We start from the raw sequence: 68,919 nt of genomic DNA on the forward strand, positions 1-68,919 counted from the left end.
GAATTTGAAGACCCGTACAAGGAGACATGGCAAAAACTTTGGACGCTGCGCGTTCTGAAATTCGGAACAGATTGCAGCACTGGGATAAAATGGACATAACTCTCTTGTTCGGAATCAATTTTGGACGAATAAGGACTCGTTGGAAAGAAAAATTTGTGCACTTCGCAATGGAGCAATGTTTCAGTATATGTTCTGTTCTGGAAATTAAAATAAAAATTCGTGAAGATGAGGCAGCAATGGGACAACGAGGAATTGAAGGAGGCGACGACGATGAGAAGCAAGGATTGAGACCATGACTTAGTACAAGAAGAAGTTGAAGGAAATTGAGGCAACAAAGGTGAAGACACATTGGAGATGATATTCATACACATGAGGGAAGAACTTCAAGAATTGCAAGAAGGTCCATCTTCTCCTTCCACGCCTAGCATCATGCTAAGCATGGGGGAGGATTTCGTGGACAAGGAAGAAAGATCTCATGGAGTAAGATAATCACGGTTGCCACAAGATGCTCATGATTCTTCTTCCATGCTTAGCACAATGCTTAAGTATGGGGGAGGCCGCGCTACACTTCATTACGAGCATCGAGAAGGACGGTAATTCTTCCTCAACTCTCTCTTTTTTCTAAATGCTTGTACATATATGCCTTCAACCAAAGATGCAACCTTTGTATATCTCTCCCTATAATAACATGGCTACTAGGAGTACAACCTAGATTTGTTTTTGTTTTCAATGAATGATAACCACCATCACCTTGAGCTCACCACGATGATATTCTTATATGCTCTTGCTTATGGAAAAGTGATGAAAGTTGCTGCTTTGTTTTACCTACGCTATGTTGTATATGACTTGACCATTTGCTCTCAATTAAATGGAATTAAAATGATTAAATACCGGCTCTTTTATTTGTGGAGGTTAAATGACTAAATTCTAAACCCACATATTCTATGTTGCTCTTTGATTTAAGTCTACCGATGACCTTACACCTTGTGTTGTTTAATTTGAAAACTTAATTCCTATGCTATCTACATTTGTGAATCTCTTGCAAAGTTCTACCTACCAAAGCCTATACATACATATTATTTCATGATGAAACATTTAGATTGCAAACTTATATTTTGATGAGTTGGATTAAGATTGATTTCTTTGGTACGAGACTAAGAAGCTGGTCATTCCATTTTTTTTGTGTAACCTTCTTTTTGCTAGCCTATTTATCCATGCATTGTGAATTTCTACTTCGGGAATTTTGCAAACCTCGCTGGATATCCACCCTAAACCAAAAATATCTTTTTGTGATTACCTCCTTGACCACAACCCAATTTGAGTATGGATTATCATTTCGACGGAATCAAAAGAATCAAGGGCACCATATAAAGAAAAGTTTTGGGAGACAAGGCTCCCCGGAGATTCAAGAGATTCTACGAAGAAGAAGGTGAATTTGAGATACTTACCCTAACTAGTTGGTTCTCCCACTATTCATACTCGAGGACGAGCATTCGTTCAAGCATGAGGGGATGGCTGGGTAAGTATTATATGTTATCAAAAGTTCTAAGGAGTAAAAAGAAAGAAAGAAAAGAGAAAGAAAGAGAAAAATGAAAGAAAAAAGAGAAGAATAAAATGCTCCTTAGTTCTTTTTGGCTTCATTAATTTTCCAAGTTACTTTGAAGAACTATTCCATACTCAAATCTTCCAACCATGTGCAATCCGATAACGAGAACTTCATTTGTGTCTCGGGATCATCCATTTGCCACTTGCACATGTGCACCTATCTAAATGTGTGTTTCATCTTTCTCCCTCTCCAACATTATTTTCCAATGGCCTTTTTGACTAGTCTCAGTAAATCCAATAGATCTCTCTCTTAGTTTGACAATATTTCAGATATAATGTTTTGCTAGGATTGATTTTACCTACCAAGCTCCACATAAGCCTTCCACTTTTATATATGAGTAGAATAGGTTGAAGACAATCTAATGTAGGCTTGAGAGACTTGATGAGATGAGTGTTTCCATGATCTTTTGCAAGAGAACCTCACTTACATTTGATATGCATTCTTTTGAAAACTCTTCACGATGAAACAAGGTAAAGGTTTGAAGTTCGCTTAAATTTGAGAGCATTGCATTTAGCTATTATTGTGGCTTGTTCTTTAATTGCTAGTGTATCTTCCATAATGAAAAAGTAGCCGGTCACAACATGTACTTAAACGCTAAATACTTGAGAGAGCAATATGTCTTGTTATGTATGACTAAGTGCAGAGAGGACATTGAGGGGCAACGCTGATTTCTTTATAAGCAAAGCTCCTGGACTTACTCGAGGACGAGCAAGGTTTAAGCATGGGGGGAATGTTGGCGCTCCTTAAGTACCCCTTTTATCCCCTGTTTATCCTTGATAATGGCATGAATTTAATATCAAAATCACTAACCGTCCTAACACTAGCCTAATTATTGGTCATTTTCACACTTGCACATATATTTTGGAGGATCTTCGTTTTTGCAGGTTTTTGGCCTATTTTGGAGCATGAAATGACGAGGCCCTGATCGAGCGCTGACACGGAGAAAGACGAAGGCCAAAGCCCAAAAGGAGGACCAAAGCCCATGTTGATTCGAAGCCCATTCAAGCACATCCATCCTCCAAGAGAGCCCAAAGGACCGAGCCCACGAAGATGAGATCAAGATACTTCGGGATTAAGCAAAGCAAATGAAGATTTAAGGAAGGATTCCCTATCCTATCCTTCCCTCGAAGATATCTCCAAGATAACAACGTCCAAAGGGGTGCAATCGTGAAGGACAGAAACTCTAGAAGATGAGAGGAGTCTACACGTGAAAGATGAGACCGAGGCGAGCCCGAAAAGGGGTAGGCCGGCTGGCCTAGGCCTATGGGGCCGGCCGGCCCAGCCCGTTTTCGAGTCGGTTTGGCCTCCCCTTCGACCGGTGGCTTCCTCGGCTTATAAATAGCTCGCACCTTATTCAACTCGGAGAAAAAAATCCGCCCAGAACTCGACGAAAACCTAGGGCTAAGGCCGGAGGGAGACGACGGCCACCGCAAGTCTTCGAAGGTACCTAGGAGATGGCTTAGGCCACCCCTAGCCGCCATGGCCTCCCTGCGAGGTTGTGCCATGGTGGAGTTCGGGAGTCACCCCCAACATTCGTCGGGGTATGTACACACACGATGGTGATATCAATCTACTATTTATTCTAGTTGTCTCGACTTTGATCTACTTCAATGCATGCTTTCTTTCTCATATGTGATGCATCCATATGTTCACAGTAAGATTAGATCTATTCGTGGTGATTAGTCTATATCTTGCGGATACGTTGAGGTAGCGTGTTTTAGCTAGTTGGTTGATTACCCCGGTGTGGTGACAGCATGGCGGAGGGAAAAGCCCTAGCGACGACATGATGTGGAATAGGATCGATGGCGAGTATCATGGGAGTCGTGGCGCGGCCACCTAGAGGATGAGCACTTGGTGGGCGTTTGGGGTAAAGCTTTGGGAAACCTTAGGCGTTAACACGCACCTCGCACCGGCGACCATGGGAAAGTAGGCCACTTGCGAGCCGTCTTTCTGAGAGATGATTTCGTGTACCTTTAGTTGAGATGCAATCTATGTTTTGATCACCTTTTTGACTAGAACTGTACCTAGAGACGATAGGCCCTAGCTCCTTGGTTGTGTTATCTCATCTACGGTTGTGGGTGTGATGAACACTTATGCTTCATTCATATCTATCAAGTGTTCAGTTTATATGCAATCTTCGCTTCATGTTTAGGTTAGGTTCGATAGATTAGATGGTAAACTCTAGTCGGTTCGCTTCCGATCCACGGATTGATAAACCTTGGGGGAGTACTCTAAGGGAAAAGCTACCACGATCCGTGCGCTTGCGGTACGTAAATTGGCGCTCTAAGGAGCGTCAACACACCCACAGATAGGTACACATAGAACGACCTATCTTGCTGAGGAGGAACCAACACTGGAGGCTTTGATAAATATTCTTTAATTTCATCGAAAGCTTGCTGCTGTTCTACCCCCCCAGCGAAACTCATCATCGGTTTTAATCTTCGCTAAACCCATGAACGGTTCGATGCGCCCAGACAGATTAGAAATAAATCGTCTAACAAAGTTAATTTTACCGATGAGCTTCAGCAACTCTTTCTTTGTGGTAGGTGGCTTCATCGTCTTCACAGCTTCTTGACTCTTCAGGCCGATCTCGATTCCCCGTTCATGCACCAGGAATCCCAAAAATTGACCAGCCGATATGCCAAAAGCACACTTCTTCGGGTTCATTTTTAGCCCAAACCTTTGAGTCCGCTCCAAAACTTGACGCAGATCTCCTAGATGCCTCCCAGCTAATTTGGACTTGACCACAACATCATCGATATAAATTTCTACCAGTTTGCCGATGAGATCATGTAAAATGTAATTCATGGCACGTTGGTACGTTGCACCGGCATTTTTCAGTCCAAAGGTCATAACCAAATATTCGAACAAGCCGACTGCGCTTGGTACTCTGAACGCGGTCTTGTTCACGTCTTCTGGGGCCATGAAGATCTGGTTGTAGCCGGCATTACTGTCCATAAAACTCATCATTTTGTGGCCGGCAGCTGTGTTGATCAATGTCTCTACAACAGGCATCGGGTATTCGTCCTTTGGCGTCGCCCTGTTGAGATCTCTAAAATCGACGCAGACGCGCCATCGGCCATCCTTCTTTTGCACCGGTACCATGCTGGAGATCCATTCTACATACCGGCACGGCCTGATGAACCCGGCATCCAACATCTTCTCCACCTATTTCTTGACTTCTTCTAGGACTTCGGCCTTCATCTGACATGCTCGTTGCTGAAACGGTCGAAACCCTTTCTTGAGCGGGAGCCGATGCTCGACGATGCTTTTGTCTAGACCGGGCATCTCGGTGTAGTCCCATGCAAAACAATCCCGGTACTCTTTCAGCAGTGCAATCATCTCCTTACGCAAGACCGGATCCAAATTCTTGCTGATAAATGTCGGCCGTGGCTTATCCCCAAGACCGATGTCAACCTCTTCCAAATCATCAGCTGACGTGAACCCGTATCCTAGCTTGCCGTCGTCTGAAAAACCAGCTGCGAACGCAGGTGAGTCCTCGTTATCCACAAGATCAGCGGCAAACATAGTGAGATGACAAGAAAAATTATTTGGCCAACCGCATGGGCTGGCCGTTTCTATACTCCCATCATCATTCAAAACCAAATAGTCAATGAGTGGCCAACTGCTGGAGCAGGCCATCGTATGTACATGATGTAACAATTGCGACCCCAAACAGGATTTTTTTATTTTTTGGGGCCGGTCGCTGGGACCGGCCTCTCTATCTCTATTACACCCCATAGCATGCCAGGATGCGTTTACTCTGTGAGGCCAGTGGATAAGACTAGCCCCAGTCCATTTTTTTGTCGCTTCGATCTGATCACAATCTTCCAGGGCGATCCCTGAAATCGGCTATTGTCCTTCTGCGTCCCAGGCATTCATATCTGCAAGCGAGACTTCGCTAGAATCGTCCGCAGGGACCACTTCCACTTCATCGCCATCCCATTGGACGAGATACTGATGCATTGTGGAAGGGATACAATAGTTGGCGTGAATCCAATCCCTCCCAAGCAGTACCGTGTATGTACTCTTGTTGTTGACGATGAAGAACGAAGTCGGGATCGTCTTGCGACCCACTGTCAGCTCCACATTAAGAACCCCCATTGCCTCTGATGGTTGTCCATTGAAGTCATTGAGCATCACATTGGTCTTGATTAGGTCGGAAGAAGAACGCCCCAACCGGCGCAGCACTGAATATGGCATCAGGTTGACTGCAGCACCGGTGTCAACCAGCATCCTGTTAACGGGTTTACCGTTGATGAAGCCCTTGAGATACAGCCCCTTCAAATGTTTGTAGCTTTTTTACTTTAGCTTCTCAAAGACGATCGGCTGGGGGCCAAGATCCAACTGAGCAATAGGCAAATCCTCCGGCTGAGGTGCCCGGAACTCTGACGGGAGGACGAACACCATGTTCACATCAGCCGATGGCTTCTCATCGGCTTTTGTCTGCTTGGGGCACCACTCTTTTCTTGGAGGGCGCCTATACACCCTTCGTGGATGCTTGACTTGTTCCGCGAGATCCGGACGCGCCTTCCTCAGCACGTCAAGGTACCTTGCTTCTGCCTCTTATAGATTGCGCAAACGATGCACTCTGCGCTTCTGCGAGCGATTAAGCCCGTCAGGGCACCACCGTGGGCGATGGTACCTGTCTTCTACTTCTGGCTCTGAATCACCCTTAGTCGGCCACTCAACATGATCGTCGTGACGCACTTTGGGACCCAAGCGCCGGAACACCGAAGTATCGCCTGACTGGCGTGTCCGAGGCCTGCACTCCAGACAATCATCTATAGTGGGCAATCGGCTCATGCCGGAATTCCAGCAGTACCTGAAGAACGGGCAATGCCAGTGGTCGCGTACAGCCTGGCGCCTTCCCAGCGTCCTCCCTGTGCGGTACTCGTACTCCTCTTCTTCCTATTGATATCGGCGATGCAGCTTGTGCTGATATTCATACTTTTCCAGAAGCCGATCGGAAGCAGGAAGCTGATTACGGATGTGACGCACTTGCTCTTCAGTAATATGCTGTCGCCCTGGGTCATTTTGATCTTGGGGCCGTTTGCCAGAAACGGCCTCTCTCCTTTGCTCGTCACGACGACGTACAGGCCCCACCATGTTGATTTGGAATGAAAAATTCTGGCTCGTAGGAGTGAAGTCTGACAACTCTACCACATTGGCTTGTGGGAAGGGCTTCGTGTCGACCTTCATCGTGTGTTGAGCCAGAATTAATCGGCCTTGCTCGATGGCCGATTGGATCTGACGACGCAGCTCCTTGCATTCACCCATGGCATGAGTGAACGAATGATGCCATTTACAGTATAGCCTCCCCTTCAGCTCTTGTGCGGTTGGCAGCTTGTGATTCTCTGGGAGCTATAGCTGTTTTTCTTTGAGCAGCAGATCAAATATCTGCTCTGCTTTGGCTACGTCGAAGTCGATGCCCTTCACAAGCCCCTGCTGCTTGATCCATTTGCACGGGACGGGGTTTGCCCCCCGAGTCGACTCTGCCACGGCCACTTCTTGCTCCTCGCCAGAGTCATCAGATTCATCCGCTTGGGCCATATTCACATGGCGCTTGAACTTATCCTGGTACAGCTCAGGATGGTAAAGCTCATACGCCGTCAGCTTCTGCACCAGGTGCGCCAGAGATGCAAACTCCAACTGGAAAGTCATATCCTTGATCGGCTTAGCTAGTCCCAAAACTGCCAGATCGACTGCCTCCTTCTCCATGATGCGTGATGAGTAGCATCGATTCTTGACCTCTCTGAAGCACTGTATGAATTCTGACACAGTCACTCCTCGCTTCTGCCTGACTTGGGCGAGGTCAGCAATCCCAGCTTCAGAAGCCTCTGAGTGATACTGGGTATGGAACTGGTCTTCCAGCTGCCTCCAAGTTCGAATTTGGCGTACCATCCAAAAGCTGGGCCTGTAAGAGATTGGCCGAAGAACCGGACCCTCAACGGATCCGATACTGAGATCATCCCAAGCTGCGTTAAGTATCGGCTTACATGCTCGATGGAGCTGGCTCCCTCTGACCCGTTGAACTTGGTGAACTCAGGGAGCCGATACTTGGGTGGCAATGGGATCAAGTCGTAGTCACTCGGATACGGCTTGGAATAGCCGATCGCTTTTCTCTTGGGCAGGATGCCAAACTGGTCTCTCAGTATTGCACTGACCTGCTCCACACTAAGAACTCCTGGGGCCGATGGCTCAGCAGTCGGCCCAGTAGCGTACTTTGCCAGCTACGTTTGTTTCTCCGCGTCTGCTCCAAAAGCTCCTGGGTTCACCAACTGCACGGAGCGTGTTGGATTGACGCTGTCTGGGATGTATGAGCACGTGTAGCCGTGCGGGATCTCCTTGGGTGGCTCGATGAGGAACTGGCCTCCTCCAGGATCACCGCCGATCTTGTGGACGACGTAGATCGGCGAATTCTGCTGTATTGCTGCCGCGAGCGAGTAGGACACTGGCGGCTTGGTTTGCAATGCAGCTTCCCCCCTGTGACTCCCCAGGGTTGGTCCCGATGGGGAGTACTGGTTCTTGATTACCTCCTGGACAACGCGATGTGCCACGCGCTCAAGCTCGTTCACCAGGCTTTCTGAGTGCCGATGGAGCGTGTGAGCCACCATGTAGTTCATCTCTTGGCGTAGGGCCCTGGTACGCTCCTCTGACGGCACAGACATATCAACGTTGTCGAGAGCGCCTTCTGGTGAGAACCCCTTCCACCTGATGCCATGGTTGCGGGTCCTCTCAAAAGAGCCAATGAGATCGGCTTCGAACTGAGCTTTGATCTCATCATATTTTAGCTTGTGTTCTGGAGTCAGCTCTTCATACGTGATGGGCTTGGGAGCGGGTTCTTGATCTTGAGCTCCTGCCATCTCTGCGGTGGGCGTTGTTGTTGATGAATGTCCCACTGGGCGTGCCAGAATGTGTTGTCGGTCGAAACCCACCGGCGAGCAGCGACAGGCAACACGAAGAGCCGGGAGGTTGCCGGGGCGCTGGCAGGCACTGCTCCCTCGTCGACGGCCCGCAATTCCAGCACACGCCGCGGCTTGTGAAGACGCAGGGCGTGCCACCTGACCTATACCCAATCAGGAAGGTGCGAACGTGCTTGCAATGATTTGCCTGCATACACAAACACGTGGAAACATAAGTCCGAGCCGTGGTCGGCTCCCCGGGACGACTCTTGCATCGGCTTTAAAGAGCCGATCGAGTCCCGGTGTCAGATTGGATCTGCATCTATCCGGATATCGATAAATAAAGCAAATGAGTGTAAAGCTGCTTCAATTAAATCTAATTAATCCAATCCATGACGGTAAAATCTTCACTGCTAGATCGGAACATCCTACACGTGATTGGGCCTAATGAACATAACAGATAACTAAACCATAACCAAAACAGAGGCCTAAGAACTAGCAAGAGCCGATTCCCGGATCAATTCCCTGTTAAGACTAGAGCAGAGCATCTAACACGCCACCGGATCATCCAACCCGTTTGCAAGGCCTAACCTAGCAGATATTACGCCAACTCTTAAGAATAAGAGCAAACCATAACAGATTAGATCTACTAGACATAAAAGAAGCAGGGTGTTGCCTTTACGCAGCTAACTCTATGCAACAAGAGCTAGTATAAGATGATGACATAATCGCATAAAGACAACATGATGTTCGTAGATGATAAGCAACAAAGCACAACAAATCTACTAAAAGCCATGCTACGAACATCGAGATAACTAGTACTACTCGCCACCAAAAATGCTTCAGTACGAGTAATACCAAGGTAAAGGTAAGAACAACGCTGCCCTGATCGCGAGAAGCGATCAGGGCAGCATGACGCTTACTTGGATGAAACCCTAAGATTAGGGATGGCGATGCGTCGAGAGTTGTTGTTTGTGAGACGTGATGGCGTTCTTCTTTCATGAATAACATAGGGTATATATTTATAGTCCGGAGACTTGGGAAACAATCTAAACTAATCTTGTCCCGATCAGACTCTATCTCTGATCTTGAACTGAATCTAAAGATACATGGCCCATGTGGCCCAAATGCTCACGCAGGAGCCGATTTACAAGCCTTCTTATCCTCCTGCTTCAAGCACATCTTGCTTTCGGCCCATAAAGGCGATAACAACTTCATCATAATCCACCCCCTGTCTCTGTGCATACCCTTTTGCCACAATTCTTGCTTTGTACTTGATAATTTCTCCTTCTGGATTTTTTTTCACTTTATAGACCCATTTCAGTCCTATTGCCTTGTGGCCTCTTGCAGCTCACAGAAATACCAAGTGCTGTTTTCTTCTATTGATTCTAATTCAGAGATCATTGCTTTCTTCCAGCACTCATCCTCTAGAGCTTGATCGATATTCTCTGGTTCTTCTGCAGCTAGTAAACACATGCCACTATACTCATAATTCTGAACTTCCTCAGTGGTGTCATACAGGTTGTTCAAGGTCCTGTATCTGACAGGGCCATTGTCTTCTTCAGAATCTGAATCAGGGGCCAAAAGTGGCGAGACAAACTCGACTGCAGGTGGGTGCTGCCCTTGTGCACTCTGTGGTGTGTTCTGTGGTGCTGGTGTTTCTCCTAGGCTGCTAGAACTTCCAGGTGACCACCCTGACCCAGCTGATGGGGGATCAGGGAGATGGGCTTCATCAGCTTCTGTTGTCGGATAATAGATAGTGAACTGTTGCAGTTCACTGTCAGTCTGAGAGCTGCTGCTGCTATTCCACTCCCAAGCTAATTCTTCCTCAAAAATCACATCTCGGCTGACATGTAGTTTCTTTTCCACAGGATCATAAACCCTGTAACCCTTTGTTCCTTCTTCATACCCAAAAACCACCATCTTCTTTGATCTGTCAGACAGTTTCTTCAAATGTGACCCTACTGTATTGACATGCACCCTGCACCCAAACACTCTGAGATGCCCCACACTTGGCTTCCTACCATACCAGGCTTCATAGGGAGTTTTTTCTTCCAAACTCTTTGTAGGGGATCTGTTGAGGATGTACACTGCAGAATTCATTGCTTCTCCCCAAAACTGAGCAGGAACTCCCTTTCTTCATCATGCATCTGGCCATTTCAACCACCATCTGGTTTCTACGCTCTACCACACCATTTTGCTGAGGTGTATATGGTGTAGTAGTGTAGTGCTTGATGCCATGTTCATTGCAAAAAAGGATAAATTGGTTTGAGTTGAACTCACCACCTTTGTCAGACCTAACAGCCTTCATCTTTCTTTCAATTTCAGTTTCAGCTCTGGCTTTCACCTTCTTGAAATAGTATAAGGCTTCATCTTTGGTCTTGAGCAGCTCGATCCACATGTACCTGCTGCAGTCATCAACTACTAACAAGAAGTAGGATTTCCCACCTGGTGTAGATGGTGTGATCTGACCACACAAGTCAGTGTGAACCAACTCTAGGGCTTGTTCTGCACGATAAGAAGATGTTTTGGGAAATGGTGCTCTATGATGCTTACCCAATGTGCATCCATCACAGACTTGCTCAACTCGATCAATGACAGGTATTCCTGCAGCTAGCTGCTCCCTGCCTAGATCACGCAGTGCTCTGAAATTCAGATGCCCATATCTTGCATGCCACTTCCAAGCTTCATCATCCATCTTCGACAGAAGACAGACAGGTGGAACAACACCAAAATTCACTGTATATAGGCGATTTGCAGTTCTGGGAGCCGAGATCAATAACAAGTGACTACTATCAAATACTTTCAGTCTGCCATTTTTCATGGAGATTTCACAACCTGCCTCTTCCAGTTGGCCAAGACTAACAATGTTTGTTTTCAAATCAGGAATGTAATACACATTAGTGAGTACCTTGTGCTCCTGCTGCCGCCCTTGTATAACAACCGAGCCGATGCCGCAGATGTTCACGTAGGAGCCGTCGCCAAACTTCACCGTGTCCCGAACGCCTTCGTCCAGCTGTGTGAGCGCTGCCCGCGTGCCTGTCATGTGGTTGCTGGCACCGGTGTCCAGCACACACACACCGTCTGGGCACTCCACAGGAACAACTTTGTTCTCTACAAAGTGAATGACCTCCGCCGCTGCCTGCACTGGCCTGCTCACCGACGCCAGGAACAGTGCAGGTTGATCCACCACCACATTCGTCTTCTCCTCTTTCTTCTCCTTCTTCTGCTTCTTTGGGCGTTTACAATCCTCCGCCCAGTGGCCATAGATGCCGCAGTTGCGACATCGGCCCTTCCTTCTTGGCGTACCCTCGGAGGTCAGTTTGACCTGCCCCAAGGTGCCGCCATCGGAGCGCGCCGCCGTCTTGCCCTTCGAGGATCCGCCACCGGCACCATTCCCTCCAGACTTGTTCCCAGAGTGGAAACGATGCTTGTGCTTCTCGAGCCAATCTTCTTCAGCGAGAAGAAGCCGACCCGCCTTGTCCGTGATCTGATCGACCTTGTCGTCAGACTGCTCGTCGAAACGTTCCTCCGCCGCACGCAGCCGCCCGATCAGCTCTTCCATCGAGAGCTTCTTGAGGTCACAGAACATCTCGATGGACACGACCACGCTGGTGAAGCGCGGAGGGACGACGCGCAGAAACTTCTTGATGACCTTCTCGTCGGCAATTGTCTCACCGAGAGTCTTCAGGTCGGCGACGAGGTTGGTGATGCGCATGCCAAAGTCGTCGATCGTCTCCCCCTCCTTGAACTGGAGGTTCTCGAATTCTTTCGAGAGCTTCTGGGCGTTGACGTCCTTCACGCGTTCTGAGCCGAGCCGCATCGTCTTCACCGCCTCCCACGCCTCCTTGATTGTCTTCTTCCCGCCCAGCGTCTGCCACATCTCCTTGGACACGGAGCGCAGCAGTGCACTCATAGCTTGCCGGTCCTGCGCGCGCTTCACGGTTGCGCCGCCGGACTCGACAGCATCCCAGATCTCCATGGCTTCATAGTTGCATTGCAAGAGCATCGCCCACTCCGAGTAATTGGAGCGCGATAGCATGGGCCACATGAGTGAACCCTCCTTGACCGCACCGCCAGAGGAACTGCTCGACCGGTCACCCATCTTCTTCTTCGTCGCCGGCGCTCGAACAACTTCTGCTTCTTCAACGCCGGCGACGACGGTGGGCTGACGGAGCCGGAGAAGAACGGATCCACCTTCGCTCTGATGCCAGTTGTTGGAGCCGGCGGTGCCCGCCGAGCTCTGGAACGTTGCCAGCGTGATCGAGAACGAGAACACGAACGCGACGAAAACTTGGTGGACACACGCACGCGAGTTGGACTTGGACACAAGTTTCTGCTGCAACTGTCGCAGCTTTTTCCACGCCTCGGATCCTCTTTTATTCTTGGATCTCCCCCGCCACGAACGCCCACTCCAACGGACTCCACCATGCAAGGCGATTCTCGTTGGGCATGCGCAGTACACGGACATGGCGGGGAGCGCGAACTTGGCGGCCACGGCGCGGACTGGGCACAGCTCCAGTCGTCCGGGTTCTACGCCATTACAACAGTTAAACGGGATTACAATGTTTAAGTGGGGAAAAACGAAAAGATAAGCTGTGCTAGCTAACACTCGCACACCGCCCCTGGCAGGTTGCAATCTGCTCGCACAGTGTGCAGCGTCGACATTAGCAAATCGTACATCATCGCGAGTTCACGACATGATCGTGTGCGTCCAGAACACGATCTCCCTGTGCATGCGCGACTTACCGCAGACAGGTTTGCAGGTCTTGCAGTCCATGTGGCACGACTGCTTGCACCTCTTGGGGCAGGTGGCCGGCGCTTTGCAAGTGGGGTACGCCGTGGTGTTCTCGCAGTAGACCACGTTGCTGCTCGGTGGAGGCGGCACCGGCACGGGTGGCGGTGGGGACGAGACGACCGGCGGAGGTGGCGACGAGACGACGACAGGTGGAGGAGGTGACGAAGGCAATGGTGGCGGCGGCGACGAGACGACAGGTGGAGGCGGGTATGAAACGATCGGTGGCGGGGGAGATGGCACTTGCGGCGGCGGTGGCGGGGAATGGTACGGCGGCGGCGGCGGGGAATGGTATGGCGGCGGCGGATACTTGTCCTTGTCCTTGTCCTTTTCCTTCTCCTTGTCCCCGTACTTGTTATCGGCAGCTAGCGCGGCCGGGGCAAGGAGCGCGAGGCCAAGGAGGAGCAGGAGAGCCCATCTCGCCACCGCCGCCATTGCTGTGCTGGTTGAGATGCTGGCTGGTGCGCTCTGCCTGCTGCATGGCGTCTCAATATATAGGGGTCGGCGGCTCGCCGTGCCGGAGCTTGATACCTGTCCTCACATGTCCAGTCGGAGAAACAGTGCTAAGGGGGTTGAGCAGTAAGCCAGTAAGCTTGTTCCCGGCGCCGGCAGGAATGGAGACGCGCCTTTGCTTGCCTGCGCGAGCAGCCCGTGCTAGCTACAGCAGCTGCTGCCATACGCATACGCCGATGTGCATTGCTATGAACAGCTCCGGCGACGGCGTCTTCAACTCTTCATCCAAGTGGTATGATTCGATTCTGCACTTGGCCTTAATTTGGTGAACTTGTTGACATGGCAAGCTACCAGCTCGACCTTTCTCGCGCCATGGATCATGGATGGTGCTATAAAATAACCAAACTCGTATGTACAAGCATAAAAAAAAAGTGAAACGATGAGCAGCAGCACGATGATGAACAAATGTGGTCCTGTCCAAAGAAAGCTGGAAAGCTAGAAGGCAAAATGATTCATGTACATGATTGTGCCAGTAGCACGAGAAGGTCGCTTGAGCTCTACACGCGTGCGGTCAAGTCGTCGCGTACAATGCTTATGTGTTCAACCAGCGTTCATCTCGCTCTTGCACTGGGCAGCGTGTTTCTGATGCCGAAAGGTTGACATCGTTACAAAACTCGGTATCTTCTCCGGAATTGAAGGCGGGCCAAACTATCGGATAAGAGAAGGGATCGTGATCTTGCTGATGTGATGGTATCACTTGCATTGGAAGAAGTGCGGTAAGGGATCGATTTGGTATGTGATAACTGATAAGTGGGCAGTGGGGATGAACCTCTTTGCGTGCGAGCATCCTCGTTGAATTGTGAAGTGACGGCTGCAGCCACGACGGTTTAGCCTAGGTCCAATCTGCAGAAGCAGCGGCTGTGTTCTCCAAAAAATTTTGGAAAGAGAATCTTGCTATTTTCAAATATTAAATCAAATTTGTTTATAAATTTTTTTGCACGGTTGAGTTGTTAATCGCGAGATCTAATGAGCTTAATTAGCGGGTGTAAGATTTTTGGAGAAGAAACTAAACAAGATGAGTATTTTGGGTAACTCTTAAATAGTAAGATTCCCTTTGAAGTATGGCCACTCGTCAGATTCCCTTTGAAGCATGGCCACTTGTCCATATATTGAAACGACTATTTCTTCTGAATGATAAACCCGATAAACGTTTGGACATTGTATTCCTCATAGTCAAATATACAATCGAAGATCCATGCTGGCCACATTTCAACTTAAAAAAATAATGGCATGTATCCCTACGTGTAGTACCCATACTTGTGGTAAAAAATTGGCTTGTTCATGATTCAACACACTTGTGTGTTCAAACGAAGAGTACAAAATCCATCCTGGTTAGAAACTAAATATGGCATCTTGAGCTAGAAAATAGCACCACCACGACTTCAATCATGGCAACAATTGGCCGAGCCCACTTTTAGGCTGCAACCGAACTCCAATTGAAACACACTGCAAGTTTCTCTCAAATTATAGTGGCACTTCAACAATCCAATCAATTCATACTTGGTGTCGATGCGTCGCCGGTTATTGCGAGTAAAATGTATAATTATCTACATTTTACTTATCCGGAGGATTCGAATCTGAACCCCAAATACTCCATGACTCATGTCTTCACCAAGTACTAGAGCAATCCCACTACCTCCACACACCTCGATTCTAATTCCAAGAAAGTCTTGGCTATTAGGGATGAAAATAGTCGGAAACGGTCGAGAAAACCCCCTAACCATTCCTATTCCTTAATTCTTTTTGCCGGGAACGGAAGCGGGAACGGGAAAGACGGACGGGAAAATGAATGCGATAATATGGAATATCGGGAACGGAACATATCGGTCGGGAACGTGCCGATTACGATCGGGAATCGGTAACTCAAATCGGGAACACCAACACATGTAACCAATCGAAACATTTAGCTCGACAAATGAATAGCTAGAATACATCATTCATATGCAAAAAAAAACCACAGAATAGCAGAATCAGGTAATAAGATAATTTGATAAATTAACATGCATGCAACATTCAAATCTTCAAACAGCCCAGTCACGAGCCACCCATGCGACGTGTCCACACATGCAACATCTCCAATAGCAACAGACCACAACAGTCCAGCAGTCCAACAGATCAGAGACACAATTCAAAGGTCCAAATTAAAAACAAATGCATCCACATTGGTCAGAACTCAGAAGTAGCACGAGCCGCTGTGCCCCCCTGGCGCCTCTGTGGTTGCACGCCTGCACCCGCCGCTCCCCTGGCCGTCGGCCGGTGCGCACCCTGTGCTGCCTGCCTGGGCACGGCTGCGCGGCGCGGGGCTGCTTGCTCCCTGCCTGTGCCTGCTCAGTGCTGGGGGCCGGGCGCGTGAGGGACCAGAGAGGGATCGAGATCCAAGGTCGCGACGACCGGCGAGGAGGCAACAATGCAACGGTGCGAGAGCTAGAGGTCAAAGGCGGTTGGGGCTTGCGAGTGGCGAGTAGCGGCGGGGCTGGGGAACTCGGATGGCCGGGGTGGGGAACTGAACTGGAGAGGGGGATTGGGTATTAGGGTTCGGGTGGGGGGCTGGCGGTGGATTGGCTAGGTAGGCTGAGGTGAGGGAAGAAGTATGGGCTGAAATGAAGATTGAGGTCTATGGAAACGGGAACAATCGCGGGAATTTTTACGGCTGAAAACATGAACCGTGAAAACGGTCGGGAAAACACCACAACCGTTTCCGTTCCCGTTCCCGCCCGTTTTCCTCTTTTTTTTCTTGTTTTCCTATTTTTTCTGAGAAAACGGTTTACGGTCGGTTTAAACGGTAAACGGAGCCGGTCGGGACGGGATTTTCCCGGCCCGTTTTCAACCCTATTGGCTATACTGCACTTGACTTGAGCGGCTGCTGCCCCAGTACTCCTGAATCCAGCTCATCTTCTATTCTTCTTCATCTAAATTCAGACCTGTACCTCCTCGACTTGTCCTGCCCTAATCTCCTTTCTCTGTCGATCTTTCGTCCCCTGGAGGATTAACTTACCCCTGTGTTATGTGACCACCGTTTCACAAATGAAGAAGGCAAAGGCAAACAAAACAATTTGCTTTGCGGCGTGCCTGGCCTCCCTCGCATGATCGCATTGCATGGTTTGACATGCAAAAAGCGTTGAGTGGCGTCGCAATTAGGGCTGGGCGTTCGGGTTACCCGAAAATTTCTGGTCGAATTTTCGGGTTTTCAAAATTTTGGGTTTTGAAAAATGCAACCCGAAATTCACTGAAAATAATCAAAACCCGAAAATTCGGGTACCCGACATTTCGGGTTCGGGTTTACCCGACCAACCCGAATCATAGATAAGAGTAAGAGGTGTGATGCGGGCGGGAGCGCGCAGAGAAGGCGTCGGCGACGGGGTGCGGGGTGAGGTGGCGCTTGAGGAAGGCGAGGCATGGGAGGAGGGCGAGGCGTGTGGAGAGGAGCGCGTAGGGGGAGTCGCCGGTGTCGAGCTCCACGGCGAGGGGGCGGCGGGCGGTGGCCTCCTCCTCTCCCCAGTCCCTGCCCAGATCTCGCCTCCTCCACTTCCCATCCTCCGCCGCCGTGCTCGCCGTACCGGCCTCCCGTGACCCCACCGCGAGCCCCGGTGCCGGGCCGCCGGCCGCGCCTCGTCGGTGCGATGGACGGCGGCGGGGGGCCGCTGCTCGTGCGGAGGAGCAAGGGCAGGCCGTTGAGCATGGGGCGGCGGGCGATGGCGCGGCGGCAGGCGCCTGGGCGGTGGCGGGGGCAGGGGCAGGGGCGAGGAGGCGACGCGCCGACGGGTTGACCTGCGGAGGCGGCGGGCGGCCGTAGGCCCGTTGGCTCTCGGGGACTCGGTCACTCGGGGGTAGGGGTGGGGGGCGTGGCAGCGTGGGGGCTAGGGTTAGTGAGAACGAAAGGATGGCCTTTGATGGGCTGAGCCGACTCATAATTTGTTGGGCTGGACTGTTTTCGTATTATTCGGGTAGTTCGGGTAACGTGGCCTGATACCCGAATTACCCGTAATAATTTCGGGTACCGTGGGTTGGAATCCGAATTAGGGTTCGGATTTTTCGGGCTCAGTTATTTCGTGTTCGGGCTCGGGTTTTTCGAGCTCGGTCTTCGAGTTTCAGGTATTTTGCCCACCCATACACCCAATGACCCAACCCCACGCTAAATAGCATCCTCTGGTCCACGGCGCAGCCCTTCTTGACACGCTGCCACTGGGCCAGGCCTTCCCTCGACGCCTCCGAGACCCACAAGTCAGACAGCGACTGCTGCTCGAGCAACGGTGCGCCTTTACCACCTTCTTTAGCTTTTTCAGCAAGCAAAAACCGAAGACGCACCCCGGGAAATTGCATAATTACGCAAAAGGGCTGGCGCAAGCGTAATTACGCAAAATCTTTTTCCCAAAGAGGCGAAAAAAATCGTCTAGAACCCAGCTTGCTAGTCCAACCGGGAGGACTCTACCGAGGTGGGCAGGTGTCCGGAACGGATCACCAAATCCCGCCCGGGCAGCCGAGAGATCCGAGCCCGCCGCGATCCATGGCCGCCACGGCGGCGGCGGCGGCAGCGCGCCTCCTCATCGTCCTCGCCGCCTTCCTCGGCGCGGCGCCGCGCGGGGCGGACGCGCTCCGGTCGCTCGGCGTCGGGGGCGCGGGCGCGGCCCACGGCGACGCGGCCGTGGACCTCGACGCCGCCAACTTCACCGCCTTCCTCCACGCCGCGCCGGAGTCGTTTGCGGTCGTCGAGTTCTTCGCCCACTGGTCGACCCCTCGCCTGTGACTTGATTCATTCTTTTTTTTCACCGCTGATTCGAATTTGATGCGGCTGGGTTCGTTCCAACTCGATCGGTGCGTTAGTTTCTGAATCGCGGAACGGGTGGAGGTTGTGATCGTCTGGTGCGCTCGATCTATGCCTTGATATTGAAATCATTAGCTCGTCTCGCTTGTGGGCAACGCCTGAATAAGATAGCTCGATCGAATTTTTGTTGGTTTTCAATTACGCAAGGATTGTTTTGGGTGTGTAAGGCCCATCGGCTGGGATGGATGCGTGTGGCTCACGCCGAAGAGTGCTTCTCACTTGTACTTTGAGATGTGAGTAATGTTTAGAGTAAGAGACTGTGAGATGTCCTGTATAAGCTGCGAGCGTAAACATGAAGTCGATAGAGTGAAAACGTACGAAATGGATCTCTACGACCATCTATTAAAAGGTAAGAGGAACTTTATGACTTGGTTCCTCCATGCTTGGGAGTTGGGATCCTCAACTATCGCAGTAATTACTTCAGTACTTCTTCTTCCAGGGTATAGCTTTGTCTAATATGGTTGGTGGCTATACTTAGCATTGAAACTACATTTTTAATTGTATGCTGAGTGAAAAGCTATTTTCTCACTCTATATGTGAGTTCCACATATACTGTGCTGTAACCTGTAGCAGATGTGAAGTCTGTCTTCATCGTTATGTTTCTTCCTGAAGGTGTACTTAGCAGATATTACAGTTAAACTGCTACATGGGCAAAATGATGATTTGATACGTCTTGCTCCTAAATGGACAATCTATATGATACCTTCCAAGCTGCTCTGGTTGAAGTTTCCCTGTGTATAATGTATTTTATTTCTTATGTTTTATTTAGAAGATAATAATCACAGATATGGCTGTGAACTGATGTCAATTTAGTATCTTGATTTCCCATGTCTCCAATTTCTGAAGGCATTTTGTAGTTGGCTAAAATTCTAGACTGCTGGTTGCCATATCTGAACTTATTTTTCTTATTGGTGAAGAGTTGGCCAACATCATTTAGTAGTTTTCTGATTGACCGATGAGGAGATGACTGCAGTGTGCTGCTTACTTCTATGGCAATAAACTTTTGAAAGTTTCTTACTCCATCGATTTCCTTCTTATGTCATTTCAACCTGTCTTCTTTAATTGCCACTAACTGGAATGCATGCCGTGTTTGCTCAGGTGTCCAGCCTGCAGAAACTACAAGGTATGTAACCTGCAGTGGACTCTTCTATGATCTGAAATGCTTCTCCTGCTGATCTCAATTTCATCTTCATATGCAGCCTCACTATGAGAAGGTTGCAAAACTTTTCAATGGTCCAGATGCTGCACATCCAGGGATTATTGTGATGGCACGGGTTGATTGTGCATCAAAGGTACAGTAGCTCCAGTGAATGGTGATGATTTTTTACCAATTTCCTTAGTGTAGACAACACACTTTGAAAGGGATTTTCTGTGATCCAGTCTCACCTTAACTGGGTAATGATGACATTACCTATAGAATTATTAGTGAATATAATTTAACCTTTTGTTTTGCTATTGTTATAGGTACGAATATAGAAAGTTCTCTCTTGTGTAGCATAGCTCCTAATTTGATGTAGTTTAGCTTCAGTGCTCTGTTGGAAGAATATTAAGCTGGCAAATAATGATAACCTGTTAAATACATCATGTCATGGTTTGCTTTGGCTTACAGTAATGCCTTATTTCGTTTGCTTGTTCGACAGCACAGGTGAATGTGGATCTTTGCAATAAATTCTCTGTTGACCATTATCCTTTCCTAGTGTGGGGTCCGCCAGCAAAATTTGATTCCCCTCGGTGGAAACCCAAGCAAGAGAATAGTGAATTAGAATTAATTGACGATGGAAGAACAGCAGAGCGTTTACTTAAATGGATAAATAAGAAGATGGGAAGGTAAGTTGCTGTGTATTAGTTACACTTTATATCATAATTTCGTATGGAATCATCAGCTGTTTGTATTGTCTTTGTATTTCATTACTTGTGTTTATTTGGAAGTGTGTTGGTGGGTTGGTTTGGGCCTAATACTGTTATTCAGATGCCTCTAGGAATTGGTCTTTGGTCTGATGTAAGCATGTAACAATTATATGCATGTTTCATTTTTTGTTGATACAATCATCTTTTTTTTTCAGCTCGTTCAGTTTAGATGACAAAAAGTATGAGAATGAAAGTGCGCTCCCAAAAAATGCTTCAGATCCTGAACAGGTGCAGTTACATACTGGATTTCTTTAGTTGATTTGCATGAGATCTTATTTATACACAATTATTCAGTCCTTATGAACCATTATTTACTATTTTATTTGTTCTCATAGATTGTCCGAGCAATTTATGATGTCGAGGAAGCAACAGCTCATGCATGGCAGATAATTTTGGAGCATAAGGTTTGAGTCAAATGATCAAAATTTTACAATTGATGTTATGTATGCTCCTCATTTTCTGACCATTGCTAGTGTTACCTGCAACTGTAGATGATCAAACCGGAGACCCGTGACTCACTCATTAGGTTTTTACAAATTTTGGTGTCTCATCATCCATCCAAGAGGTACAGAGGTGATCTTTTGAGATTATACTAGCGCAATATGCATAGCTATCCTGTATTATGCATTTTTTGCTTGATTGCTTAGGTGTCGAAGAGGATCTGCTGACCTACTTATTAACTTTGATGATCACTGGCATACAAACATCTCACTAAATTCACAAGAGAGTTCAACATTGTTAACAAGTGTTGCGGGAGACAACATCTGTGGAAAGGGGGTGCCACGTGGATATTGGGTACGCCTTCTGTGCTAAATTGTGAATTCGTGGTCTGCTTGTATTGTGTGTGTTTTCCCTCTGCAATAGCACTTACATTTTCCAGTCCATGTAATTGAGCCCTTCAATTGCTTTTGGCTACAACTATTTGTTTTGACTTTTGAACGTTTAAGAAATTTAGATATCTTCCTTTAAATCTTTGTTTTACGTTTTCTTTCTGTGTATTGTTGTTGCAGATGTTCTGCCGTGGAAGTAAAAAGGAAACAAGAGGATTTAGGTGATGTCTGCTCTCTACATTTTATATTGAAAGTTTTCCATAGGCAAAAAAATTGTTTACTATTCTCCGGATTCTTTTTGATACTTCATTGAGAAACTGAATATCTCCTGAAACTAACATTTCTTTTCTTGTATCAGCTGTGGTCTATGGGTTTTGCTGCATTCACTAACTGTTCGAATCGGAGATGGAGAGAGCCAATCAACATTTACATCAATTTGTGATTTCATCCACAATTTCTTCATCTGTGAGGAATGCCGCAAGCACTTCTACGAAATGTGTTCAAGGTTTGGAAAGCCCACTTTGGTTGTATTGCCACTAAATCTACCGCATGCCTAATTGTTAGTTTGTTACCTTCACCTGCAGTGTACCAGTCCCCTTCAAATCTGCCCGTGACCTCACCCTCTGGCTATGGAGAGCACATAACATAGTTAACGAGAGGTTGATGAAAGAAGAAAAGGATTTAGACACGGCTGATCCTTCATTTCCTAAGGTTATCTGGCCTCCAAAGCAGCTCTGCCCATCATGCTACCGTTCTTCAAGTAGGGCTGCTGATGGAGCCATGCAGGTTGAGTGGGAGGAAGATGAAGTATTCCATTTCTTGGTTGACTACTATGGGAAGAAGCTTGTATCATCCTACAGGGAGACCTCCATGGATTCTCATCTTCTACTGAAGAAGCAAGTAGGCACAATTTCTGACGATTCTTCCGCATCCAGTGCCGCAACAGTCCCAATTGGAGCCGCCCTGGGTGTTGCTGTTGCTAGCTGTACATTTGGGGCACTAGCTTGCTTCTGGAGGACCCAGCAGAAGAACAGAAAGTACTACCATTTACGTTCTTTAAAGAAAATTTGACTAAACATTTTAGGTCTGTAGTATGCAAATGCTAATATGTTCTTCGTGGCTTCATATTATAGAGAAGTGATTAGGATCTTTTTGTCTCCTTTGTTGATTTGACAGGCAAAGAAAGAACTGGAACTGAAAAATAGTGCACAACTTGCAAACCCTAAACTGCATGTCTGCATCAGGAGGGGCCTCCGTGAATGTATATTTTCTGGGCGGGTTGGCATGTACCCGTATGAGTCCAAAAGGTCATCACTCATCAGATGAAAAACATAAAGAAGTATGAAGCTTTGCTAGTGACTGAGTCACGTGATTGTTTTGTGCAACGACGTGAACTTTGTTGGAACAAGTCGTATAGGTTGAACGTCAAAGCTTTTTTCTTACCATGTAGCTGCCCTTTTGGATGCCTCTCTGGGTACTGATGTAAACCAAATTAATGAGTGAAAACTAGAATTAAAATTTTGATCCCGCGTCACTTGTCCTGAACTGAAACCTCTTGTGCACAGGAATAGCTATGCTACAATACATGTTTATGCAGTAGAACTTGTGAAGCATCTGCAATCATTTTTCTCTGTCGAAAATACGTGAGTATATGATAAATTCAACTCGAATCGTATAGAAATGATTTGAATATACTTGCCTTCAAAGTTGTTTACGAATTGTTACAAGATTTATTACATATGTTGAATACGTATTAGCGACCAAAACATATATTTTAAAGGTCAAATATCGACATCTCGATTGCCAGCGTTTCCGAACTCCTTTCACAGTCCAGATCCGACGACACGCTAGTGCCGAACTGCCGACCTCTGACCGCCGCCACCTCGCCAGACGCCCCATTCCGGTTCAGTTCTTGCTGATCTGCTGTTTGATGAACCTCACCCAGTGCACAAAACTTATCCTGTTTGGTTTGTCTGCTTCAGCTTATTCTGTCTCACAGAACACTATTGAATCAGCCGAAATCAGCTTCTTTTTCCACTAATGCAACCATCAATTCACCTTCCATTATTCTTTGCATCGATTTGAACTCGCTAGTACATCATCTTGTTATGCACAGTAAACCCACTTCACCTTCATTTGAAGAGAGTAATCACGTACAATGGTCTCTATACAAAGCTGCTGGCAGCAGCCAAATATATCCTACTATGTACAATTGCAAAGCTGTACAGGCAAATATCTTCCACATTTCTGCAGGCAAATTCATCTCTGAAGCTCAGTCCTTCGTGTCAGTTCGTTGAAGGTTCCGCAGCCAGCGCGCTGCGCGCACTACTGGATGCTGATGACATGCTGCTGTGGCTCCGCGCCCTCCGCTCCCGCAGGTCCCGAATTCTGCTCGTGCACACCCTGCATCGTCCGCATCGTCATGCCTCACCATTTCAGCTTGAAAATGCATACACATGCTCAATTTTTCAGCGTGATCTTCGGAAAGATTTTTCAGACAAACCTGCCGCCGTCTGCGCCGGTGAAGCAGCTCGGCGACCGCCACCAGTATGATGTACACCGGTATGACGACTCCCGCTGTTCTGAGCATCAGCAGCTGAGTTTTCAATTTTCAGAAGCTTAGGTTAGTCAGGTTTAATGTGTCCTGCTGCATCAAGGTTATCTAGTGCTTGATCAGACTGCAGAGCCTTACAGTGAGCATGGCGACGGTATAAGCGCCTTGGTCGCCGAGGAGAACCGAGACGGCGTCGTGGAGGACTAAAAGAACCATCAGCTGGAGTTGGATGTTTCAGAATTTTACTGCCCAGCGTTGGGACGAACAGAAGGTATGCATCTTTGACCGGTACTATACTACTTACAGTTATAGCAATTATGCGACAGCAGATTACGCCGGTAGGAGTTGAAGTCTGGCGGTCATACTCGTAGCTTGTTGGTGTGGCAGATGTCTGGTCAGCGTACGGCCGTGCTTGGATGTAACCAGGAGCGCTGCAGTTGAAGGTCATACTTTTTCCTTATCAGATTCAAGGCATTTTGCCCTTGTGATAACAGGTGGAGTTCTATAAGTTACCTGAAGAAAATAGTGTTTCTTCCATGCTGAAACAGCTTTGAAGAGGTAGTGTAATTCGGTGTAAATTGCTGCTTGATCATGAATAGGGTATATCAATCAGTTGTTTTGAACTAGCTGGGTAGAGTATTAAATGACTGGTGAAAATTTTCACCTGAAGGCAGATCTCGCATATGGTGTCTCCCTTCTCATCGCACCACCTCTGAATGCATTTGCGATGAGCGTACTGCAATAAAAACCATCTTTTCAATTTAACCCAGGCAAGCCTTTGCTCCTTTCGGAACAAATTTGCTCGATTCCAATCTAACATGTTTCATACTGCTGAAAACTGAAGCAGAGTGGAAACTTGTTCCTCTGGAAATAATTGCTGAAACGTGATGCCGCGTTTTACCTTCAAGCTGCCCTTGCAGGAGCAAGGGGCCTCCATGCATGCCTCATCGTCATCCTCTTGGCAGATTCTGCATTCTACCAAGACGCCACTCGTTGCCCTGCCCTCTTCAACAGCGGGATCACACGCGGTCATTGTGGAAGAAGGCGCATCGGAGGCCTCATCAATGGCAGACTGAAGCGTCGACTCCGTGAGCAATCGGCCCGCCATTACCTCGAAATGGTCCGCCATCTCTGGAAGCCCGAGACGACCTTCGAAGCACAAGAACGATGAAATCAAGACGCGCATTTCTTCATTTGAAGCAAAAGGGAATAAGCGACAGAACCATTACCTGAATTTGGAAGATCGAAACAAAAATGAATTAATTCATGTGTACGGTTACTCAAAGGCAGCTCCTTTTCTTGCTCAGCAGAACAGATAGAGGAGGAGCATGAGAAATCAGAGGGTTAAGAACGATCAAGAGGCAAAAGGGGCAAGAAGCTGAAGGAGAAGGCTTGCAACCAAGGGTTTGGATATCTAAAGCACTGCGAGAATGGTACAGAGAAGCAAGAGATGGAGTAAGCGTCCCTTGTTTATCATTGGACTTTGCTTGCTTCTGAAACACCTTATGCTCTGATGACATGCTTGATTGTTAGTGCATGCAAAGAACAAGGCACCGGCAAAAATTCAAAAACAAACAAAATGTTGCTTATTGACCCAAGAAAGCAATTCTTTTCCGCTGAAACTCAAGCAACTGGTTGAGCACAATGCCAGGGTGGAAAAAAAATGTGTCCTAAAGTTATACCATTCTATTGTTCTAAGCATCCAGCTGACCCTGTAGGTCAAAGAAAATTAGCGTTGTTATGGTATGACGCCAAAGCTGCGTTGCCCATGTTCATCAAATTTGAATTTTGTGATAGACTGATGTCCTCGTTCGTTTGTCACAAATTTGAATTTTGTGGAATTGTGGGTTGTGGTTGGGGAGCAGGGAAGTTAACGTGTGAAGAAAGGTGTTGCATGATTTTTTTTTTGAACTTAAGGTGTTGCATGATGGATTAGGGGCCAGATATCCAGTGTCAACTTTCGTACACGTCTCCATGACTTGTTGCGGATGCGAGGAATCTCCTACCGGTGATGATACCATCTTTTCCTCTCCGCGCAGCAGTTATTTTGCACGCTTCACGATTTGGTGCTTAATATCCCCTCCAGTTCGAAACATGGCCATGTTTAGTTCCAAAAAAAATTTGCACAGTACACATCACATCGAATCTTCGGATACATGCATGGATCATTAAATGCAGTTGAAAAAATAATTAATTATACAGTCTGATTAGCACGAGCTGAATTTTTAAGTCTAATTAGTCCATAATTGAATATTATTTGTTAAGTAACAACGAAATGTGCTACAGAACCAAAATCCAAACTTTTCACTAACTAACACACACCCATAGCCCCCTGTTCGGCTGGATAAAAAGCCAGCCCATCGGCTGGCGCTGGTTTGTTCCCACCGAGACAAAACTAATCCACTAGCTGCGGTTGATCCTTCCAGCCGAACAGGGGGTAGGTCGTTGGTTTAAGATTTCTGCCCATCAAACTTTTTCAATCTTACAATATAAGATAGATGCTAACAGATCATCATGAAAGGCACAATCAATTTACTTAATTATTATTATTAGAAGCAACATATTTTCATGTAAATTATTGGTCAAATCCACACATAATAGGTCATGCTGATATCCTGAAGGGCATATATTTTGAATATGATGGACTTAGGAAAAAAACGTTCATTTTATAACATTTATCATTGTTGAAAGAAGTTATATTTATACAGATATAATTTATTTATGCATATAAAAAGAGTTGAATTTACCATAAAAGAGACAAAAAAAGGTGCTCAACCAATCTATCTATTATCAAATGCCGCTAAACAATTCGTTAACTCTAGCAAAACCAAATATTTTTTTCAAAAACACTTCAAGCTTTTTTTTTGAGCGGTAAACACTTCAAGCTTTTAATAGCCTTAAAATTTGTCAAGCAGAAAAAAAAACAAAAAAAAGAAAGGCATCCACCCTCATGATCCAGCATCCTATCCAACGGCCCCGATCTTCCATCCTCCGTTCCAGCTTCGAATCTCCAAGCCCGCAAAACCCTAGCCCAACTCCTCCCGACTATAAAGGCCTCCACCGCCTCCTTCCGCCCCTTTCCCTCCTATCACTCGCTCGCGCCGCCGCCGCCGCCCCCACCTCTACCCTCGCAGCCCCAACCTCCTCGGCGACCATGGCCGGCGCGCAGGAGTCGCTCTCCCTTGTGGGCACGATGCGCGGCCACAACGGGGAGGTGACGGCGATCGCGACCCCGATCGACAACTCGCCGTTCATCGTCTCGTCCTCCCGCGATAAGTCCGTGCTGGTGTGGGACCTGACCAACCCGGTCCACTCCACCCCGGATTCCGGCGCCGCCGCTGACTACGGCGTCCCCTTCCGCCGCCTCACCGGCCACTCCCACTTCGTCCAGGACGTCGTCCTCAGCTCCGACGGCCAGTTCGCGCTGTCCGGCTCCTGGGACGGCGAGCTCCGCCTCTGGGATCTCTCCACCGGTCTCACCACCCGCCGCTTCGTCGGCCACGAGAAGGACGTCATCTCCGTCGCCTTCTCCATCGACAACCGCCAGATCGTCTCCGCTTCCCGCGACAAGACCATCAAGCTCTGGAACACCCTCGGTGAGTGCAAGTACACCATTGGCGGCGACCACGGCGGCGGCGAGGGCCACAGCGGTTGGGTCTCCTGCGTCAGGTTCTCCCCCAACACCTTCCAGCCCACTATTGTCTCCGGTTCCTGGGACCGCACTGTCAAGGTCTGGAACCTTACCAACTGCAAGCTACGCTGCACGCTCGCCGGCCACGGCGGCTATGTCAACGCCGTCGCCGTGAGCCCCGACGGTTCGCTGTGCGCCTCCGGCGGGAAAGACGGCTTTACTCTGCTGTGGGATTTGTCTGAGGGGAAGAGGCTGTACTCACTGGACGCGGGTTCCATCATCCACTCACTCTGCTTCTCGCCCAACCGCTACTGGCTGTGTGCTGCGACGCAGGACTCCGTCAAGATCTGGGACCTTGAGTCGAAGCACGTCGTGCAGGACCTCAAGCCTGACATCCAGATCTCCAAGAACCAGGTATGTGTCCACCCTTTTCTGTCTTGTTGGCATTCTTGTGAAATCTTTTGTGCCCTGGTTAGGATCTGTATATAATTGAATTTAGTGTATTTGTTGCTTTATTCCGTGGGAATATTGAAGCCAACATTTCATAATTCTTGGGGTTGTGGAATTGTTGTGCCCGGGTTAGGATCTGTATATGATCGCATTTAGTGTATTTGTTTCTTGATTCCATGGTAATATATATTGAAGCCAACATTTCATAATTCCTGGGGTTGTGGAAATGTGGACATGCAGTAGTGTGGTGTTACCTGAATGATAGAATGGGCTTCAATATATATTATTGTTAATTTAGTCCATTAGTGCCTGTAATCCAACAGATGCCATATACTCCAGTGGAGAATCATTGAGAATCATTGTCAATGTGCAGAATTGTTTATGAGTTCAATTATGCTCTGCTACCTGTTTTCCATTGGTTGAACTCGTTATCCAATCCAGTCTATAGTTTGTATTCAGCATTATACAACGCCTATCCCATGCCAGTGTTTCATAGCAGCTGCTTGAAATATGCTTCCTGTGAGTTTATAAGCTCATCCAGTCCATTGCTTGCACTCTGCATTTGCTTGTTATGCCTCATCTGTTCCGTCGTGCTCTTGATAGCACATTTAGATGACTAGATTGTTTCACCATACCCTGTGTCGTAATTGGGAAACTTTTTGTGTTTTACCAATATTTGTATAGTGTCGATCTATATCTACTCTGCTAACAGTGGAACTAACCCATGAGGCCCTCTACTTCAGTCATATTTATCTTCAATCGCACAGTAGAACAATGTATTTTCTACCACTGAATTTTGTCATATTAGTTTCTCTTGAATCATGTTTTCCGCAGTTGGGTGTTTGGATATTATCTTCACTTGTGTTGTTGCAGGATGGATTTGATAGAAACTTGTGTTTCAAATTATGCTTTATCCTATTGATGATGTGTATTTGACTATTTTTGGGTCCCTTGTTTAGATCCTCTACTGCACAAGCTTGAGCTGGAGTGCGGATGGAAGCACCCTCTACACCGGCTACACCGATGGATCTATCAGGGTCTGGAAGATCTCCGGGTTTGGCTATGCAGGCTAGATAGTAAGAGCCTTTCCAAAGGTCTAGGGAGTCTGTGTTTGCCAAAACATTGTAATGTTCGTCAAGTTTTTGACTGTCGTGAGCTATATTGTCCGTTTGGTACTTTCTGGTCGCCCAACTATTTATGCTTTAGCTTTGTTAATGAGCTAATCGTACTATGAAGAATCTATTTTGCAACTCGTGATGCTTGTTTCTGAGTTTAATGCTTCTCTGAAGCGAATCTATGTCAAGAATACAGGCATAGTGCCTTACAAATGTGTTTTGTAAGCATAGGTGTGTATTGCTGGCCTGATTTCCTTCACATGTTCCCTCTTGCTGATTGAATATTGAATGCCCGAATCCTCCCAGGTTTCCCATGCTGTGATTCTGCTCCCTGCCGCGTTGCCATTGCGTTGTGTTTATCAGTTGCACGCCCAATTCCTTATCATCTTATGCATTGCCGCCACGAATCATCTTCGTTGACCATACTTAGGTTACACAGATTGGCTAACTGTGCTTAGTTCGGTTGGATACTTGGATAAGCTAGCCATGAGCCCATGATGGAGGAAGACCTTGCCCACCTCATCAGTCCATCAGGCTCATCTCAACAACCTAACCTTCCCGATTTTACCTTCGTCAGTCCATTGTTAGAAATTGTCGCCCTCATTGCTGACTCACATACTATCCTCTACGGTTTCCCACTTATATGAAAGCTCCTCCATGCCCCTTGACGCAACTGCGGACCAGATCTTCTGAAGCCGGCCACTTCTGCTGAAGAAGCCCAGGCCGCGCATAAAGGGAAAATCAAGTCACCCAAGAGAGATTAGCATTTCGACAGTGCTCGTTTACATGAAAGCTCCGTGCCCATTCACGCAACTGCGCCGAGATTAGGACCAGGTCCCTCCACTGAACCGGCTCAATTATTCAGCTCAGATGACCTCATCGTATTCCCAGCTTCGTAGCAACTGCGATACTCTGATTTGTTCTCTTAACTCGGGCGACATCACCGGCTAATCGTTCCAGCAGCTGCTAACAGCTACCGCCATGTCGTCGTCTTCCTCCTTGTTCAAGCAGCTGAGCCTTACGGGGGCCGGGTCCCCCCTCTCCGGCCGCCACCTCCTCCTCATCCTCCTCGGCGCAGGCTTCCTCGCGTTCACCGTCTTCGTCGTCCACCCCAACGAGTTCCGAATCCAATCCTTCTTCGCAGGCAGCTGCGGCCGCCCCAGCGTCCCCCATGCCGCCGCTGCCGCGTCACTGGGCAAGGCTGCCGCCAGCGTCCCCCATGCCGCCGCCACGGACGACGACGTGCGCGTCCTCATCGGCATCCAGACGCTGCCGGCCAAGTACGAGCGGCGGCACCTGCTGCGGACGGTGTACTCGCTCCAGGTCCGGGAGCACCCGTCCCTCGCGGCGTGGGTGGCGGCGTCGGACCTGGCCCGGCGCGAGCGGGACGGGCCCGAGGACATGTGGACGGGGCGGTGGTTCAACCTCGCCGGCAAGGCCAGGAACCGGTACGACCAGGCGCCGCGGATGTACAACTACAAGGGCGCCTCGCCGGACAGCTGCTTCCGGCACGGCTTCGTGCCGGACACCATCGCCGTGCACATGCTCAAGGACGGCGCGCGGTGGGCCGAGACGCTCGCCTACTTCAACGCCACGGCGGGGCTCCCCCGCTCCGGCCAGCTCTACCACCTGCCGCCGCCGGCGGGCAGGCCATGAGAGAGCTGAGAGTTGAACCAAACCATTGTTCCGTTCTTGACGTGTTGGCTCGGTCAAGGGGTGGTGGCGGTGGTTAGGCGAGAGGGAGGATAATCTACGTGTCCATTTGGTGTTGCCGAATTGCTGATGGCATAATTGGATTTGTTTGCAATTTCGGGTTTGAAGTGCTGCCTCAGCCATGGAGCTGGTTGGTCCTGGTTTGATGTAAGCCGAGACCAAGGACGGCTATTGGCTACTGGCTATTGGCTATTGCCTGGACGGACGCAACTGATGGTTCGGATCAAAATTTCCGAGCAAAGTGACGTCATGACTTGACGGAGAACAAGTGAAGCCGGGGCCCACGGGCCATGGAATGGCAGGCAAATTCATACAGGCCGTTGAGTACATTGAGGAGTCCAAGTGCAGCCCACGACGTCATGACTTGTTGTGTGGTCGAATAACGGCCCAGCCTAGTCCGTCTAAAGGGAATTCAACCCATTCTGAAGCCCGCGTGCGCCCAGTGGTTACACAACACACACACACACACACCTTGCTTCCTCCTGCTCGATTGCATTCGGATTCAGGGAGAGTGGCAGACCACAAGGTGCTCTGTAGCACAGGTTGATGCTAGCCAGTAGGCAGTAGCCACGCACAAGCCAGACGTGCGCTGCCTGCGCCGACACAAGGCAGCGAGCCATCCGCTCCGATCGCGGGCCGGATACAGCCACACGTCCTCGGAACTGGATCGGTCACGCGACAGCTACAGTGCAGCGGACGGAAGCCACTAGCCACGCCCCGCACGCACTCCGCCCCCCCCCCCCCCCCCCCCCCCCCCCCGAGATCAGAACGAAGCGAGCGCTCCAGGCAGAGGCAGGCAGAGGGCAGCAGCCGGGACGGCGACCGCGGCCACGGCGTCGCGATCCGGCGATGAATGCCATGCTGCCTACAACTAACAGCTGGGCCATGAATGCTCTCTGACGACAGGCGGCGACCGGGGAGATGATCGATCGCGATGCCGTCAACCACTCGGCGCGAGCCGCGGCCGGGTGGGGTCGGATCCTTCGGCCTCATTTAGATCTCAAAATTTTATACTTAAAAACATTACATTGAATATTTGGACATATGTATAGAGTACTAAATAAAATTTATTTACAAAACTTTTTGCACGAATAGGCTGTAAATCGCGAGATGAATCTAATGAGCCTATTTAATTCATAATTTGCAACAGCGGTGCTACAGTAACCATCCACTAATTATAAATTAGGTTCATTAGATTCGTCTCGCGATTTACAATCCATCCGTATAAAAAATTTTATAAATAGATTTTATTTAATGCTTCAAAATAGTAAGATTCTCTTCTAAAAATTTATGCCAAAAAAATCTAAACACACCCTCGTCCCTAGTCATGCGCGGATGCGCGGCGCCTCGCATTGATTAGTTGCAAACTATTATCCCTCGATGCCGCCCGGTGTCGTGCAGGGTAGCTTAGCAAAAAGCGAAAACGTATACAAGCGTAAGGTTAACGTGCCCTGGTCCCTAGTTTCTCGCCGGCTACCGGCAGACTCGAGAGCGAGCAAATCTGTTCCTGGCGCCCCAACCGTGGGTGGTTCACAAATTTCTTCTTCTTTTTTTCTCTATTTTATTCTAGTGGAATTGGAAATAAGTGGTTCGCGTGTTCCTTAGAGCTCATGCACAATCGGGGACATGGAGAACCACTCAACCACATGGACAGGAGCCTCTTGAGGCGCCTAAAGAGCTTTGTATAGCTCAACATTGGCCTTTTTCTCAAGCTGAATGCACAGAGGCGGAGCTCTCCATTAGTCACGGTGGGGCAGCTACTCCACCTACCGCAGGCGGGAAGTCCCTACTACACTTCTTTTCTTTCTCAGGTAGTTAGGTGTGTTGTGGTTGCTCTCTCTTTTTTTCTTAGATGTGTAGTCACGAGGAGCAGCGGCACTGCATCCTAGCCTCTGGCAGTCTGGCGGCACTGCATCCAATCTCATTTTTGGGAGATGGATGTGCGAGCCAAGGCCAAAAGGCCTAGCAGGAGAGAGCTCACTAGCCCAACAAATGCTCACGAAATCAAAGAATAATCACCGACCTGTCTAACTCTCAGATCTCTAATTTGGCATGCGACTGTCTGAGCTACGCGGGTGACAGGCGACGACGACCGTGACCCTATCACCATCACCGCGACTCCGTGAGGCACAGCACGGCATCAAGCTACAACCCAGCGTCTGCACGCCCCTAGCGGGTCGTCGTCGCCACCGTCCTAACTGCAACATGCCGAAGCCCGTTGTTACCACACCAGTTGTTGGCCGCCAGTGCCTTTTTCTGCCGGCTGCCCTCCGCTGGCTACTGCGGGCCGACGCTCAACGACTGATCGATCTGCTGGAGCTTGTGCTAGTTCATAATCATCTTAGAACAATAAAGGTTTTGTCGCCGATCTCATCACCCATCAGGTGACCGGCGAGGAGCCAAATAGTTTTAGATGTATCTTCTGCCCCACCTAAATTTTTGTGCAAACTCCGCCACTATGCACACGTGCTATAGGAACACTCTCAAGCTTTACTCATATATATATATATATATATATATATATATATATATATATATATATATAGCAGCTTTTACAACGTAACCATCATATCTACACCTCTACGGCATTAAGATTTTTCACCAGAAAGACAGCGCTAAGAGCAAGTTTTATGGATTCCGCCTGCTGCCGGCTGCAAGGCAGAATGACGTGGCGCACGTTGTGATGGACCCACCACCATTCAATGCTCTGTAGTACTCATCAGCCAATAATAGGGGTTGTAGCACTTCCCGGCCAGCTTGAGCCGGCGCGTGGTGAAACGCCCGCTCCGTTCTCTCTTCTTGTTTCTTTTAGCTCCACCTCCACGTAGACATCTGCCCACTTGCAGCCAGCTATTATACTGGCTTGCCGGAAATATTTGCCCAAGCCAAAAAGCTGCCGTTGGCAGCACAACCAAAAAAAACTTTGCATCTCAAAAAAATTTGGGTGCCGTTTAGTTCCCAATTTTTTTGGGCTGCAGCATGGAATTTCACTGTGCACTTATTTAATGCTTGCATACAAACAGGATTCACGGCCTAGACGCACAGTTCCAAAGGCACAGTTTCAAAATTCATTCGCAGCATCCAAACGCGGTGGTGGGCCGGCTACAGTGAAGATTTTGGTGAACAGTAGAAGGCCGAAATTTTTTGGGTGCCGAAAACGTCAGGCCGAAATTTTTTGCCCATCCCGAATTTGTCCGTGAACTAAGCGCTTGCTGCTGCAGTTGGCAGAGCTGCGACTGCCAGTCGACTGCACTCCGTGTCAGGATGGGTTCGGATGTCTATTCGAATGTCAGATTTTTTATTATTTTTCTTCGATTATGGACAAATAAAATATAGAATTTACTATGTAAATTTATAGTCTTGTATTTAACATTGATCTTGTAAAGATTCATAAAAACTAAACCTCAAATTTATCATATATATTCTCAAATAATTGATATAAAAATTCGAATACGGATACGAATCTTTTTTCACTTTTTTAATTGTAGGGAGCAAATAATACATAAAAAAATTTATACAAAATTTTATTCTTATGTGTAATAATATGTTTAATAATATAAAAAAATTAACATAAAATTTTAAACATATCTATTTTAAAATATCAAATTTGTTATAAGAATTCGGATGTTTAGATGGATCCTTTAACTCCGCGCCCTCTGGCGGAGGCTACACTGGATCCCACCGCCGTCCTGTCGCTGGAGGCTGGCTGCTCGATCTTCCACCAGCAGCCTCTACGCCAGCCGTTATACGCGGGCACGGCAGGGCCACAGCGCGGGGGGGGACCCCCCGACCCGCGCGCCCTGAGATATTTTCCGCTCCCGATCGGGCCGTACGCTCCCCATCCGACGCCTCCGCCGCGGTCGCCGCCCCGGCCGACGACTGCCTTTTGAGGACGTGGCGGAGGCGGCGGCTTCGCTTTTCCCTGTTCCTCCCCTCCACACCCGACACTCCCTTTACCTTCCGTCCAGGTTCTCTCCCCCCACTCGGCCTTCCTCCGCCTCCGACTCCGAGTCAGTGCAGCTGCAGCCAGGGCCCAGGGCCAGGGCTTGCCGTCTCCGTCCCGCTCCGCGCGGCGTCGGTGGTAGTGGTAGCGCTCCCCGTACCCGCGCGCGGTGGTTGGGATGGGCGGAACCGGAGCGGGGGAGTGCAGGTCGAGTTGAGGGACCTGTAGTGGCGCGTGGCTCCCCTGTCGCCCACAGGTTCTTTTTATTCCTCCGCGGCCACGGGGGACGGATTCCGGAGAGGGATTTTTCAGCAGTTGAGCTGGTGAGAGTCGGGCGCGGGTGCTCTGATCCCTTGCCGCCTGAGCTGCCGGCGGGAGGAATTTCTCGGCGCCGTGGCGGCGGCGCAGTCCGGGTGAGTGGTGCCTGCTCTGCTCATGCAGCCCGTTCCGGCGCTGAATTCTGGGTGTTGCTTTGGGCGGCGGTTTGGGGCGACAACCGCGGGAGAAATCTTTGGCTTCTGGCTGGCCTTTTTCTAGTTCATCCTTCTTCGGCACGTGGTGTTGATTCGCGTGTTTCGCAGGAACGTGGTGGCGTGCTCGTTCCTTACCTAGCTTGGCGTGATCCGATTCTGGTCCCGACTGCAAGGCGGCGTGTGCTTCGTGCTTGCGAAGGTATTAATGTTTGGCGTTTTGCTTCATTTCAAGTTGAATGGTTGTTTTTTAAGATGCCATGTGTTGTGCGTGCCAGATCCGCTTGATTTGTGTAGCCGTTTTTTTTCATAATTCTGTCTGAAAATGAGAAATCTGCTCAACATCACCCTTAATGTGTTTTCTTCGAAGAGTTTGTACCCCATGATCATGGTCATGCTCATGCACCAAGTAGCAGAACTAGCTCTTTGTTATGGAAACTGCCCATTAGTTCCATTCCTTCCGTATATCGCCCAACTTTGCTAGTTCTTGTGGAATCTCCGGTGTGATTGTTTGGCTGGATTAAAAGTACGGTTGTATCTATGCATCTCTAATGGAAGTGGAACTTGTAACCCTTTTCTGTTTAGCTGATTTACCAGTCTATGCATCATTTGTTCTGTCAGGACAAAAAGATCTCGTTGTGTCTGATTTTCTTTGCTTCCTTGACAGAAATTTCTGCAACCATCATTCCAAGGTTGAGGAAAGTCAGTTTTGTTTTTTTAATACTTTATACTCCAATCATGTCGGACTTCATCGGGAGTAGATATGATAAGCAAGAAGATTTTCAAGTTCTGTTGAGCAAGAAAGATTCTGGAGAATCACCGAAGCACAAGCATTACCTGTGGATGGCACACTGGACCAAAGCAAGCAGCAGTGCACAACCCCAAAATAACAATAGCAACAACCCTTTGGAGGATATCAACAAGGCCAGTACTGCAAAAGACAGTGAGGCTTTTCCTTATGAATTCATGAAATCAACAGTAGCTGAAAGGCTCATGGTAGGAGTAAGCCGTGGAAATGCCTCTGTGCAGCATGCCCAACAATTCAATTCTCGTATGTGGGGTGTGGCACATCATGTTTGCAATGAATTGGGGGCAAAGAATAATGAGCATGTTGATGAGTCTTTTGAAAAATCTATGAAGCAGAAAGCTGTGAACTTGTGTGCTAGGGCAGTTGTGTCAGAAACATATTCTGTTCACAAGCTTTCAGAATTACCGTTGAATTTTCTGAAACTTGGGAGCTCGGAGGATCCAAGTTTAGATTGGAGCCACTTTCCTATGTTCGCAATTAATCAAAAGATTGGCAACATACTCAACCCAAAACGAAGGTCTGCGCTTGGTCCTGCATCACTGAATCTAAATATGTCCACATCTCATGTTATGGCTCTATCATCACAGGAATATAGGATGAACTCACATCAAACTGCTGATGAGAATATGGAAATGTCCAAACCGGCAGGAGGCTTTGCATCTCACATAGAAGATCCTGGTGGGCTCAACTCAGATCCTTCAGGACAAAAGCTAAAAAGGAAATTATTGGATACAATATCATGTTCTTGCAGCAAGGATGACAACTCATCTGATCGTCCAATAGATGAGCAGCATACAAGCCACTATTTTGCAAAAGCAAAGCATGAGCTATCCTGTGCATCTAATGAAAAGAAGTACACATTTGCAGGAAATAACAACGATCACACTGTTGCAAGTGCATTCCACAATCTGAAGACAAGAAAATCTGCTGTCCATAAACAACAAAATGATGCAAAGGCCACATTCTGCGCTCCAGTACTTGGTAGAGAGTTTCAGAATGAACCAATAACTATTTCTAACAACAGCAAGAAGGATGGTCAAAATTTAAATGAGACATATAGATCTCATGGCAAGGCTGTTTCAAGTTCTTTGCTACCTTTTGAGCAGCAGCATCTGAAAATACAGAGAATGGAATCTGCAGCAGATTTGGAAGGCTACTTGTTACCTGATCAAATCACAAACAAGTTGACAGAAAAGAGTAAGAATAATGGTGAGCTGCTGACACATGGACCAAAGTCAAAGGAAATGCATACAAGTTCCTGTAACCGACGAGGACCCTGTTTATTTGAAAAGTTAACAATTCCTTCCAAGTCACAAAGTGGGTATCCTAAAAATTCTGCATCTTCCGGAAAATCTAGTGGCTTTGGAGTTTGTATGTATGGCACCAATATCGGCAGCCAGCTATTTGGAGCACAGAATCAATCTTCAGCTAAGACTGAAACATTGTACAGCGATACTCTTATTCGGTCCAAATCCTCAGCAGGTGAGGGATAGCATCTATATAATACATCAGCTAAGACCATCCTTTAGTACATAGTTGTTTGTGCTAAAAGGTGTTTCTTGGTCATGCAAACATATATATAAACAGAGCAGCATCACTGAAATATTTTATCTAATACGTGTGCTCTTTTATCTGGTAGCAGTATCACTCTCAGACTCACACATATTTTGTTTTTTCTTGATTGCTGTAGGCATTGCTTCATTGTCGGCACAAAAGGTATCAGTGTTCCCATAGCAATCTAATCTCCTGGCTTGCGCAGAAAGAGTGTTCCTGAACTAACTTATATGGTTCAATAGATTTTTTTTTAAAAAAAAACAGAACTTGTATGGCTTGGAACTGTTTTTTTATTGTTTGGATGGTTTTGGAAAAAAAAACTTGCCTGTAAAGGCTTATAAACTTTACTCTCAGAACTGCATTTTGATGCATCATCAGCTTTGTCTTTGGTGTTTATGACTTTGGCCATTCATCCGATAGATCTTTCCTATCTATGCTTTTCAGTTAAACTCTTCAAATTTGATCAGTTTTAGGTCAGTTTCAACAAATGCTCACCTTCCTGTTGCTTATTATTCCACATGATAATTATTTGAAGTTGCACTGTTCTTATCCATTGTGGACCCTTGGCAGTCGATAAATCTCTGTACTAATACTTTTATTACCAAAAATACAATACAGGACTACGGTTGCCCTTGCCCAGATGAAGCAAAAAGTGAGCAGCTGGTGACTCCTTCCCAAAGAGGAGATTCACGATACAGTAAAGATGAAGGGTTCCATACTGTGAATGAAAATCATGATGCTTCGTCAAAAGCTACTATTGCCAGTAAGCAATCATGCATGCCCAGAACAAGAATCACAAATCTGGATCTCATTCTATCCCAGATGAACAGAATGAGAAATCAAATTTCTAGTGGTGTAGTTCAACCACCAATTGGTGCCGAGCCAAGTGATAGATGGCTCAAGCGGCTACAGCTTGATATATCAGATCCTGACATCCCTGGTTCCAAGAGGCTAAAAATTGGAGACAGTCCTCCACTCGGGCAAACAAATTATTTGTTTGGCATGGCTCTTCCTTGCAACAAAATTGATGCCGAAATGATTGGTCGTGCCAAGGCGGACCAGGCCTTGGATGAAGGGAATAACGAACTCCAAGACAAGCAAGGAAGGTCCCCAGTTCCAGCAAAGAGTATGAGTAGATGGATAGGAAGATGGTGCCAGGGCGGCACTTCTGTTTTTCATGAAGACCCATGTCAGGGAAGGCAAGCAACAAAACATGACCAGCCATCTGAAGAACTTGAAGGACAGTTCCCGAGCATCGCTGCTATGGCGATGATGGGGCGAGTCATGAACAAGCTCCGCCCGTGCGAGCATGAGAAGAAGGGGCCATTTGTGGTTTGGAAGACAGACTGATTTTGCATATATTTTCTTGCGTGTAATTTACTGGTCCCTTTTTTAAAAAATGTAAAGCTACTGTGAATTTTCCCTGTCATTGGTTCATCATTGTGGTCTGCTTGTTATTAAGTGCAACAGTAGGTGGTGACTGATAGACTACTAGTTTAGCAAGCCAAAGAGTTGTTCATATTGATACCATTAAGGCCCTGTTTAGTTTCAAAAAAGTTTGCACAGTACCCATCAACATCGAATCTTTGGACACATGCATGGAGCATTAAATGCAGTTAAAAAAATAATTAATTATACAGTCCAATTGATCAGCACGAGCTGAATCTTTTAAATCTAATTAGTCCATAATTAAACATTATTTCTCAAGTACCAACGAAATGTACTACAGTACTAAAACTCAAACTTTTTCACCAACTAAACACACCCTAAGATGAAACTTGTGAATCGTCCCCGAATTGCAACGTGGATCTCAAGAAAAAATTGAAAGAGCAAATAGCTCTCCAATAAAATAGTTCTTCACATGTTTGGATCCAAAAATTATTTAGCCTTTAAAGCACATTTTTTTATTCATTGGAGCCACGATACCTTTCTTGCTACGATGGGCCCCACCCGAAATAGCCCAAATAATCACTTTTTGAATGTGATAGTTTTTTTAGATAGTCCATTTGTAAATAGCTAAGAACTAACTCTTGTATTTGAAAATTTTAGACTATTTTAAACTAAAAAGAGATGGACTTAATAATCTCTACCATCCAAACCTGCCCAAAACATAACTCGCACTCACAGAAAATATCCCCATCCCCTTATCCGCCGCCACCAAGGCCAAAACCCAACACGCTCTCATCCAATCCATGGCGCCACCGCGCTAAACCCCCCAACCTCCCCTAACCTCCGCTCCGCCCTTCGCTCCCCGCCTTCATGGCGCTCTCCGAGCTCCCGCTCCACCACTCCTTCCGCCTCTCCTCCAGGCCCCACCTCCACCGCCTCCTCCCGCTCCGCCTCCTCTCCTCCCGCCACGCCTCGGCCGCCGCCGCCGCCTCGGCCTCCTCCCCCTCTTCCTCCAGCGGCAACCGCGCGGCCCCACCCGCCCCAAGTACCGGCGCGCCGTGGCTGCAGAAGTGGGCGCCGTCCGACCCCTCCCAGCCCGCCCCCGCCCCGTCCCCCACCACCTCCATCGACCGCATCGTCCACCGCCTCCGCAACCTCGGCCTCGCCTCCGACGACGACGACCCCTCCGCCTCCACTGCCACGGCCACCGCGCCCCCCGACGGCACCGAGCGCCTTGGCGACCTGCTCGACCGCAGCTGGGCGCGGCCCGACCGCCAGTTCGCGGCCGCCAGCTTCGACGACGCGATCCTCCCGTGGGAGAGGGACGAGGAGGCCGCGGCGGGGAGCAGGGACGAGGAGGATGGGGCCAAGAGGAGGCGGGTGAAGGCGCCCACGCTGGCCGAGCTCACGATCGAGGACGAGGAGCTGCGGCGGCTGCGCAGGCTGGGGATGACTCTCCGCGACCGCATCACCGTGCCCAAGGCCGGGGTCACCACGGCCATCACGGAGAAGATCCATGACGCGTGGAGGAAGTCGGAGCTGGTCCGCCTCAAGTTCCACGAGGACCTCGCGCACGACATGAAGACTGCTCATGAGCTCGTTGAGGTCTGAACAATATATAGCTCCTGTCCTCTGATCTCAAACTATGCGGCATTGGCAGCCTGTTCGTGAATACTGTTTAATTTTGTGATGCATAGTGGCAATTTAACCTGCGTTGTCCAGTAAATTGTGGTAAATTTGAGTCTTACGTAGAGCTATTGGTTTTCCTCTGAAAATAGATTCATTACATGATTTTCGTGTGCATTGATCAGCGACGCACGGGCGGATTGATCATATGGAGATCTGGAAGTGTCATGGTGGTTTACCGAGGGAGCAATTACAAAAGGCCTCTGAAATCTCAAACTCTGAATGGTGCCTCAACACCAGTAAAGGGGGAAGATGGTACATTGTTCATCCCAGATGCCTCCAGCCCTGCTGAGAGTGACAGTCAGGGGAAGGATTTGGCTGCGCAACGTGCAGATGTGTCCCAATTGAACATGCAGAATACTGAGGACATGACAGAGGAAGAGCTGGAATTCAATCAAATGCTTGATGAGTTGGGTCCTCGATTTGTTGATTGGTGGGGAACAGGTATCTTGCCAGTGGATGCTGACTTGCTGCCTCAAACGATCCCTGGGTATAAAACACCGCATAGAGTTCTTCCAACTGGAATGCGTTCGACACTTACCAACGCAGAGCTGACTAACTTGCGAAAGTTAGCCAGGAACCTTCCATGCCATTTTGCTCTAGGTATTGCTTGTGGCAGTTATGACCTTTTCCTGTCATAGCTTTTACCTATTGGCAACAAACACCTGCTTATAGCTTGCTAAAATTCATTGAAGGGAGAAACCGGAATCATCAAGGCTTGGCAGCAGCAATTGTTAAGCTCTGGGAGAAAAGTTTGGTGGTGAAAATAGCTGTCAAACGTGGAATACAGAACACAAATAATAAGCTAATGGCAGAAGAAATAAAGGTTTGTATGCCTCTTGATGTTTCCTCGTTGACTGACACCCCCACTTCGCAACGCTTATTTTTCAAGGAATCTTGAAAAAACAGTTATTTTCAGATTATACTTAGTTGCAGAACTCATCCCAACTGAATATATCACCTAAACACATTTGAGTTATCTAATGCAACTAAAAGTCAAAACACTATTACAGACTCACTTGGCAATCTTATATTCAAAGAACTCACTCAAAGGAAAGCCAAATGCTCCTAAAATTATCACTAGAGATCAGTTTTTATTAAATATCAGTAACAGAAGTTTGCTTCTTGTACATGTATAACTTACTTCCTGTACAGTAACTTCCTCTACCTTTCCAACAGTGAAATTGATAAAGGTGAGGTTGCATCAGAGAATCCTTATTATGCGTTAGCTTTATATGTTCCTGTGTTGAATTTGCATATAGTTTCAAAAGCTTATCTCTATATGCTTTGTTAATGGACCATATGTGCTTTGTTATGTGAAGTCTTAATGGAATTAGCTGATGTCTTACTCTTTTCCTTTTTATGTTCCTTCAGAATCTAACAGGGGGTACCCTGCTTCTTCGAAATAAATTTTACATTGTAATATATCGTGGAAAAGACTTCCTCCCAACATCTGTGGCAGCTGTATTGGCTGAAAGAGAGGAGTTGACAAAGGATATCCAGAATATGGAGGAGCAGAGAAGAAACATTTCGACTGCACAACCTCCAGATGACGGTTTAGATGGGCATGCTCTTGCGGGTACTCTTGCTGAATTTCAGGAGGCCCAAGCTCGTTGGGGGAGAGAAGTAAGTGCTAAGGAGCAAGAAGAAATGAAAGAAGCATCTTCCAGATCAGAAAAGCAAAAGCTGTACAGGAAACTCGAACACAAGCTTTCCATTGTAAGCACTAAGCAATCTTGATATGTTCTTCTTACTGTAGTTTGTAAAGGATAAAAGCAGGCTTACATTTTTTTCAAATAATAAAATTGGCTTACATTTAAACTAGAATATTTCATTTTAGTGGTGCGTATGTAGTTATCATGTTTCTGACCCTGTTTTAGATATGCAATTCTACATTTTTGTCATAACTCTGCTTCCCTTAGTTGTGACTGCTTGTTCCTTAATTTGCTCTTCAAATGTACAGGCTCAGGCAAAAATACATAGAGCAGAACGCTTGCTATCAAAGATTGAAGCTTCTATGGTACTCGCCAATCCATGTGATGATCAGGAAATGATTACAGATGAGGAAAAGTCTGTTTTCCGTAGGATTGGTCTACGGCTTAAGTCATATTTGCCACTTGGTAAATTTCTTGAACAATTATCTTGGAACATGCTCTACGGTTCCTATTGACTGATCATTCTTTTTGTGTATTTCAGGAGTTCGTGGTGTTTTTGATGGTGTCATTGAAAATATGCACTTGCATTGGAAGCACAGGGAAGTTGTCAAATTAATTTCAAAGCAGAAGACCTTGTCCTTTGTTCAGGAGACAGCACGACTTCTAGAGTATGAAAGTGGTGGTATACTAGTTGCAATTGAAAGAGTTCCCAAGGGTTATGCACTTATATTTTACCGTGGAAAGAACTATAGGAGGCCTATTAACATAAGGCCTAGAAATCTCTTAACAAAAGCTAAGGCATTGAAACGTGCAGTTGCAATGCAACGTCATGAGGTTAGCTGGCCTTGAAAAATAGAATTATTCTTTTTTTCATTGAAAACTCTTCTGCATAACACTAGCATTCTTATGTTCTCCTTGAACTAACAATTTCTCCTGCAGGCCCTCAGTCAGCATATAGATCAACTGGAAAGCAATATCAAGCAGATGAAGCTGGATTTGGTAAGTAACTTCTCATTAGGATTTCTTTATTTTTCCTTGAAAATTCGTTAATTTCTGGATGCATAGCAATATAGATAATGGCACCCTTGGTGCCTCCTTTCCTTTTCATACCATTTCATTTGGAGTTATATATGCATTACAGTTGCTCCCTCTGCCTTCCTCAAATCCTTTTATTTCCTCAATATTTAGTTATTTCCTCAGACTTACATGCTGGGTCCAACGAAAGTATGGCAGATAACTGTAGTTGCAGTAGTAATCTTATTATTCACTAATTAACGAATTGCTGATGCAATATGAAACAAAACAGGGTATCGAGGACTATGAGGAACAAGAGGAGGATAGCTCAGATTCAGAAAATGAAGATGGGACAGATGTTACCTCTGCAAGCTACGATGAGGTATGTATTCTCTCCAAAACCTGTGCTGCTTGTTTATGAACGACCATAAAATTCAACCTTTACTTCGTCATGGCCAGGACCAAGACGATTTTGATGAATCAGCTGATGAATATGGTGATTATGATGATGATGATGAAGATGATGAGGTTGACAGATAGTAGTATGGAATTGTTTCTTGTGATGTGCAGTTCTGAAGTAATGATTCTCCGTATGTGATACTGCTGTACTTCGGACATCCATATGGTAAGGGAAACACAGTTGCTTCTTCAGAGCACTATTAAGTTTGTATAGCATACGCCAGAGCCATATATGTGGTAACTGTTCACTATCCTATTTGTTTTTTTGTTTGTTTGGGGCATTATTTATCAAAAGGACAATATTATTAACAATTTTATCAGACATAAATCAACCAGGGTCTTACAAGTTGGGGTATGTCATTGCTGGTTTTTTTTTAATAGAGCATACCAGTGGCATATGTTTGGAGTAGACTAGTTTTTGACATAATTATAATCTCGAGATATACTGTTCTCCCTAGCGGTCTAGAGCGTTTGTTCTTTCTTGTGCTTTCATTTCATGTATAACTCCAGCATATTTCACATTGTTGCCAGCCTGAAAGATTGACCTGTTGCAGGAGCCAAGTTTATGGATGGCCCTTGATGACTGGTACCACAGCTCCTGCATTTGATGTATGTACTCCAACTCCATTGCTTCGTTCATGGCGGAATGGGTGTTGAGATCCACATTAGAAGTGCTGCGACTGAGCTGGGAAATTTCATGCACCATGTGATTTATGAGATCTATGCTCACAGCATCATCTTCTCTCTCGTTCCTTTTGCCTTTCTTCTCTTGTGACTACATCTTGGAGGGCTCGGCGTAGGAGGCATTTTTCTTTCTCCAATTTCTCTCCAGAAAATATACCTGGACACGAGCATTGTGTAACTCAGTCCGGCTGAAACCAAATATACTAGAACAGCATAAATTTGATCAAGAAGTAACTGAAGGGTGTTCCACTGTTCGAACTCTTTTGCCCATCGCAGGCCAGATTATTGGGGTGGGTCAGTTGCGCCGCTTTGCTGGCTCTCATTTCTAGTCTGCTCCTCTTACTTTGGCATACATCCTGTCGTCGACGATGATCATCCAATCGGCTAGCCGTCAACCTCAGAACTGCCAATCTGCCAGTTCTGTTTCGTCAAAGAGGGGGCGAATGAATGCTGTGATAGATTTAAAAAGGTGGAATATTTTTTTATGGAACAATTTTTTTTGTTGCGGAATAAATTTTTTAATTGCTGGAACAATTGAAAAATTGTTTTGAACAAAAAAGATTATTCCGGCAACAATTTTAGGTAGTGAACTGCTTTGTGGCGAGTGGCCGCGAGGCGGATATTTGGCCACGGCAGCACGGGGGAGGAGGTGGGCCGCCGCCTGGAACGAGATGGCCTTGCCCAGCGGCCCAGTGTGCGCAAAGAAGAAGGAATCTGCACAGCCACTTCGGCCCAGGCCTAGACAGTTGCCTGCAAATCACACATAGACAGAGACACAGAATTCCAGAATTCTTCGCCGTCTCTCGTCTGCCCGGCGGTCTCTCTTTCTTGTCTACCGAACCATCTACGATTTCCGGCCGTGCCACACGGTCTGGAGCCATCCATTGAGGCATTGACCATCGCGGCTGTCCGTATGCGCAACTTGCCCCATACATTGTTGCTACGGTTGTTGTTTTCATGCGAGGCGAGGGTCAGCACGAATAATATTGGTTCTCCAGCTCGTATTGCTCCTCGCCAGTCGCCACGCGATCAGCAGGCGACGACCTGACGCGCTAGGCCGCCACGCTAAACAATTGAGCAACTTGACTGGGGGTGCTAGCTGCTGCGTGACGCCGCCCGGCCCCCATCATGAGGACGGAGCAGAACGGCCAGGACAATAATGCTCCGGACCTCGTCACTTGTTTCCTAGTCGGCCCCCTATTTTAGAGGCAGCGTTAGTACGTACGTACCTACGCGTGGATCCTTCCTTTCCCATCCGAGACAGTACAGCGTGTGGTTACAGGGAATCTAGTACCATGCATGGTGGCACAGGACAACAGTAAGTAGCACAACTCAGATGCTCATGCTCCCAAAAGTGAGTCGTCTCAAGAATCATCTGCTCGAAAATTCAAGTACATGCATGCATGCTGTTCTTGTCTCAACTTATCTCCAAATAGGGAGAGAAAAAAAAACAGAATGAAACAGGACACACTGGCAATTGCAAACATGCGCCGCCGACCAGCCAGCTCCTCCTTTGTTGAGGAGAAAGTGACAAGGGGAACCCAGGGGCTGCATGGGTCACAAGAGACGAAGCGGAGAGCCAGCGCCAGCCAGCCGCGCACGCGTCCGTCCAAGTCCAAGCACAAGCGTCAGCGCGGCGACAGCTTCGGTGGGGGTTCGGCGGCGGCATGGTGGCTGTAGTTAGCTTAAACAACGGCGACGGGTGACGGATCACCTCGCCCCCCTGCGCCAGCTTCCCGGTCCGCCAGCTCCCCGCGAAAGGATCCAAGGCCGAAAAGCAGGCGCGCCGTGTCGTCGTCCCCGGCGCCGGCGTCGACGCCTCCGCGACCGGGAGCATGCCAGCGCAGCGACGTGACGGCTGCCTCCACTAGTCCACTCCGGGGCTGGCTGGGGGTATATATATGTAGAATATAGTAATATACTAGGACCGCTCGTCCGGATAATAGTTGACCTCACCTGTTCCATCGACCGGCCCCTTCCCCGTTTTTCTAATCGTGCCCCTTTTGTTTGTTCTTTTCTTCTGAATCGAAGGAGAGGTCAATGGCGTTGTTAAATGGATGGGCCATATCACTTCGCTCATGCAAAGCGTCAATGGCCGATCGAGCGATTATTGTACGGCTCGAGGGCCAATCATTTGGGCCGGCGCGGCTTCGGGATAGAGTTTTTAATTTTTTCTATGGTCTCTTTGCGTCCTTGTTATTGGAGCAGAGTCATGGCTAGGGGCTCTTTAGCTACGTAGGCAGTGTGCTCTGCTGTGAGCATGTATTATACTATATACTATTCCTTTAATACTCAACCACTACTACAAGGCAACAAAACCACCAGGCGTTTAGATAATGTCAAACTTCCTTCCATTTTTTGCCGAATTATGTGGAATTCCAATGGCCTATAATCATCTCTCTCTCTCTCTCTCTAACAAAACACAATCATACCACTATATCTAGCACACCCTAGTTAGATAAGTCTTTATCTCCTTATATACGAATTAGACACACTGTAAGCAATTAAACGAAACAGTACAGATGCAGACACTCACATGATAGGATCACATAATTAGCCCTATGTGTGGATATCTTTGAATGTGGCATGCATATTTTGAGGAAACATAGACATCCCCAACTACTTACGGCACGCTACCTACTAGTAAAAATATCTAATCTACTGAGCTAACTTGCAGGTAATAAGTACTCCATTCATTCTAAAATGTAGGATGTTTTGACCTTTCTAGGTTCATATATTTTGCTATGCACCTAAACATATATCTAGATATGATCAAATAGTATGAATTAAAAAAGCTAAAATGACCTTCATTTTGGAACAGGTGAAGTATTTGTTAGCTCCCAGCTACACTTAATTTAAGCCAAAATTTACCTCTAGCTAAACTCCTTTCAATGAAAAGTTTATCACAGTTGTGACAAAACTTTTAGCTACCTACATATATTTCACCACCACTTCGAGCAAATCATTTGAGGTACTCTCTATTTTTATTTACATGTCGTGGTATGTTTACCCTAAGTCAAATTAACCAGGTTTGACCAAATTTATAGAAAAATAATAATATTTACAATACCAAATTTGTTTTATTGAATCCATCATGAAATATATGTTGACAGTGCACATGTTAGGTAGTATAGTTGTCTATAGAATTGGTCAAAATTAGCTAAATTTGATTTATGGTAAACCTTATACGATATTTAAATAAAAATAGAGGGAGTAGTAGGAAGTGCTCGTGTCTCCATCACATCACACATTGCACAAGCCCGCTGAGTATTAAGTTAACGTCACCCTAATTAACTAGAAAATGGCTCCGATCCGGTCCTACATACTGATGGTTACTTCATCACGGCTTTATTATATAGTTTGAAGCTTCATTTTTTTAATAGATGGATCGACACTTATCGTCATCCTTGAAACTTGTCGATTGATTTAACTAAGATGTGGTTAGTCGTCATCACCTTTGTGATCTACTCCTACATATGTGCACAGAAAACAGACACTTGTCACTTGTTATCTACTCCTATCCTTCCATTTAAAATTGTAGATTGTTTAAGTAGTTTAATTTTTATGAAGTTTGTAAAATAATAATAACATCTACAACATTAATTAATACACTATCAAGACATATTTTACAGTGAATCGTCTGAAACTAGGTTGCTGTAGTAGATATTTGTGTGTGCGCACGCGCGCACGTGTTTCTTATAAAGTTGGTTAAAACTAGATAATTTTACTTAGAGCAAAGTTAAAATGATTTATAGTTTGAAATGGAGTAAATACTAGTTGAAGCGTAAGAAGGAAACAAACAAACTAAACATGTAAAATGCTTTCAAAGGCAAGCGCAGCAAAAGCACAGCAGAGTGATCGGCCAAGTACTTGGAGCAACAAATCGTAAAAAAGTCTATCTAATCTTTTTTTTTTGTCTTAACGTTGTCATTTTATTGCGATGTGTCATAACATTATTGATTTACTGTAAGTATGACGCCTGCTCGATGTAGACAGAAACTTAGATACGTACGCATAGAGTTTTTCCCGACCGTATAGTAGATATTTCTATTGGACGGCTTCCCTTTTCCTAATAACTAGTGCTTTCGCTAAGTCAAGTGACAGAGATGCCACGTAGAATATATTCTAGATATACACATACTCGTTATACTTAGGGAAAGTACATTGATCTCACTGCCAGAAATATGGGCTTTAGTACCGGCTCTAAACCCCCCTTAGTACCGGTTGCGACAACCAGTATTGTGTCTCCGGTACTAATGGGGGAGCCATGTAGTACCGGTTGTAAAAACCTGGGCACGCGGCCAGAAAAAAATTAACTCCTCTGTGGAGTTCGAACTTGCGACCTTTAGCTTCGTGTGTATCTCCTCTACCATCCCACCTACACATCACTTGTTATTGGATAGGATATGCTATCCTTTTGAAGTAACCCCGGGAGAACCATTTAGTGCCGGGTCATAACACCACCCGGTATAAATGACCATTTAGTACCGGGTCATAACACCAACCGGTACTAAAATGCCACCATTTAGTACCGGGTGGTATTATGATCCGGTACTAAATGTCCGACAGCCTCCGAGTATCCCGGGGACCATTTAGTACCGGATTTTAACACCACCCGGTACTAAATGGTGGTATTTAGTACCGGGTAGTGTTACAAACTGATACTAAATGGTCTCAGGGGGCACTGTGCTATATGACCGATACTAAATTGATATTAGTACTGGCTCAAAAGCAACCGGTATTAATTGAATGAGGACGAATGCCACTTTTTCTAGTAGTGTCTAGTCTAGCTAATAGACGTGGTCTCATGCACTGCCATGTTATTGTAAGATGATGTAACATAGTTTTCAAAAAAAAAAAAGATGATGTAACATGCAATACATACAGTGGGATGTTTTATAAGCTGTCTCATAGTGAGATTTATGTGTAGTTTGATGCATTTCGCAATACATGCTAACCATCTTGCCGTGTGATCTCACGAAAGATCATGCGGGATATATGATTCCATTGATGAATTTGTACGCCACACGATACAAAGTGTTAGCTCCAAGGAAATATATATGATCCATAAAAGTACGAACGAGTTAGACATATTCTTGTTATTCCTTTTACTTTCTTTTTATTTTGATGAAACAGGAGGTAGTACTCTTTTTTACTTTCTCGGGGACATGGAAGTAACCGCCAGGTAAATGCAAAAGTTTTCTTCTTGCGATGACAGGGTGAGAATACATGTAGGTTTTTGTTCGATTCCACGAGAAGTGGGCGGGCACATCAAATTGGCCGTAGGAAATACGAATCCATGCACGTCCTTTTGGCAAGATCATATCCCAATATACTCCCCCGATCCACGCGCTCGCTCTCTTTGCCAGCTGCTTTAATTTTCCGTAGCAGAAAAGGGCAGATACTACCGATTCGTGACGGGCAAACTCCAATCACTCACCGCTGACCACTGACGACCACACAAAAAAAACATTCCACCGCGCGCCCAAAGTTCTCGGCCCTGATCGTTCCATATTTCCGACGACTCTTTTCCCTTCGCCGATCGATCCCGCTGTGACATCCCGGAAATTTTACTAATTAAATCACTCGCTAATTTATTTTCAAAATTTTTCATCGTTGAGCTCAAGACCTAATCCCCGAATTTCTGCTGTCCTGACATCCGGTTTCCAACGTCGTTCCATCTTTTTCCGCCGACCGTACCCCTTCCATTTTTCCTCGTCGCCGTCCCGTCCCGCTCGGCGGCTTGTCGCCCACGTGCGACCGCCTGCCGCGATCGGCGCCGGCGCACTCGCTCTCTCTCTCTCTCTTTCTCTCCCCCTCTTTTTCTTTTTCCCTCCTTTTCCCTTTTCCCTTTTTTCTTTTCTTTTCCTTTTCCTTTTTCTTTTTCTTTTCTCCTCCCTCCTCCCTTCTCCTTCTCCCTCCTCTGTCCCGCTCCCGCATGAGCGCCGCCCAGCCCCGGCTCACCAAGCCCCGCCGCCTCTCACGCACACCCGCACGCGCAGCCCGGCCCGGCTCCCCCTCCCCTCTCCCGCGCGCTGCTGAGCGGCCAGTTCACCGCGCCGCCCCTGGCCGCCCGTGCGCACGCGCGCACGCACACGGTGCCCGGTGCGCCGAGCCGCAACGCCAAGCCGCGGCCTCTCGCCCACGCGCTCCACGCGCGCACGCATGCGCGCGCCGCCCGCCGTGCCGCTCGCCGTTTGCGGCTCGACGCCGGCCTCTGCTCCCGGCCCTGCCCATGTGCGCCGCCCTGTGCACGCCCACGCGCGACACCGCGTGGCCGCGCCGCCCGCCGCGCGTCGCTACCTCTGCTCCCTGGCTAGCGCCAGCGCACGCCACGCACGCGCTCGCCGGCGGCGCCGCGCCTCGCCGCTTGCGCCCGGCCCCGCCATGTGAAGCGAGCTCCGCCGCGCAAGCACGCCACCGCCGCTACCACTTCCCTGTGCTCGCACAGCGCCGCCTGTGTCGCTCGCCGCCTGCCCGAGACGTCACGTCGCCTGTGCTCGCCTCGCCGCGCTCCACGACACCCGCGAGCGGCCGGAGCACCATTAATGGCGCCCCGCGATGCCCGCCGGCCGCCACCACTGCCCCGCTCCCATCTCCACCGCCTCGGCCGCCTATAAAAGGGGCCGAGGGGCACCCCCGGCGCTCCCACAACCCGCAGCGCTGCCCTGCCCAACACCTCCCTGCCTCTAGCGCCGCCGCCACGCAAGCCTTCGCCGGCCGCCGCCCTCGCCGCTGCCCCACCTCCTCGCGCGCGTCCCAGTCCAAGGTGAGCGGGGGAATCAAACCCCCTCGCCTCCCTCCTCCTTTTCCCTCCCTCTACGGCCGTCGCCGGGGCTCGGGCCGGCCGGATTGGCCGCCGCCGGCGCCTTGCCTCCCCTCCTCTGTATCCCATGGAGGGAGGAGGAAGGAGGTGGCATTTTTCCACAAAAGCCCCTGACCTTTCCTTCTTTTACCTAAGGACCCTTCCACCCTTTTTACCTTTTGCAAAAGAAACCCCCATGATCTCCCTATTTAAAGAAAGACCCTTCAACTATATAAAACTAATTATAAATAAACCCCTACACCTTTTCAGTATGTCCTGGATATTTCTAGAATTTACGATCAAGCCCTTCCACTCTTAGAAATAATTACGAACAGGTCCCTGACTCCTTATTTAACCCCTAAACCTCTCTGTAACCTATCATTTCATGCGCCAAACGACCCCCGATCGACCTAAAACTTTATCACGCCAATCCTAATATAGTTTTGGCCATGCCATTAGGAAACCGCCCTAAAATATTACCCCTATCACCATATCTTAATTATTTCCGATTCGAGTTGAACGATAAAAACTTTTATTTCTTTTTCTTGATTGTGTGTTTGTTTGTATACGCCGTAGATCATGGTGTGAACGAAGGAGAGCCCGTCAACGAGCAGTACTGCGAGCCAGCGAACGAGGACCAGTTCTGCGACCCCGAGCCCGTAGGAGAGCACCTCGATCAGGACCTCCCGGAAGGCTTCGAAGACGGCAAGTTCAATCCCATCCTTTGATGCATGTTTTGTCCCAGTTTTTATAAACACAACCTATTGGCCTATTTTTACAAAATTGCATATGTTTTGCCTGCTGAAAACATGGTTGGATAGCCACCCCTTGATTTGTTATACCCATTCCTTGACCACCTAGATTAATGTCTGAATGTGTTTTGTTTGGACGTTAATCGCTGCTAGAACGCTTAGGATCTTATACACAATGCAACTTGTTTTATAAAGAAAATGTGTGTGTGTGTGTGTGGGAAGGGAGAAATGTGGAATTTCGAAACATGAGTCTAGACGGGATGGATGGCATTTCTGTGTGATTTGCCGATTGGTGTGCTCGTGCCTGTGTGGCAGAGCAAGGAAGGGAGATATCCATCTTGTCACCACTAAGGACCGAGTTGGTGTGTCATCTCACCTAACTCCACTATCGTGCAAACCACTCGACCGTTGAATGGGCAACGGCTTAACGTAAACCCCACTAGTTAATCTGATAGCCATCAGGAGAGCTGAGAGCAACGGGTGATCAAGGAGAAGGGATTAGCTCTATGTGACTTATGCCCCGGTTAAAAGCTCTGTGATAGGTCAATGACCCCTTGGTGCATCCCGTGATGGCTAGTCAGGTCTAGCTAAGATGGGTAATGGCTTTGTTGGGATCTACACCGACACTACGGTGTTCGAGCTGTGGTACCCCGCTTGTGGGTAAAGTTGCACACCTCTGCAGAGTTAAGAATCTATTCGAATAGCCGTGCCCACGGTACTGGGCGAGATACGGTGTGGTCACATAACTAGTGTTTTTTCTGGGATGGGTTGGTGTGAGTTGTTTTGGAATCGAGTCCGACAGTTGTGCCGTGTGCTACGGCGGATGAGGAGTCCGGTAGCAGTTTAAAATTTGGGTCCTGTGTGGGCCAACATTATGGGTTATTCGGTACAAAGAGAACTTGCTTTGAAAAATCATTTCTTTCAAATGAACCCCTGTATAAAAATTTGCTTTCCGCAAATTAAACCCTAGCCTTATCCTTGATTTACCCTGTGCATTATATTCTGTTTATACCCCCTTCGTGGGTGTGGTTGGACTTGCTGAGTACGTTTGTACTCACCCCATTTCTTATTTTTTCAGAGGAAGATTCAGACTTTGTTCCAGAAGACGTCGAGTAGGGTACCGTCCTGCACCCAGCTTTGCCTGTGGATTAGGGTCACCCGCAGGAGATACCGCATAACGCAAGACTCTGATGACCCCCTTTTTATAATTAATATCGTTGTGTGGGTGTGAGTTGTAATCCTCGCGATAGTGGCGCTCCTCTGCCCATTACCGCGTAGAGTTGTACGGTGATGAACCATCTGATTTAATAAATGTGTCATCAGCCTCCTGGGACTGATGTTTATATCACATTTAAGTCTTCTCTTATGAGGGGACGCTTCAGCCGCGAAGGTCTTCGTCGTCGTCGTTGTCGTCGTCGATCACCAGTCTGATGAACTCCTGTGGGCTTTTTTTTCTGCACCTAATCTGATCGGCCGGATCGCCCGTGCAAATTGCCCCCAACCTTTTTGATCGACCGCGGCTTCGGAGCCATTATTCCCTGGCGCGTACGTATCATGGCTGCACACGATGCCCTCTCTCGTTTTCGTCCTATCTTCTCCTGCAGATCTCGATACTCCTCTCGGATTTTCCTCATTTGGTTGTCATCGATCTCGTGCTAGCTATATTCTATCTGATCCGTCGCAAGATCCAAGTCTTCGCAAATTCAATGCTAATCATCAGATTTTCACTTTATAAAATTAGAGAGCTACCAGTAAAACCATGGATAGTGTACCGCTCGATTCAGCTCTAAACGATGGGCTTGATGAGCGCATCAACAACGAGGTTTCAGCTCGCAAATTGCGGTTGCTTTTCGGTGCCGAGAAACTAAAGGCACCGGATCGATCGAGCTTTCCCAATGTTCTCCGCGTAACGGTGCGCCCCACTTTTGCAAGTGCGTGCCCGTTGACGCGAGGGCCAGCATGCAGCAGCGTTTCGATGGACTAGACTAGTGTCGCAGTCCAAAAGGTCAGCAGGCCCAAGTCCACCCCGCATCTCTCCTATTCTATCTAAGTTTCACTCGGCTGCATCTTTTCCCCCCTTTCACGAATATCACCTTGCATATCTCCCTTTTGTCAAGGATATTTACCTTTGTACAATCAAGTCCCGGAATCGAGCCACTCCAAAATAAAGGTGCTGATCATGTGGCGTCCACATGTCCAAGTACAATTTGCTCTTTTTTTCATGCAAGACAAAACAGTCCCATTTCTTTTGTCAACAAGTGAAATTAACCAGTGGCATCCATTGTATTAAAATTTTGCGGCCAATTGCGAGTTCGTCGGCGCATATTCTTGGTCATGTGGAGTGCCAACAAAAGCGTTTCAAGGTTTCTAAAGGACAAGAAGGGGCTGGGAGCTGGGGCAGAGGCTGACCGCTGGGGACCAGCTAAGTCCTGGCAGTTGCACCGCACCAGTGGTCAGCTCGTGGCCTGCCGCAGACACCGAGCCACAGAAGCTAGCCCACATCAAGAACCTGCATGCCATCGGCCGAACCATCATCCAAAGGATGAAAGGACGAGAAAGCTAGCTGATGGCTGCAGGAAAGGCGCATTCCCTTTCAAACAGTCGCTGGAGCTGGTCAGCTGGAGGCATCTCCCCTCTTCCGTAGCCAAGGAGGTGCATGCAAAGGCTGCTGACCCGATTCCGTCAGGCTTTGCCAGCGCCGAGGTCACGAGGCCACTCCCTCCACAGCCCAGCCACAGCCAGCATCCTTGGCTCGGCCATGGCCCATGGCTATGGTAGAATCGGTGGCGTCGACGTCGACGTCGATCCAATTCAACGCAGCACAAGAACCATGGGGTGGGCCGGTGGGCTAGTGGTGGTCTAGGAGCACAAGAACCATGGGGTCACGCCGGCTGCAGTGCACACTGGCTGCCGTGGCTGTGCGCATGGGCTCATCACTCATGGGCATGTGAGTGGCCTGCGCTGCGCCGTGGGGGCTCCAGGCGAAGCATCAGTTCGGTGGGCTCATCGGGGAAGCCACATTCCCCCATGCCAGTCGGATCCGTGTCCTTTCTTCGGCCTCTTCTTTCCCCGCCCATGGTGTGCCTGGCGCGTGCAGCCGGGGCGTCAGGAGGTGGGGCCCACGCCGCAGCGACCATTCTTGACGGGAACCTGTTTAGTTTACATGTAAATAAAAAACGCCGTAAACGTATTATTTTATAACAGAATTTTTCTAATTTGAAGCACTAAATGAAGTCTATTTACAAAATTTTTTGCATGGATGAGCTGTAAATCGCGAGACGAATCTAATGAGCCTACTTAATCCATGATTTACAACAGCGATGCTACAGTAACCATCCGCTAATTATTGATTGAACATGGATTAATTAGCATCATTAGATTCGTCTCGCGATTTACAACCCATCTATGCAAAAAATTTTACAAATAGACTTCATTTAGTACTTCAAATGACAAAGATTCCTTTTGCAATTTTTTTTTGCAAAATGAACTAAACAGACCCTCAATTTTCCATTCAACGCCCGCAGCCTTTACCTGCTGAGCCTCTAGCCTGAGTGCCTGACTGTCTGCGCGTGGGTGCAACCGTGCTCGTCGCGCCGTCCGGAGAACGAGAGGGCGGGCGGTGCGCCATCGCCATGCGCCCATCAGACTCGGACGGCAGCGCGGGGCGAGGTTGCCACGGCGCCGCGCGCCCGCGCCGGCCCAGACGCAACGCAACCGCCCACCCTACGAGAACTGATGAGAACCGGATGCAGGACCGACCCCACCCAAAGGAGGCGGGGAACGAAAAGCACGGGGCCCCACCCACGGCGCCTCTCTGACCTGACCCCGTCCGGACGAAAGCCGAGCTCGCCGGCGGGGATCGGGCCAAACCAGGCAACCGGAGAGGAGATGCGGAGGCGGAAGCCGACGCGCACGGGCCCGACACGACACGACACGACACGCCACCCACTCTGACTGCCCTGCCCCCAGGCTCGGCTCGGGCGCTCGGCCCCCGCCGGGAGCAGGCAGGCCAGGCGACCGCCGCACCGGACGCCTCGGAATGTTCTCGCCATCCGCGGGACATGCGCCGGTTATTTTAAACTGCGCCCCTGCCGGCGCCTGTCCGGCAGTCGCCAGGCCCGCGGCCTCGTTTTCGTCGCGTGCATTCCCCTCCCCTGTAACAACGAGGCGGCACGGGCACGGCAGGGGAAGCTGCCGGTGCCGGGGAGGGGGCATGGGCTAAACAGTTTTTGTTCTAAAAGGTCCCCCCTCATGTCCTCTCCTCTCCTCGGTATATATAACACTGCACGGCCCAGCACCGGCTCGGCGACGGCGAGACGGCGTCACAATTCACACCACAGCACGGCCAGCACCACCATAACCCATAAGCGCGGGAAATCTCCGGGAGGCCAAGACGGTTTGGGCGGCAGAAATACGGGGGAAAAGGAAAATCTCGCCCAAAAATCAAACAGGAGGCGCGCCCCAGGAAGGAAAGCGTGGTGGCGCAGCGCGATCTGGCTCTGTGCGGCTCTGCCGTGGTTGTGCAGCCTGCCTGCTCCCCGTATAAACCCCCAAACGGGGCGGCGTGTTCGCAAGAGACAAAAATACACGGCGGGTCATAGGCGGCCGATTCGGATCGGGCGCTAGCTACATGACCAGCCTCCTCGCCAATAGGATCACTACGCTCGTGCGCGCTCCCATGGCCGCCGCGGGGGCGAGGCCATTGCACCTGCACCGCATCCCGCCGCGGGAGGGGGAGGAGGAGGACGTGGCGGCGGCGGCGGCCGAGGAGGAGGACCACCACCAGCGCCGGCGGCCGCTGTCCTGTGCGGCGTCCTCGTCCTCGGAGCGGCCGGCCGCGGGCATGGTGGTGATCGTCGGCGCCACGGGCACCGGCAAGACGAAGCTGTCCATCGACGCGGCGCGGGCGCTCGGCGGGGAGGTGGTGAACGCGGACAAGATACAGCTCTATGCCGGCCTCGACGTCACCACCAACAAGGTGCCCCTCGAGGACCGCCGCGGCGTCCCGCACCACCTCCTCGGCGCCGTCCGCCCCGAGGCCGGCGAGCTCCTGCCCTCCACCTTCCGCTCCGCCGCCGCCGCCACCGCCGCCTCGATCGCGGCGAGGCGCCGCGTCCCCGTCGTGGCCGGCGGCTCCAACTCCCTCATCCACGCCCTCCTCGCCGACCGCTTCGACGCCTCCGCGGGGGACCCCTTCTCGCCCTCCGCCGCCGCGCGGGGGCGGGATCGCCCCGCGCTCCGCTTCCCGTGCTGCCTTCTCTGGGTCGACGTCGAGGAGGCGCTGCTGGCGGAGTACCTCGACCGCCGCGTGGACGACATGGTGCGCGCCGGCATGGTGGAGGAGCTCCGCGAGTACTTCGCCGCGACCACCCCCGCCGATCGCGCCGCGCACGCGGGGCTGGGCAAGGCCATAGGCGTCCACGAGCTGGGCGGCCACTTCGCGGGGCGCAGGAGCTTCCGCGCCGCGGTCGACGACATCAAGGCCAGCACGCGGGACCTGGCGGCCGCGCAGGTGTCGAAGATCCGCCGCATGGCCGACGACTGGGGCTGGCCCGTCCGCCGCCTGGACGCGTCCGCCACCGTCCGCGCCCGCCTCGGCGGCGCGGGGCCCGCCGCGGAGTCGGCCTCCTGGGAGCGCGACGTGCGCGGGCCGGGGCTCGCGGCCATCCGCAGCTTCCTGCGCGACGGCGGCAGCGCCACCGATGGCGACGACGAGACGGCGGAGCGGATGGCGCGATGCTGCGACGTGGTGGGGTGAGCCCGCGGCCGCTTGCTGTTACTTTCCGGGCGGAGCTAGTCGCGTTACGGCGCAAAGGGTGGAGGGGGCTTTTGGCCGCCGATTTTGCAGGTTCCGGGCGGCGCCCTCTGCCGCTGGCCGGTGGGGTCCGAACAAGGGCACAGTGACACAGAGAGGGGGGGGAGGCTTCTAGCCTCTAGACTCTGTAGAGAGAGGAGAGAGATAAAAGCTGCGTAGCATTGCAGAGAGGGAGAGGGTGAGAACGGTGAAGAGAATTTCTTTGTTGGGAGAGGGGTGGGGGGGGGGGGGGGTGAACTTCCATTTCCTTTTCTTTCTTTCTTTCTTTTGTTCGTCCGTTTCCTAACTGCGCCATTGTATGTACTACTAATCCACTAGACAGTTCAAATTTTGAAATATAATATGCAGTACAGCCGAGCCTCCTTGATTGATTTTTTTTCTCCCCCTCCTAGTGTTTGTTTGTCCTCTTCCCAAACGGCATTCTGCATTTCCGTTCCGTTTTGGCCTTTACAGAGAGCTGAGCTCACCCCACCTGCTCCGTCCCTCTGAACCTTCCAGTGGCATGGCAATCTGCTGGGCTGGCGGTTTAAAATGGAGAGGAGATGCCACTGCCATGGTGGCCGATGGACTGTGCCTCGGCGCCCCTCCAGCCAGGTGTGGTGGTTAACTAATCGCAGGGGGCACGGGGCGCAGAGGGATGATTGGGGGGCGGTAATCCGCTGCCTCCACGCATGCTTAGTGTGTGATTGCTGCTGATCAGGGGGAGTTGGGCGTGTGAGTTGGTGCCTGGTGTTCTTGCTGTTGCCAGCTAGGAAAACAGAGTCGGAGCCGTTCCGGTTCGCTGCCCCCCGCCGCTTCTTTGACTCCTCCCAGTTTTCTCGGCGCTTCCACGCGTGGCGCCACTGGCGCGGCTGGCCTGGGATTCGTTCGGAAACCAGTACGCCGTGACGTTCTCTTGCAGTCTTTTGCTCTCAGGGGCGGCGAAAAGCAAGAGTTCAGCTCGGAATGAACTTACAGGGACGCTGGGGGTTTTGCAGCCGTGTTCGAGTATGCTGCTTGCTTTGCTTGCATGCCCTTTGGATTGCGATCGGATGATCACTTGTTTGGATGCTGGCGCGCACAATATGTCCTACTAGTTGTTTTATTAGTTGTTTTTAGAGTAAATTCCCTGTATGCCATTGTAAAATTGAGGTGATCCCTTATGTATCATTGAAAATTAGCTCATCCCTTCTATGCCATCGTTTATAATTTTTCATCCCCTCAATGACATTGCTGTTAACTCTCCCTAACAATCCGTTAAAGCTTATGGTGAAAAGACCAAAATATCCCTATGTAGGATGAAGCATATTTCTTACCTTCATTCCTCCCATGCCATTAGAAACAAGAACAATATAGATTGATTTGGTTATTTTATCAGGAGATGGAGGGCAAACATAATGACCGAACAACCCATATAGAGAGATGTCAAATACATAAAATTCATTGCAAGCTGCCAGTGGTGTTTATACAACTAGTTTTTGATGCCCAAACATGCATTGTTACAAGCAACCAGTGTTGTCCATACATGCCAACAGTAGTACAGGACTCAATCTAGTAGCAGCACCCTCAAAAGGTTGAGCTCTACAAGGTTCCAGCAAAATAACAATGCATAGACTAGGTTTCACAGAAGAGGAAGCGGTTTTGCAGCCGTGTTCGAGTATGCTGCTTGCTTTGCTTGCATGCCCTTTGGATTGCGATCGGATGATCACTTGTTTGGATGCTGGCGCGCACAATCTGTCCTACTAGTTGTTTTACTAGTTGTTTTTACAGTGGCTTAGCTTGCATGCTGCTGCAGAATCTGCATTGTTTTCGTGTAGTGTTTGTGTAGGCACTGGCTCACCGCGCGTCCGACATGGAGACACGGCCCCAGGTTTTTACACGACGCTGTCGAGGCCCCCCTCTGCGTTCGTGGTGATTGTACCCTCAAACGCGACTGTGTTTAGTTCCAAAAAAAACTCCCCCCAATTTTAAATTTTCCATCACATCGACATCACATCGAAACATTAAATATAACAAATGACACATGCATGGAGCATTAAATATAGATAAATAAAAAAATAATTACATAGTTTTGATGTACACGACGAGACGAATCTTTTGAGCATAGTTAGGTCATGGTAGGACAACAATTACCATAAACAAATAAAAAGTGTTACAATATACTACAGTGTCCGACGTGACTTTTTCGCATTCTTTTTCCTCCGTCTGAACACGTGCCCGAGTCATCCAAGCATAGTCAGTACAGTACTGGTGGTCTGGTGCAGGTGCCCGGGTACTGATCCGTACTAGTACTCCGGCACGGCACGGAGTAGAGTATTCCCCGCGTGTCTGTTGGTCCTTGCGGGCGGGCGGGCGGCTGCAGTGAACAGCAACGGCAGGCAGGCACCTCCCTCCCGGCCTCTCTTTCAGCTACGGAATATTCAAAAGTAACCTGGATGCTGGAGGAGGAGCGCATGGTACACCTACAGCTACAGGCCGCCGCGACTGAGAGGGTGTTTTGGAACAGGAACTTAAAAAAAGTCCTAGAAATTTTTAGTATTTAGAAGTATTAAATAAAGATTAATTATAAAACTAACTGCAGAATTCTGAGGCTAAACTGCGAGACGAATCTAATGATGTATCTTAATCTATGATTAGCGAATGGTTATTATAGCATCACTGTAGCAAATTATGAATTAATTAGGCTCATTAGATTCATCTCGCGAAAAAGCACTCAGCTGTCAAAAAACATTTATAAACAGATTTTATTTAATATTATAAAATAATAAGATTCCTTTAATGTGATAGGGACTTCTGAAAAAAATTTGGAACCAAATAGGGTCCGAAGGAACTGGCTTCCAAACTCAAAGTCCCTACACGGCTACTAGTACGTACAATTCTGAACATCTTGTATTTTGACTTCTTCCATTGTCTTTTCGTATTTAATTTTTATCTTTTTGATGTATTTTTTTTGTGGTTGTTGGATTTGGATCTGATGGCTACAATTTATGGGTGATGAATTCTTTTATTTCACTCGATTTTTGTTTTCCTAGATTTCGGTAAAACAAAGGAACAAATCACCCGAGGGTGTGTTTAGTTGGTGAAAAAGTTTGGTTTTGGTACTGTAGCATATTTCGTTATTACTTGACAAATAATGTCCAATTATGTACTAATTAGACTTAAAAGATTCAGGTCGTGCTAATCAGTTAGACTGTGTAATTAGTTATTTTTTCAACTGTATTTAATGCTCTATGTATGTGTCTGAAAATTCATATGGCGATTACTGTGCAAAAAATTTTGGGAACTAAACATAGCCTGAGTGATTGTCTCTCTCGAATCACACGAGTCAGCCATAGACGGACCCCCATGGGAGGACCATATGCTCGTGGGATTAGCAGACGACTAACAGGGGGTTAGTTGGACCAGCCTGCACCCTGCAGGTCGGACCGAGCACGAGGCCCGCACAAGGCACAACGGGCGCGGCGCGCAGGCTTGACCGGAAGCAGAGAAGCTGCTGGAGCAAAGGACGCACGCCTGGCACGCGCGTGGCCAGCGACCGCAGGAGCCCCCCATCCCATCCCATACGCTTTGACAGCTTCACAAACGACGGCGGTGATGCAGCGCGACGCAGCCATCGTTCATAGCACGATGATATGCAGTGGGCCAGGCAATAAGCAGTCAAGCTTGCTGAAACCTGCCCTCCCTTGCAAGCATGGGTACGGTTGTGTTGAGAATGCCTGCCATGCAGTGTGGCTCAGCGTCGGGCAATGTACTCGCAACGAACAGTGACCAGGCAAGCAGTGTACCGCAGCTGGCTTGCATTGGGTGCTGCAAAACTGGTGCCAGCCCGGCCGGCGTTCGTCGAGAGCCGGACTTTTTTCCCTTATTATCGGCTGATTCTTCTGTTTTCGTGACGAGTGGACGGAACTTTGGTTTCAGTAGTATCAGTTAATCTGAACCATTGCTTGGGCTATACTCCCTCCATACTTGATTTTTATAAAAATATTTATCGCGAAATAATATATTTATATTTTTATGAAAGTATTTTTCAAAACAAATCTATTCATATGATTTTTGTATTTTGAAACTTAACAACTTAAAAATTATTCATGATTTATGTTCCCAATATTTGACTCAAATCTTGTCCAAAACAACATTCTTTTCGAGTATTGAAGGAGTATTAACTATGAGCTACTTAAGCTGAAAGAACCAGTAGGAGTAGTCTGCATGCTAGTCCAATGAAGGCCGGATCTGCAAGCCTCACGCAGTTGGTCCGGCCTATACGGAGAGAGGTCCCGGATCATAGACAGGCCGTCGTGTCGCGTCGCCATTCATTCACCAAGCTCAACCAAGTGCATGCATTCCTCCGTCCGAGCGTGACGGACTGGTCCTGGAGCTCGACGACGGCTTCGCCGTCGCGGGGGGCGCAGGAGCTTGCACGCCGACACCGATGACACATGGCCATTCCAAGATCCTCTGAATAGCCGGGCACCGTGGCACGACGCCCGTGGCGGCCAGCTCTCGTCCACGGACCACTACCATGGGTGCGCGTCGTGCCCGCCTCGATACGATGACACACAAACCGGCACACCAAGCAACAAAAGCTTGCCGGTTTCCACCGTGCGTTGCGCGAATCTCCCATCAATCCCATCCGTACAAAAAACGAGTGAAAACCAAACATGCGCTTGATGCATAGAAATTCCGAGCCATCGGAGGTCTATGAAATTTCTCCTGATAAAAAAGTAGAACAGATAGGTCTATTGGGCTGTCAATGGCTCCTACAGGCCCATAAATCCGAAAGAGAAGCCCATGAACCATACCTTCAGAAAAACCTAACGGTCAGGACTCAGGAGGGTTGTTAGTTGTTACGAGAGGAAAGCAGGCAGGCTCGAGAGATCGAGGACGACGATGGCCATGTTCCTATCCGCCCGCCTCGGATTCCTCCGCCGTTCTTTTGCGGCGCCGCCGCGAGCTGCATATGGGTGTAGGTTTCTCATCTCCAAACCTACAAAAGTGGACACAAATACACGACGCTTGCACCATGAAAGAAGTAACTAGAAACTTTTAGATTTATTGGACCAAAACTTAGATGACAATATAAGCAACCACACTACATATTCTCACATTATATTGTAAGCTTCGTGGTGTTGGGGTCGGTCTAGTTTTGATGTATAATGTGGATATGTATTGCCTTTGTGCTGAGTTGTTAGGCTCTCCAGCCTGGTTTCTGTATGACCTGAGTTACTCAGTGAGTTCAGCCATACACAACTCTGCAACTTTTTTGTCTGTCGAATGCTAATAGCCTGATAAAGAACTGGCCAATTCCCAACCATGGTAATATGAGCTCTTAGTTGAGAGTTGGCAATGAACTTGTGTAAGGAAAATGGCCTCGTTAAGCTATTGTTTTGTGATTTTTGTGATTGAGTAACAACGCAATCAATGGGACTAATGAGTGTGTCAAGTGAACATTAATAGATCCCAGGGATGAAGCAAAAAGGCCAAACAAAACAAAACACGAAGAAAGAACTCAAAAAAATGTCGAATTTGACCAATTCTACAAAAACCAGTGGGACCGGATACACCGGTGATGCCACACCGGTCTAACCGATTGGCATCAGATGCACCGGTGCTCCATGACCAGTGCATTGGGCCGTGCAGTGCCCAGGCCACGAGGGAAGGCGCAAGCAGCACCGGATGCACCGGTGGTGCCAAAAGGACCGTCGGTGCAAGCACCGGAGGAGTGTTCAGAGAGCCTGTCAAAATGGTCGGCAAGGACGCTTCTGCACCGGATACACCGGTGCCCCACCGGAGCATTGGCCGGTGTAATGCTGTGGCAGTTGCAAGGGAGAAGAGTTACACCGATTGCACCGGTGACTAGGCACCGATCTATCCGGTGACACCACGTCAGCTGTCAGACACCCAACGGCTACCCCATGGCGCAGAGTGACCAGATGCACCGGTGCTATACCTTTCGGATACACCGATGCATACGCAGAAAGTTGGGTAACGGCTCTAAACGGCTACTTCGACTTGGAGGCCTATATATATGCCATCCCTCGGCCATTTGAAGTTTGCTGGAGTTCAAGGAAGTCACAAACACACCCAAGAACATCTCCAAACCATCCAAGAGCTTAGCACTCATATCCTTAGTCCTTAGCACACTTTGAGAGTGTTGTGTAGATGATTAGCTCTTAGTGAGTGAGATTGCAAGGCCAAGTGCCTTTGTACTGAGGTTCTTTAGTGAACTAAAAGAAGATTTCGGTGCACCGGCACCTTGGAGCTTTGAAGGCTCGCCGGCACGTCATCGACCCTCCGACTTGGTGTGGAGCAGCGACGATAACATTGTGCGGGGGGCGTGAAGACCCCCATCCTTTGTGGAGAAGCTCCTTAGTGGAACCCAGGGCTAAGGTGACCGTGATTGTGTTCACGGAAGAGACTTGGTGGCCGAGTAACAATACTCTTAGTGAGTGCTACAACAACGTGGATGTAGGTGTGCCTTTGGGGCTAACCGAACCACGGGATAAACATCCGCGTCAAGAGTTTGCTTTCTTCTATCCCTCTCTTTAAGCTTCTGCATTTCATACTAGCAATTTGTGTGCCTTTACTTTCATAGAGTAGTTTCTTGATAGGAAAGACTATATGTTGCTAAATTCTTTTGGAATAGGGGTTTCACACTAGAACATCCATAGTTGTACATCTAGATAGTATGTTTTAGTTTAATATTGTGCAAATAGTTGGAGTCATAGATCTAAATTTTTAGTTTGCCTAATTTATCCTTTCCCCCTCTTAGACTAGAGCGCGCTACCGGTCCTTTCAACTTGGGTTTTGGTCCTTGTTAAACAACGAAGTCATTTTACTTCGTGAACAAGGCGGCACTCTCTAGTGATGGCATTGTTGCCACTGAAGATTTTCATACCTGCTGCATATTGATGACTCTAAGCATGCTGGCTGTGAATCTTGATTTAAACTTCGCTTCGATCTATCATTTTGTCACATAACTGAAGCCTCCAAATGTACAAGACAGCATGCTTGCTGGGTATCGCATAGCCGGTGTGCAATCTGAACCCATTGTCATAAAATATACATTTGACTGGTTTTAGAATAAAACATTCATCTTGCAAGAAAGAGGTCTACAGCTTCAGAATGAAGGATCAATAATGATCTCCATGCATGGATATTGCAAGAATATTCATTTCGTATAGCAAATATTGGCAGAGCGAAACATATTGTATCTGAACTTTCTTTAGAGGAATCAAGAACATCACTTTTATTATAATAGTTATCCGTAATATTCCAGGAAATTAAACATAGCACAGCATGGATTCGAACAGTAGTATGTAGTACCACGCATAAAAACTAAACTCCAGACACAAGACTAGAATCAGAAAGGCTAACATATTAACTTTAATTTTCTCCTGACTAACTTACAGAGCTTAGAGCCCCTACAAAGATCATCGATGCGGGACTCCTTAATCTTTTTTAATTCGTAAGGTAAGTCTTTCATCTTCCTATGTGACACCTCTTCAAAGTAATCTATCCTTGCAGAGATGGAATCCAGGCCATTTTTTTTTCGCGATATCATCAAGACACTTTGTAGCAGCGGTTTCCTCCTCATGTGAAACCTTGATTTGCATGGCCGTGTACTCAGTTTTTCCTTTTTGATCTGGGCTTCTGGTGGCTAGAAAAATTGCATCTGTTAGAACCCCCCCCCCATCATTATGATAGGACTTCTTTCCCTGCAGATGGGATGGAAAGACTATTGATGATTTGATTATTGTAGCTAGCAGGTTTATGAAAGATTAGTTATATGGTGATTATTTGAGTATGCATTTGCGTATGTTTGTGCATAGTAGATATATCTTACCGTCTTTGTATATATATGGTTTGTGATTATATATATACGGTATTCATGTCATTATTAATAGCGTAAAATACAAGTAATAATAATATGCATAGCAGGCTTTATAATTTTAAGAACCCTTGGGCAAGCAAAAAAGACAAGGACCCGTTGAACTAATTTATTATCAAAATTATAGTATATAGTATAAATAATAAAAATTACTTCGCAGTTATGTATAGCTCATAAAACATAACAATAGTGTAACAAAAAACCAAAACACAATAAACATTATGATTACCTCAAATAAAATTATACTGCTTATTGAGATCGTGTGCGTATCTTTGTCCGCCATCCTTGCAGTTGCCGGTCGCAGAGTGAGGAGCGAATCATATCAGTGTCGGCATATCCTCTCCTTAGATAGAACCCAGAATAGCGTGAGCGAGTGGGCAGGGTGTCAGGGTCGCGGCAGTGGCAGGAAACAAAAATGAAACTTTGAAACATGCATGCGCTCCGCCGATGGTTAGGTCAAGCTAGAAGACTTCCGTACAGCTATACGTCATGGCTAGGGGTGGTAAAGAGTCTCAAATTTTAGCCTAGATAATCTAAGAGCTAGGCTCTAAAAGAGCCGGCCTCTTATCTCAATTAATTTTGAGCTAAAAATATATGAGAATCAAGTTGGATTGTGAATAGAGTAATATAACCATGATTGGTTACCACCTCTAAATCATGGCCTCATGAGCTGATTTGTGATGGTTATTATGCTAAATAGAAAATTATATATCTTAATTATCTATATGGTCTTGGCCCCCGGGTCGCACTGTCTGCCCTTCCCTTAGAGCCTGCCCTGATAATATGTTCCTTAGCATTTTTGGTTGTGATGGATGTATACGTGAGGATGACGATGAAATCCTTATTTCTGTACTTCGTCCTTTCTTCATTCCTTGGACGATTGATTGATCTCCATCAAGACGGTTTCATTTGTAGCTTAGTAATTCAGGCAAATTGATGCACCATGAAGGCAATGTACTACGCGAAGCAGTGAATCCTCCTCCACAGTCCACACACTGAATCTCATATAAATCAATCACCAAATTTGTACAGTGCTCGTCTAGGTTTATTTTTTTCATCAGAATATAAAGGACATCTCTCCTGCCACAAAATCTTTTAAAAAAATGAAAATGCGACACACCAACCAGCAACTAATAAAAGAATAAGAAAGGAAGCAGTGGACTTCTACCATCAACTAGTAGCCGCCTTTGCTATCTCAAACAAACAAGATTTTGGGAAATTTCATTATATTTGCTGTCACCGCCTTTAAACTCAGTGAAAAACTTTTTTCTTTCACAAATTGCAATTCCATTTTTATACTATGACTATCTGTTTCCCTTATTCCTTGTCTAATTGGGAAAAATCAACTCTCGAGCAATTGGCATGCCATGCCTCAATGTGCGCAAAGACGGAAGGCTGTGATCCAAGTTTTATTAGAATGATGTACTCTGCACTTGTAACATCAGCAGATAGATTAAATCTAGATAAATCTATAACTCAGTTGATCCAATGAGAATGATTTTTTTACTATAGCTCAAACATTTAATGATTAGACCACCAAAAATTTTACCATAATTGGATGACAGAACTGTAGCTATGAATTAATTATAAAAAAATATATATGTAAAGCTACATCAAAACTTTATACTAAAACATATCATATGATATGTTCACTGCATAGATCTACTTTCGTGAAGTCCAACAAAATTAGATTTTCTATTTTATAATTTTTATTTATTTATTATGATTTTTTTAATAATTCAAACCAAAATAAATATAAAAGAAAAGGAGAAAATCCGCTATCATCTCAGCCTCAAACCACTTAGAAATGTCATGTTCGTGGCCGCAAAGTCGAAATGGACGGTTTCATTATGAGGAATCTCGAATTCGTTCCAAAGTTTAGAAAGGTAAAAGAACTTAGAATTTTGGTTTCATTGAACACGGCCCAACAAATAGCCCAACCCACCGTGTTTGTTTTCAGAAGGGCTTCACTCTATTTGTTTCTAAGAGGGCTAAACTTTAGCCTCTGTCATATAAAAAGAATCTTACTATTTAGGAGTATCAAATAAAATCTGTTTATAATTTTTTTTGCAAAAACGAATCTAATAAGACTAATTAATTTATGATTTGCTACCGTAATACTACAGTAACCATCCACTAATTATAGACTAATATATTTTATTAGATCCGTCTTACAGTTTAGCCTAGGGTTCTACAATTAATTTTATAATTAAACTTAATTTAATACTCTAAATACTACTCCCTAGGTTTTTTTCTGAAGGAAATACTCCCTAGGTTTTTTTCTGAAGGAAATACTCCCTAGGTTGTGAATGATGGTAGTGTTACAAGTTGAAATCTAACTCTATTGTGGATCATGGCAGGCTTTGAAATTTTTGGCTAGTTTTCAATTCCTGACTCCGCCACTACGCCGAAGGTATTGTTGCTCGGAACCGGAATGGCGACGGGGTGAAAAGGGGAAGCGAGACCACCACATGCCTCCTCGCCTCCTCCTCCTCCCTCGCGGCGGCCTCTTGCCCCCTCTCCGCCGCCGCTCGCCGGCGCTTTCTCCTCTTCTCCGGAGAACCCCCACGAACAAGCCCCCCGGATACTTGTTCCTCTCCCCCGTGCGCGCCTTCTCCAGGTACTCCGGCATGGCGGCAGGTTCACCGGAGCAGCAGCTGCGGAGCGTAGTGGTGAGGGAGACCGTGGAGCTCACAGAGAAGGAGGAGCAAATCTTCGGGCGGCTTCTTGACGTCGTCCGCCACTTTGGCCTCGGCACGCAGCTCCGAGTCGCCGGCGGCTGGGTCCGGGACAAGGTGAACTTTTTCGTTCCTGCTTTCTTCCCTTTTAATTACAAAGGGAAGCTTTCTCTTGGCCCATTGGATTGGAGGTAGAGTAGCAGAAAGAACCATGGAAATTTAAAAAGTGGTTGTGTTTAGAATGTAAGGTTTAAATGGGGTTTAAGGGTGTGATTGCTCGCTGTTTACACAAAGGCGAGGTTTTCAAGTTATAAGTTGCAATTTTTTTTTTCTGTTGACAACTTGGCATTTTATAAATTTTTTGGAAGCAAGTAGTTTAATGCTAAGTAAAATGAATATTTGTATCCTTTAAAGTGGCTACTGTTGATTTCTGGGGGGAGTGCTTTGTGATTGAGTAAGTGATCTTTTTTTCGTCATAAACCACCAGCAAAGGGTTGG

The 68,919-nt window shown here is 47.8% G+C and overlaps 8 protein-coding genes across 13 annotated transcripts in view; 7 read left to right on the top strand and 1 right to left on the bottom strand.

Annotated features, from left to right (window-relative positions):
* The first annotated feature begins 18,136 nt into the window (after positions 1-18,136).
* On the top strand, positions 18,137-22,924 carry LOC120664713 (sulfhydryl oxidase 1-like). 2 transcript variants are annotated; one of them, XM_039944016.1, is made up of 12 exons: positions 18,141-18,544; positions 19,740-19,764; positions 19,841-19,933; positions 20,287-20,468; positions 20,705-20,777; positions 20,885-20,953; positions 21,041-21,114; positions 21,197-21,344; positions 21,560-21,600; positions 21,738-21,884; positions 21,964-22,416; positions 22,556-22,924. In XM_039944016.1, the coding sequence occupies exons 1-12, from the start codon at positions 18,324-18,326 to the stop codon at positions 22,575-22,577; spliced, it is 1,548 nt and encodes a 515-aa protein (XP_039799950.1). In that variant the 5' UTR covers positions 18,141-18,323; the 3' UTR covers positions 22,578-22,924. The 2 variants fall into 2 exon arrangements, with proteins under 2 accessions (XP_039799949.1, XP_039799950.1); XM_039944015.1 differs by lacking the exon at positions 22,556-22,924 and having other exon boundaries at positions 18,137-18,544; positions 21,964-22,538.
* A 493-nt stretch (positions 22,925-23,417) lies between these two features.
* Positions 23,418-26,121, bottom strand: LOC120664715. The gene is made up of 8 exons (XM_039944018.1): positions 25,163-26,121; positions 24,835-25,082; positions 24,598-24,669; positions 24,447-24,514; positions 24,238-24,364; positions 24,072-24,152; positions 23,883-23,975; positions 23,418-23,782 (listed from the first exon to the last, which is right to left on the bottom strand). Exons 2-8 carry the CDS (start codon positions 25,060-25,062, stop codon positions 23,705-23,707), a joined length of 747 nt encoding a protein of 248 aa, XP_039799952.1. The 5' UTR covers positions 25,063-25,082; positions 25,163-26,121; the 3' UTR covers positions 23,418-23,704.
* Positions 26,122-27,008: 887 nt separating this feature from the next.
* LOC120664714 (guanine nucleotide-binding protein subunit beta-like protein A) lies at positions 27,009-29,354 on the top strand. The gene is made up of 2 exons (XM_039944017.1): positions 27,009-27,978; positions 28,974-29,354. The coding sequence occupies exons 1-2, from the start codon at positions 27,088-27,090 to the stop codon at positions 29,085-29,087; spliced, it is 1,005 nt and encodes a 334-aa protein (XP_039799951.1). The 5' UTR covers positions 27,009-27,087; the 3' UTR covers positions 29,088-29,354.
* A 134-nt stretch (positions 29,355-29,488) lies between these two features.
* On the top strand, positions 29,489-30,936 carry LOC120664717. The gene has a single exon (XM_039944019.1). It carries the CDS (start codon positions 30,111-30,113, stop codon positions 30,783-30,785), a length of 675 nt encoding a protein of 224 aa, XP_039799953.1. The 5' UTR covers positions 29,489-30,110; the 3' UTR covers positions 30,786-30,936.
* Positions 30,937-34,722: 3,786 nt separating this feature from the next.
* Positions 34,723-39,170, top strand: LOC120664718. The gene is made up of 5 exons (XM_039944020.1): positions 34,723-35,198; positions 35,367-35,457; positions 35,923-37,545; positions 37,754-37,779; positions 38,236-39,170. The coding sequence occupies exons 3-5, from the start codon at positions 35,994-35,996 to the stop codon at positions 38,965-38,967; spliced, it is 2,310 nt and encodes a 769-aa protein (XP_039799954.1). The 5' UTR covers positions 34,723-35,198; positions 35,367-35,457; positions 35,923-35,993; the 3' UTR covers positions 38,968-39,170.
* Positions 39,171-39,762: 592 nt separating this feature from the next.
* LOC120664719 (CRM-domain containing factor CFM3, chloroplastic/mitochondrial-like) lies at positions 39,763-44,765 on the top strand. The gene is made up of 10 exons (XM_039944021.1): positions 39,763-40,611; positions 40,818-41,295; positions 41,388-41,518; positions 42,067-42,411; positions 42,656-42,812; positions 42,889-43,181; positions 43,287-43,346; positions 43,654-43,743; positions 43,821-43,986; positions 44,375-44,765. Exons 1-9 carry the CDS (start codon positions 39,877-39,879, stop codon positions 43,899-43,901), a joined length of 2,370 nt encoding a protein of 789 aa, XP_039799955.1. The 5' UTR covers positions 39,763-39,876; the 3' UTR covers positions 43,902-43,986; positions 44,375-44,765.
* An 11,429-nt stretch (positions 44,766-56,194) lies between these two features.
* On the top strand, positions 56,195-58,247 carry LOC120664720 (adenylate isopentenyltransferase-like). The gene has a single exon (XM_039944023.1). It carries the CDS (start codon positions 56,692-56,694, stop codon positions 57,817-57,819), a length of 1,128 nt encoding a protein of 375 aa, XP_039799957.1. The 5' UTR covers positions 56,195-56,691; the 3' UTR covers positions 57,820-58,247.
* Positions 58,248-68,113: 9,866 nt separating this feature from the next.
* LOC120664721 (tRNA nucleotidyltransferase cca2-like) overlaps positions 68,114-68,919 on the top strand; it is a 7,025-nt gene continuing 6,219 nt past the window's right edge. For 2 of the 5 annotated variants that reach the window (XR_005670993.1, XM_039944025.1), the window contains exon 1: positions 68,215-68,538. Coding sequence is in view for 3 of the 5 variants with exons in the window: in XM_039944025.1 (XP_039799959.1) it covers positions 68,215-68,538 (324 nt within the window). In the remaining 2 variants the exon portion in view is untranslated. Of the gene's footprint in view, positions 68,539-68,919 lie in introns of all 5 variants that reach the window. The other 3 variants (XM_039944026.1, XM_039944024.1, XR_005670994.1) reach the window with 3 other exon arrangements.

Source organism: Panicum virgatum, chromosome 3N (assembly GCF_016808335.1).
Source record: "Panicum virgatum strain AP13 chromosome 3N, P.virgatum_v5, whole genome shotgun sequence".
NCBI lineage: Eukaryota > Viridiplantae > Streptophyta > Magnoliopsida > Poales > Poaceae > Panicum > Panicum virgatum.

Coding starts and splice junctions, on each gene's coding strand:
- LOC120664720 (XM_039944023.1), top strand. CDS start 56,692: ATGACCAGCCTCCTCGCCAATAGGATCACTACGCTCGTGCGCGCTCCC.
- LOC120664714 (XM_039944017.1), top strand. CDS start 27,088: ATGGCCGGCGCGCAGGAGTCGCTCTCCCTTGTGGGCACGATGCGCGGC. Junction 27,979..28,973: donor TCCAGATCTCCAAGAACCAG/GTATGTGTCCAC, acceptor TCCCTTGTTTAG/ATCCTCTACTGCACAAGCTT.
- LOC120664713 (XM_039944015.1), top strand. CDS start 18,324: ATGGCCGCCACGGCGGCGGCGGCGGCAGCGCGCCTCCTCATCGTCCTC. Junction 20,778..20,884: donor ATGCTTCAGATCCTGAACAG/GTGCAGTTACAT, acceptor TTGTTCTCATAG/ATTGTCCGAGCAATTTATGA. Junction 21,345..21,559: donor GGGTGCCACGTGGATATTGG/GTACGCCTTCTG, acceptor TTGTTGTTGCAG/ATGTTCTGCCGTGGAAGTAA.
- LOC120664715 (XM_039944018.1), bottom strand. CDS start 25,062: ATGGCGGACCATTTCGAGGTAATGGCGGGCCGATTGCTCACGGAGTCG. Junction 24,365..24,446: donor AGAAACACTATTTTCTTCAG/GTAACTTATAGA, acceptor CTTCAACTGCAG/CGCTCCTGGTTACATCCAAG. Junction 24,153..24,237: donor GTCGCATAATTGCTATAACT/GTAAGTAGTATA, acceptor ATCCAACTCCAG/CTGATGGTTCTTTTAGTCCT.
- LOC120664719 (XM_039944021.1), top strand. CDS start 39,877: ATGGCGCTCTCCGAGCTCCCGCTCCACCACTCCTTCCGCCTCTCCTCC. Junction 40,612..40,817: donor CTGCTCATGAGCTCGTTGAG/GTCTGAACAATA, acceptor TGCATTGATCAG/CGACGCACGGGCGGATTGAT. Junction 43,182..43,286: donor TTGCAATGCAACGTCATGAG/GTTAGCTGGCCT, acceptor TTTCTCCTGCAG/GCCCTCAGTCAGCATATAGA.
- LOC120664717 (XM_039944019.1), top strand. CDS start 30,111: ATGTCGTCGTCTTCCTCCTTGTTCAAGCAGCTGAGCCTTACGGGGGCC.
- LOC120664718 (XM_039944020.1), top strand. CDS start 35,994: ATGTCGGACTTCATCGGGAGTAGATATGATAAGCAAGAAGATTTTCAA. Junction 37,546..37,753: donor TCGGTCCAAATCCTCAGCAG/GTGAGGGATAGC, acceptor TGATTGCTGTAG/GCATTGCTTCATTGTCGGCA. Junction 37,780..38,235: donor CTTCATTGTCGGCACAAAAG/GTATCAGTGTTC, acceptor AATACAATACAG/GACTACGGTTGCCCTTGCCC.